General features: G+C 34.4%; 3 protein-coding genes across 8 annotated transcripts; all 3 read left to right on the plus strand.

Moving 5' to 3' along the window:
* On the plus strand, positions 1,478–2,369 carry LOC109717557 (abscisic acid receptor PYL12-like). Its single transcript, XM_020243404.1, has one exon. It carries the CDS (start codon positions 1,597–1,599, stop codon positions 2,212–2,214), a length of 618 nt encoding a protein of 205 aa, XP_020098993.1. The 5' UTR covers positions 1,478–1,596; the 3' UTR covers positions 2,215–2,369.
* Positions 13,386–14,131, plus strand: LOC109717258 (serine/threonine-protein phosphatase 7 long form homolog). Its single transcript, XM_020242929.1, has 2 exons — positions 13,386–13,469; positions 13,815–14,131. Exons 1-2 carry the CDS (start codon positions 13,389–13,391, stop codon positions 14,079–14,081), a joined length of 348 nt encoding a protein of 115 aa, XP_020098518.1. The 5' UTR covers positions 13,386–13,388; the 3' UTR covers positions 14,082–14,131.
* LOC109717261 (serine/threonine-protein kinase EDR1-like) lies at positions 29,395–60,431 on the plus strand. 6 transcript variants are annotated; one of them, XM_020242936.1, is made up of 18 exons: positions 29,395–29,666; positions 30,329–30,386; positions 35,173–35,558; positions 35,744–35,947; positions 37,907–38,098; positions 38,509–38,768; positions 39,302–39,427; positions 39,666–39,758; positions 41,691–41,795; positions 43,543–43,629; positions 52,990–53,110; positions 55,437–55,701; positions 56,090–56,213; positions 56,307–56,326; positions 56,456–56,612; positions 58,162–58,450; positions 59,754–59,826; positions 59,916–60,431. In XM_020242936.1, exons 3-18 carry the CDS (start codon positions 35,310–35,312, stop codon positions 60,008–60,010), a joined length of 2,460 nt encoding a protein of 819 aa, XP_020098525.1. In that variant the 5' UTR covers positions 29,395–29,666; positions 30,329–30,386; positions 35,173–35,309; the 3' UTR covers positions 60,011–60,431. The 6 variants fall into 6 exon arrangements, with proteins under 6 accessions (XP_020098525.1, XP_020098524.1, XP_020098523.1 ...); XM_020242935.1 differs by lacking the exon at positions 30,329–30,386 and having other exon boundaries at positions 29,395–29,680; XM_020242934.1 differs by lacking the exon at positions 30,329–30,386.

Here is a 64,400-nt window from a genome sequence, read left to right on the forward strand (position 1 = left end):
TGCACATCAAAATCTTATTTAATCTTTGCTTTTTAAATATTAGGGTTGAGTGGAGCACCAGCGTACCACCTGGCTGCACGTTATTGGCCCAACAAAAAGGATTAAAGTCTAGGCGAGTATTTAAATTATCATGAGGTTAATTTAAAGTAGCATGTAGTTAAGAACTTTATTTGTAAATTTAACTATTTTTGTATATCACAAGGATTGAGATTGATTACTTTTAGGGCATGTTTGGTTTATGATTGGAATAGGAATGGAAAATAAAATTGGATTACTTTGGAATGGGAATGGAATGTCGAATCATCCAAAAATGTTTGGTTCATTATTGGAATGGAAATCGGAATGAAAATTTAAATTTTTTGAGAGAGGGTTTTAATTAAAAGAGAGAAAAGTGATGAAGGGAAAGGAGATAGGTGTTGATGAAAGAGAACTTTGAATAGTTTATTTTGGAATGAGCCAATCTGGAATTCAAAGCCGGATTGGATTATAAATGGATTTGGCCATTTCCATTCCGGAGTGGAATGGAAATCGGAATCCGATTTCTATAAAATAAACGGCAACTATGGAAATTAATGAATTTCATTCCAATTTCATAGTGTAAAATAGGTGAACCAAACATATCCTCAATGTCGAAATTAGTATCTCCAATTATTATACTTGAAATTCAAACTGCACCAGTCGAATGTAATAATATCACAATTGGAGGGATGCGAACAAAACCTTCCCGTTCCAAAACCCCTTAAAACGCCCACAGTTTCGACTGGGATCCACAATTCTCAAGTCCACGCGGCACGAAGAAAACTGCTTGAATCTCTCGGCTTTTGTAGTATACTAGTGAGGTTACCACACAATCCGGCGGATTACTACTATAAAAAATAAAAAAAATTAATAAAATAATAATTTTTAAAGTTTTTGAGTTGTAATGAAACATCAATAATAAATAGCATGAGAAAAATATATATATATATATTTTTTGAAAATAATTTATTTATATTATAATAGATCATATAAATAAATTAATTAGAAAGTAAGCAAGTGAGATGATAAAATATCAGATGGAGATAGGAAATGGGAAGATGAACCACAAGGAGCTAAAAGGAGGAAGTAGGTAAGAATTAAGAACGAATTATCACGTAACAAAGTTACGGGGAATAATATATAGAAATATATGTAGAGATATGGACATCCCAAGTACCAGTATGAACCTGTTGTACACACGAGTCTACGAAATCAATAACCACCCAAAGACGAAACTGTCCCCACCACCCGGTGCACCGCGTTATTTGTACACCACTCTGCCCTATTCGCTGGATCCACGCCCCATAGTCTCCATCCGCCGTTGACATTAAAACTATCCGAATCATCTAACGTGCCACGTGGCAGGATGAGCGTGCGATGCATAAGCTGACGCGGTGCTCCCCGTCCCCCCGTCCCGTAGTCGGTTTGGCGTCGGCACCGTCGAAAACTCCGGGCCCTACAAACAGCAACCCGAAATCCGGCTCCAGAGTCTAGAGAGAGAGAGAGAGAGAGAGAGAGAGAGAGAAGCGCTTCCCCCAAACGCAGAAGCGCTTCGATCTCCAGATCGATCTCCCGCACATGCCGCGCCTCCCGACGGCGGCCGAGGGAGCGCAGGACGAGGCGGTGCGGCGGCACGATCGCGGGGCGCCGGCGGGGCCGGGGCAGTGCGGGGCGGTGCACGTGCAGCACGTGTCGGCGCCGGTCCCGCTCGTGTGGTCGCTCGTGCGCCGCTTCGACCGGCCCCAGTGCTACAAGGGCTTCGTGCGCGCGTGCGGGCTACTCCCCCGCACGTGCGGGGGCGCGGGACCCGCTACGGGCGCGGGCGAAATGGGCGTGGGGAGCGTGCGCGAGGTGCGGCTCGTGTCGGGGCTCCCCGCGCGGACGAGCACGGAGCGCCTCGACGCGCTCGACGAGGAGCGCCACGTCACCGGGTTCACGGTCCTCGGCGGGGACCACCGCCTCGCCAACTACCGATCCGCGACCAGCCTCCACGCGGCGGGCGGGGATTCGCCGTCGCTCGGGACCATCGTGGTGGAATCCTACGTGGTGGACGTGCCCCGCGGGAGCACGGCCGAGGAGACGCGCGCCTTCGCGGACACCATCGTGCGCTGCAACCTCCGCTCCCTCGCCACCGTCTGCCAGACGATGGCCGCCCGATCCGCATCCAACGGCTCAAACGCGTCGACGCACATGTAGCTAGCTCTCCACTCTGCTGCGTATATACATATGTATTATAAGTGTTTTACTTCGGTTTGTTTGGGTTAGTTTGGTTTGGTTAATTGGTAGTTTTTGTCACTTACTTAGGCTCCGTTTGGGATTGCGGGGAGATTGCCTTATGTGCGGTGAGAAAATACGTTACAAAAATATCATGTTTGTTTCTGTACGTAATATTACGTTCCGCATATCGCAATGAGTCGGTTATGATATTTTTTCTGCGGTGGGGTGTTTCCGTACGTAATATTACGTTCCACATATCGCGCGATGAGTCGGTTACGATATATTTTCTGCGGCCCCACCGGAGAACACAGAAGCATATCCCTATATACTTTTTCTTCAACTCCATTTTATCTAATAGCATTAGATAGGCCTCAATACCAAACTAAGCCTTAGTGGTAGTGAGTGCCATCGTTCCGCAATATAGTTGAGATAGAATACTATCGGCAGCAAACAGATTTCGTTGTCGTTCATTTATTTTTTTATAATCGATCATCCAAATCGACGATCGGCACCGTTGAATATAATCTATATCACTTGAAGTATTTAAAAATCAAATTTTATACTTTTTCGATATCGTTCTCTTGTCAATTAAGTGGACACAAAAATAAATATTTAAAAATAAATATCTTTTAAAAGTGATGATAGGAGTTTTGTAATCAAGATCGAGAGTACATATCCTATTTTAAATAATTTAAAGATTTTATAACCAAAATTCAAATGATTTAAATATCTTTACACCGTCAAACTAGAAACGTCTCATATTGACCGTTAAAATTACAAATTTTGAAACCCTTTGATAATTAGGTCAATGATGTCAAAAAAATTTGAAATTTGGTTTCTAAATACTTCAAGTGGCATATATCATGTTCAACGGTATTGATCGTCATTTTGGAGTCTCGATCATCGAAAACAAATATGTGGCAACAGAGTCTGTTTGCTACCGATAACATTCCAGCTCAATCATATATATCTATATATATATATAGAGTGAGGCTACTATGCTATCGGAAGCACGGAGCCTTCCGTGCTTCCAGCTCGTTTTCGATGTTGCGACTTTCGAATCGTCGATCGGCTCCGTTAAACTTGATCTAGAGTATTTGGAGTACCTAGAAAATAAATTTTATTATTTTTCGATATCATTTGCCTAGTGATCGAATGGGCTCAAAATCAACAAATTTCAATGGCCGTAGTGAGCCGTTTGCAAGTTTAACGGTGTAGAAATATCCAAATCACGTGAAACTTTGATAGAAAATTCTTTATACTATATAAAACAAGATCAATATCTTTGATTTAAAATTTTAATGTCATATTATTACATTTTGTAAGATTTTTATTTCAGCGTTGATTTTGAGCCCCTTCATTCACGGTAGGCAAACTGATATCGTAAAATCATAAAATTTATTTCTAGTAACTTCAAATATCTTAGATCAACATTTAACGGAGCCGATTGACGATCGAGAAGTCGCAAACATCGAAAACAAGAGTTGAAGCACGGAGCTCCGTGCTTCGATAGCATAGTAGCCTCACTCTATATATAATATATATATATAATATATATATAGAGAGAGAGAGAGAAGAGAGAGAGAGAGAGAGAGAGAGAGGCTAGTATACTATCAGTAGAACGGAGAAATAGGTTTTCAATTCAAATGATACCAAGTTGTTTTCAATGATGCGGCTTCCAAATTGACGATCGGCTCCGTTAGACTTGATCTACACTATTGAGAGTATTTGAAAAATAAATTTCATAATTTTTCGACATCATTTGGCTAGTGATCAAAAGGTCTCAAAATTGATAATTTTAATGGTAGATATGATGTATTTGTGAATTTAACTGTGTAAAACAATCCAAATTTAATAAAATTTTTCTAGAAATTTTTTTTTCACTATTTAGAGTAAGATCGATATCTCTAATGTTAAATTTAAGTATTTTATCATCATTTTTTATGAGATTTTTATTTTCAGCCGTTCATTTTTAGACTACTCGTTTGATATGTAAATGATGCCGAAAAATTATAAAATTTAATTTCAAAATACTTTCAATAGTGTAGATCAAGTCTAACAGAACTGATCGTCGATTTGGAAGCCACATCATTGAAAACAATTTGATAGTACGGAGGCCTCCGTACTACCGATAGTATACCAGCCTATATATATATATATATATATATTTTAATATATATATTACTATATATATATACGAGAGAGAGCAGAAACAGAGAAGGAGAGAGAGAACGAGACTGAGAGTGAGAGGAGAGCAGAGAGAAGAGAGAGAGAGCAGGACTGCTTGCTCTCAGGAGCACGGAGGCCTCCTGCTCCTGAGCCGTTTTCGATGATGGAATTTCCGAATCGACGATCAGATCTTATAGACTTGATCTAGCGTATTTGAAGTTTCTAGAAAATAATTTTTGTGATTTTTCGATATCATTTACTAGCAATCGAAAGGATTCAAAATCAATAATTTTTAACGGCTGAAAAATAAAAATCCTATAAAAGTGGTGAATAGCGCTAAAATTTCGATCAGAATAATTGATCTTGTTGTAGATAGTATAAAAAATTTTGTATCAAAATTTCAATCTGACTGCAATACTTTCTACACCGTTAAACTTGAAAACGCAGATATAAACCATTTTAAAATATTATTATTGAATCCTTTCGATCACTAAGTAAATGATATCAAAAAATCGCAAAAAATTATTTTCTAGAAACTTCAAATACCCTTAGATCAAGTCTAACAGAACCGATCGTCTCGATTAAAAATTTCATCATCCGAAAACGACTCAGGAGCACGGAGACCTCCTTGTCCTTGAGAGAACAAACGCTATAATACATTGTATATATATATATATATATATATATATATATATATTATATATATATAAATATATAATTTATATATATATATATAATTGAGCTCCTATACTTTTAAAAGTACCAAGTCATTGCTACTTGTAAGTTTTAGGCCCTTGGATTAAGGGATGTGCGGTTAGGATGATGTGGGCCCCTTAGGGTTGAGTGGGTGGTTGGTTGAATAGTATAATCTAACGGATAAAAATGATCAAAAGCGTAGATCTAACAGTAAAATATTTACAAGCACCAAGTGCTTGGTGCTTTTATAAGTACCATAGCCGAACTCTATATATATATATAGAGAGAGAGAGGGAGAGAGTGTCTGGTTGTGATACTATCTATAGCACCAAGCGTTTAGTGCTATCAAGTTTTCGGCCGTTAGATTTAACCCTTTGACTATTTTTATCCGTTAGATTATACTATTAAACTAATAACTTCACTCAACCCTAATGGACCCACATCATCCTAATAACCAAGCGTTTAGTGCTATCAAGTTTTTGGCCGTTAGATTTAACCCTTTGACTATTTTTATCCGTTAGATTATACTATTAAACTAATAACTCACTCAACCCTAAGGGGCCCACATTATCCTAACTATACATTTTTTCATCGAAAGGCCGAAAACCTAATAGCAGCAATAACTTGATGCTATTGATAGTATTCCAGCCTAGTTCTATATTTTTTAAATTTAAAATTTGATATTTGATATTTTTAAATTTAAATTTAATTTTAAATTTAAAATTTATAACTTTAAATTTTTGAATTTGTGATTTAAAATTTAAAATTTTATTTTAAAATTATTAATTTTTAAAAATATATATTTAAATTTTAAATTTTAAATTTTAAATATAAAATTTAAAAATTTAAATTCAAATATAAGGGGCAATATCATTATTTTCTATTTATAACTACCCACTATTCTTCGTATTCCATTTTATCTTTCAAAATGTTATTTTTGTTATTCTCGAAAACAACTCAATTTTCATCAAAACACAAAATTAGTCTATTCCCTGAACTTATACATATCCCTGAAATAACTAGTTCTTACTTAACTCTAAACCAAACGAAGTATAGGAGAATAATATTAATCCAAGAGTTAGAAATGGTAAAGATTGATCTATCGGCTAAAACGTCGAAAGTACCAACTCCTTTATCCTTCTGTAAGCACTATAGTGGAACTCAATATTCAATATATAGTTAAATTTTAACTCTAAATTTAAGATAAAATAAAAATTCAAATCAAATAATATTAAAAATAAATATATATTTGAAATTAAATCCAAATTTGATTGTTGGTTGAAATTAAAAAAAAAAGTAAAAATAAAAACTAAATATTATTGAAATATTTAAAATTTAAAATTTAAAGTTAATTTTAAATTTTGAATTAAAATATATTAGTCATTTTTAAAATAATGAACCAAACTTAACATTTAAAGTCTATTTGATCGGCTTATTTTTAAATTATTCTATTTTTAAAGCCAAATTTGTTTTTAGTTAATCAGTTAATTGATAAATAGTGGATACTACAAATATTTTCTATCTAAATTTAATAAAAAAATTTTTGTTCAAAGAGCATGAAATATTCATTTATAGGGCGCGTGTGAAGAATATTTTAGAATAGATATCCTCTGAGGCGGAAATTTAGATAAGCGTGAATATTTTTTCTATTTTCGTAAATAAAATGCAATATTTTTTCTGCTTAAAATAGATCTGTTAGTAATTATTTTAACAATTATCTCAAATCAATATAAATTTGTGCATTATATTTATCCAAAAATTTACAATTAAATTTTATTTTTTTAAAAAAATTAATTGTTATATTTTATTTAAAAATATCAGTTAACCAAAATTTAAATATATGTTTTAAACTAAAAGTTTCAAAATTTTAATTCATGTTTAATTCAAAATTTAAAATCAAATTTTTATCCACTTTAATAAAAAAATTAATTATTAATTCAAATTTAATATTCAAAAATAAATCTAGTTCATAATTTAAACTCTAATTTGAATTTATAAATTCAAAATTTTACATTTAAATTATATAATTAAATTTTAACTCTAAATTTTAGATAAATAAAAATTTAAAGTCAAACAATATTAAAATTTTGGTATATATTCGAAATTAAATTTAAATTTGATTATTGATAGCAATTAATAAAAGGTTAATACAATAATAAAATATTAGTAGATAGTAGATAGAATAGAGGTAATCAATAAATATTCACGTTACAAAGAAAATTTATTTAATAAAAAAATATTAATAGTTGGAGAAAAAAGGAGGAACTGAAACTTTATTTCGTTACATTATTTGTTTTGTATATGAAAAAAGAAAAATTTTGAAATAAGTCTATCAATAGACTGAAATTTGAAATACGTATTTTTATATATATTATAGACATATATACAGTAGTCCATTTGTAAAATATCTTATTTATTTCTTTAACAATGAAAATATCATCTAGAATTAACTAATGAAATTGAATTTTACAAAAATATTTTATTAATTTTAAATAAATTTAAAAATTTTAAATGATAGTAAGAGGTAAATAAGAGGGGGAAAAATGTTTTTTTCTTGTTTTAAAAATATGGCATAACCAAATAAGGAATTTCACTTTTTTTTTTTTTTCTCTTTTCTTGAGAATGTCAGAAGGCTCGTAGGAACGTACTCGAGTAGGACGAACCTGGTCCCCTCCCTAATAAGGAAGGTCACTTTAATTACCGACCGGACAACAGCTGGAAAGATTTTTGTCTTGTACTTGTATGTCAATTATAGTTCAAATTTATCTGATGTAAAATACAAACGGGTTAATTTTTCCGTGGGCTTTTTTTGTACTTAGCCCCATAGAAAAATTTTATTTCAAAAATAGTCCTGTCAAAATTTAATTTGCAAAAATGGCCCTGACCCTGCCACGCAAGCGCCACGCAGGCTGTACTGGGGCCAGGGTGTTTAAGTTAAACACAGTGAACCATTCACCATGTCAAATGTGTTATTCACAAGAGCCTGGGGCAAAGGGAGACCTTGGGGGTAATACATGAGACACTGGGAACCATTCACCGTTTTTTAAACACGGTGAACCCATTCACCGTGTCCAGACGCGGTGATTGATTCACCGTGTCCAGACACGGTGAATCAATCACCGTGTTCTCTTTGAATACAACCCTACCCGAGCTGCCTTCCTCTTCCCCCCAACTCTCTCTTGCTCTCTCTCTCTCTCTCTCTCTTTTCCTCTCGCTCTCTCTCTCTGGCCGACGCCGCCGCCGCCGTCGCCGATGCCGCCGTCGCCGATGCCGCCCTCTGTCGCCCAAGGTTACACCCCACTCTCATTCTCTCTCTAGCCCTAGAAGCCCCCACCTCTCTCTCTCTCTTTCTCTCTTTCTCTCTGTGACCCACTACGTCGCCGTCGGCAACGCCGACGACGCCCTTAACCCACCGAGAACACCCACCACCCCTCTTGCTCTCTCTAACATCTCTCTCTTCCTCTCACTCTCACTATGCCGCCGCCGCCGATGCCGCCCTCTGTCGCCCAAGGTTACACCCCACCCTCATTCTCTCTCTAGCCCTAGAAGCCTTCACCTCTCTCTCTCTCTTTCTTTCTCTCTCTTTCTCTCTGTGACCCACCCCGTCGCCGGGCATCGCCCTTACCCGGCCGAGAACANAGCAACCTTCCCTCACAGAGGCTTCTCACTGTGAGAAGCCTCTATGAGGCCTCTCACTGGCAACCCCCCACAGAGACTCTCTTAGGCCTATCACTGTGCAACCCCCCCCTCACAGAGACTCTCTGAGACTCTCTGTCTCTCTCTATCTCTCTCTCTCTCTCTCTCTCTCTCTATCTCTATCTCTATCTCTCACTGATTGTTCTCTGTGTCTTTGTCATAGGTCAGTCCGTAGCTCTTAATCGACATAGTAGTCGCGCCGACCGTGTTCGCAAAATGGTAATATCATCTCTTACCCTCTCCTTTTGTTGTATGTTAAAAATGTGGTATGTCTTGAGTTTAATATTTATTTACATTTTATTATACTACTTTAGAACTCTATATCTGGCGACCGTGTTCCTTTCTATATCCATTGGGATGAAAATTTTGTCGAGAACAATAATGTACTACGATATATTGGTGGCCGTAAAGAATTGGTTGTAGTCCGAAGCGATATCTCATTTTGAAAATTTGAGATGGAAATATATAATGTTACTAATTATAATCGAGTGGAAGACCGTCTACGCATCACGGTGAAATGTCCAATGGGAGGTGAATGGAAATTAGTTAACGTATCAAATGACAATACACTATCTGGCGTGATGAGCATTTTTTTCTTCCATGGATGTATAAAATTATTCGTGGAGAAATATGTGTCGACGACACATGACCGTCCAAATACTATTAATTATACCGAAATGCGTCGTAGTAGCAATTATCAAAGGAATTACGTCAATCGCGAACGAGTTCGTACATCAAGGTATAAAGTAATGACCTTTATAAATGTTTTTCATGATTCCTTAATTAGTTTAGGTGCGTGAAATTAATAACTTTGTCTTGTAAGTGTTACAGAAAGTTTGGCGTCCCATGTGTGCCAGTTAGTGGATCATTGCTATCTACTATGATGGATCCGTCTCCGTTGGTTGCTCAAAATGAGTGGTAGGTGATTGTATAATTTAGTTACATGAAATTTTGACCAATGCGAATAGTTTATCTTATATATCTTTACAGGTCTACTATCCCTCCTTATCAAAGTGAAGGTCCATCTAGTGTTCATGAATGGACGGATTGGGAAGTGAGAACTACTATCCCTCCTTATTAAAATGAAGGTCCATCATCTAGTGTTCATGAATGGACGGATTGGGAAGTGAGAACTACTATCCCTCCTTATCAAAATGAAGGTCCATCATCTAGTGTTCATGAATGGACGGATTGGGAAGTGAGAACTACTATCCCTCCTTATCAAAATGAAGGTCCATCATATAGTGTTCATGAATTGACGAATTGGGAAATGAGAACTACTATCCCTCCTAATCAAAGTGAAGGTCCATCATCTAGTGTTCGTGAATGGACCAATCGGGAAGTGACTACAACTAATAATAAGGACGTAATTGGAAGTGATGAGGAGTACGTTATTGAAACTGATGAAGAGGATCAAGGGCGAATTGATGCTGATTCTAGTGATGACGAGGAATCCTTTGTTGCGTGTTCTTTGGATCCTGATCATGACGATGGCTTGAATGCACTCGCATGCACCATTCGAGATGAAGGTGTTGAATGGATTGAAAACTCAAATGTCAACAACGAAGATGTACCGGACCCGGTGGAATTCGAGGAATATGAAGATCAACGACAATGGTTTCTCCTGGGTAATAAATTAATTAATTAAAGCATTGTTGATGCATATAGTGAACAAAATATTGATCAGGGTCCTCCAAGTGATGAAGCATGGGCTAATCGGATTTTTTCTGATAAATCATCCCTAGTAAGGACGTTGGACGCTTGGCACATTGCACATAATGTGCAGCTTAAAGTTGTTAAGTCAAATACAACTAGATATACTATGAGATTTGTGGTCGATTCTTGCAGAGATTACATGCCTCTCAACCGAAAAGTAATTCATTTTTTAAAGTAAAGACTTATAAAGGTCCACACACATGTTTGGTTCCAATTTTAAATACAAGATATCGAAACTGTACATCATCTTTCATCTGTCAATTTATACTACCTACACTGAAGGCAAGGCTTACTATGAGTCCTATGAAAATTCAATCTCGAGTTCAGAGTAAGTTACACGTTAGCATATCATATAGCAAGGCTTGGCGGGCCCAGAATAAAACACTATAAATTATATACTGTAGTTGGGGGCAATCATACTGCGACCTTCCTCGATACTTCTCCATGTTGGAAGCCAACAAATTCTAGAACTATTATGAAGATTGATTTTATTAGTGTGATGAGCACTGCTAGAATGTGTTCACGAGCCTTTTGGGCTTATGGACCGTCGATTCATGGTTGGGAGTATTGCCGCCCATTACTTAGTATCTATGCTACCCATTTGTATGGAAAATATAGAGGCCACACATTAATTGCCACAGGTGTCGATGCCAATGGTGATTTATTTTCGCTAGTATTCGCAATTTGTGAGGGGGAGAATGGCTCGAGTTGGGAGTGGTTTTTAAGTTGCCTAAAAAGGTATATAACAAGATCTCGAGTTATTACACTAATTTCAGATCGTTTTAAAGGGCTAGCGAACCTCGTTGCACTTGTATTCCTACCATCTGAAGGTCATGCTCATCGATGGTGTTTACGATATATGAAAGCCAATATGAATTTTCACTTCAAAGCAAAACATTTACTTAAAATATTTTATCGAATTGGGAATACTTCAGAAGAAAGACAATATTACGCATTAAAGGAAGAATTGAAGGCTATGGATGAAGAAGCTTGGTTTTGAGTTGACAATCTTTATACCGATAAGACATATTAGGCTAAAGCTTTTGATGGTGGTCGACGATTCGATATTATGACAACTAACCGATCGGAAAGTTTAAATGGGTTGTTGAAGGGAGTTTGCGCCTTACCAATTACAGCTTTTGTGATGGCAACGTTTCATCAAGTGATAGAATTTTTTCTAAAACATCGGACGGAAGGCGCTGCAATGTCTACACAGTTTGTCTCGACTGTTGAAAACACCATCAATAGCCGGATGAGAAGTGCTAGAGCATATACAGTTAGACGATTTGGATTTCAGGAGTTCGACATACTTATTGGCGGGGATGATCAATACAAAGTGATTATCAATGGAAGCAGTTATACATGTTCATGTTTGTGTTTGCAACTCACAGAAATCCCTTGTTCACACATGTTGTTATGTTGTACTTCTTTACACATGAACATAGATTATTATGGCTTATGTTCTTCTTGGTATACTGTCGCATCCTATTATAAGACTTATGAACCGCAGTTCCACCCCGTTCCCGATCGTCGTTATTGGATAGAGTCATATGAGTCACCTATACTGCCACCACGTGGGAGACGAAAAAAGGGACGACCCAGATCTACGCGTATCCGTAATGTTATGGATGAAGGCGCTGGGAATAGGAGGGGCAAGTGTAGTATGTGTAAACAGCCTGGACATTATAAAAGGATATGTCCTGAAAATCAGCAAAGAAGGACTGAGAGACATCGTCGATAGGTTTTTCTATATGAAAATTATACTACTCTTTTTTACTATTTTATGCTTACGCATTAATGTTACATCCTTTTGTTTCTCACTGAATTTATTTGACTATTTTAGATAGACGATCATGAGGAACCGGGACCGATTGATACATCCGTGCTGACTGAGCAGCCAAAGCATAGATCTTCTTTGATTAGAGATGAGGTGATTTTTTATAAACATTTCAAATTTACCCTTTAACATATGCACTTATATTGAGCTGACATTCACAATTATGCAGGGTTATTCTTTTGTTCAGTTTACGGAGCATGGCCGTAAAATGAACAGATGGAAGATAGAGCATCCTGCAGTTTTGGACCTACTGCGACGAGCAGGATTTTTTTACGTTTCACGATTGCGCCGGCTACAGCTCGATCAGTCGTTATTGAGAGCATTAGTCGAGAGGTGGCGGAGAGAGACGCAGAGTTTTCATTTGCGACACGGAGAGATGACTATTACTTTGATGGACGTCGCAGTTATTACTGGACTCTGCGTCCATGGTGGGGCTGTGACGGATCATATCAGTGGGCAGAGCTCTGCAAGCTACTTCTCAGGGTGGTTCCTCAAGATATTAGAGGCGGTGAGATCAAGATAGACCGGTTATATCATTATTTCCATGATATCGCCTTAGATGCACCTCCCGCTATTGTTCGAGCTACAGCGAGAGCATATATACTGTTTGAGATAGGATGTAGTTTGTTTTCAAATCCAAGCGGGAATAAGGTGCATTTGAAATTGTTGCCACTTTTGGAGAATTTCGACCTTTGCGGTGAGTTGGCATGGGGTGCAGCCGCGCTAGCTCATCTTTATCGGGCCCTAGGAAATACTTGCATGAGGGGCAAGGTCGAGTGTTGTTGTTTTGGGACATTACTTCAGGTACTTTGCCTTACTAGCACTATATAAGTTATGGTTTTTGTTTTCATTTCTAACTATCCTTTTGTATAGATATGGGCATGGGACCACCTGCACACTGGCCGCCCTATGATAGTAGGACCGCAACCTGAGCTTGTCGACATGCCACTAGGGTGTAGGTAAGTATTTTTTCATTTTAAGTTTTTTATATACTATTTATTCAGAACTAATATGATATAAATGAATCAGATGGAATACCATGCTGGCTTTTCGGGGCAATGTCAAAACTACTGACATTGAGTTTTATCGTGATCAGCTTGATCAGCAGTTGGAGTCTCAGGTAAATGAAAGTAACTCAACCTGCATTTTACTAATGTTTCTATTGCTTTTCATCATCAAATGCCATTTATTGCTTCAACCTGCATTTCGTCATGACATTTAATCAATTTTTTTGCAAAGTAACTCAATGGTGTAGAACTGTAGATAACTCTAATCAACTTTATAACTCAGCCCATAACTCTAATCAACTTTTTAACTCAGCACATAACTCTATTGCTTTATAACTCAGCACATAACTCTAATCAATTTTTAAACTCTATATTTTTCTGAGTAATTTATCATCCTACAGTTACAATACTTATACTTTCCAATTTGGATAAGTAATCATATGTATTTTTCATAATAGATTACGTGGAGGCCTTATACAGACACACTATTAGAGACGTTCCTAGCTTTTTGTCTAGCAGGGTCCGAGATTTGGCGATCGAAGACCACCTTAGTCTGCTTCTACATTATTGAGCTGCATCATCCGGATCGTGTGCTTCGACAGTTTGGGCTATTACAGTATATACCTGAAGCAGTGCTTGCCATATCTCGCATCAATTTACGAAGTAGAGCAGATGAGGATTGGGCGCGCGGCATACCATACTTCATACATTCAGCATTGGAATGATAGATTTGTGGATATAGCAGAGGTGGACCCTGAGGTAGATCCAGATCCAATACGAGCTACCACTGTTTATATGTTGTGGTATTGGACGATCACCAGGAGGTGGATATCTACGCCAGTACAGAGGCCAACCCTCGCGTATCAGCCACGTGGTCACGTCGAGAGAGTATTGGGATGATTTTAATATATAATATATTTTTATATATACAAGAAAATTTCGTATAATCTTTATGATGGTGTTTCTATTTTAGGTCGATATCGTGCTGAGATCACATTTTACGATCAGACGTGTCCTGCCAGATATTCCAGGAGGTGGAGTATTAGACGCCCTATTACACGTTGCCGATCAGATAGAAGCAGTTTTGGAGACTTTACCTACGCTTCCACACACTCCACCTCCACGACCACCAGACTATGGTGGACCATCGACATCGGGCCATGCACCACTACCAGAGTATCCACCTCGGCCAGTTGATATTGTTTATCATAGGCGCCGACGATAGATGCAGTCTATACATACAGATCAGCCCTCCTCTTCAGCTCCTCCACGGCCAGACATACTACCGACACCTGCTATAATGGAGCACGAGATCGGACGAGTGATCGAGACGCAGGACACTCAGCCGGTTATTGAGGGTACTGCTATCGAACATCTCGACCAGTTGGAGGTCTTAGAACTTTTTGATGAGCATGGTGTTGATGGTGGTCGCGAACGTAGTAGAGGACGTGGTCGATGGCCTAGAAGGAGAACATGATATTATATTTATATATTATTGAAAAACTTGCTTTAAGTTTTGATATTCTGTTGTGATGATCTGGTGTTGATGTTTTTTTGATATTTTGTTGTGATGATCTAGTATTTTATGCTTTATTGATATTCTATTGGATTTGTTGCTGAATTGTTAATGTTGAATTACTGCTATTATTGTATTCAATTAATTTGTTGTTGCGTTGTGATGATGTTGTATTCTGTGAATTTTTGCGATAAAAATAATTCTAAGTGCTGGGTAGTTGTATTAAACACGGTGAACGGTTCACCGTGTCTAGACACGGGGAACGGTTCACCGTGTCTAGACACGGGGAACGGTTCACCGTGTTCAATATACGGTGAATGGTTCCCCGTGTCTCATGTATTACCCGGCCCCGTTTACTTGCTGCGGGTCTTGTTGCGGGTTTAAGTGATGCGGGGTTAAGGAATAACACATTGGACACGGTGAACTATTCACCATGTTCAAACACGGTGAATGGTTCATCGTGTTCAACTTGAACAGCCTGGCCCCAGACCGGCCCGCGTGGTGCTGACGTGGCGCCCGTGTGGCAGGCGCAGGGCCATTTTTGCAAATTAAATTTTGAGAGGGCTATTTTTTTTAAAAAAAAAATTTGTCAGGGGGGCTAAATGTAAAAAAAACAGTCGTATTTTTCTACTGTATATAAGGCAATCACCTAGGTCCTGTTCGAATGTCTAGTTAAAAAAATTTCATGAAGTTTAAATTTTTGTGATTTGGTCTAAATAAAATAGAGAATTATGCTGTTATTGAAAATTTTACAGTTTTATTACTAAACCGTTTGGATACAGATCCCATATAATTTCACTATATCTCAAACATTTAAAATTCTAAATTTTAAATTTTAAAAATTTAAATGTTAAATTTGGAAATTTTAAATTTTAAAATTTGAATTTTAAAATTTGAAACTAACATTTGAAAGTTAAAACTTTAAAACTTAAAATTTTAAAAATTAAAATTAAAATTTTGAAATTTGAAAATTTCAAAATTTAAAAATTTTAAAATATAAATTCTAAAATTTAGGATTTAAGATTTAAGATTTAAAATTTAAAATTACAATTTAAAATTAAAATTCAAAATTAATTTTAAAAAATTAAAATTTGAAATTTGAAATTTAAAATTTAAAGCTAAAAGTAAGAAATTTTAAATTAAATTTTCAAAATTTTAAATTTTGAAATTTGAAATTAAATTTTAAATTCTAAATTTTAAATTTTAAACTTAAAATCTAAAATTTTAGATTTCAATTTTCAACTTTATAATTTCAAATTTAAAATTAGAAATTTAAAATTCAATAATTAAAATTGAAATTATAAATATAAAATTAAACAATTTCAAAATTAAAATTTGAAATTCAAAATCTGTAGTCTAAAATTTGAAATGTTGAAACCTAAAATGTAAAATTTAAATTTTGAAATACTGAAATTTAAATTTGTAATTTATATTTTAAATTTAAAATTTAAAATTTGAAATTTTAAAATTTGCTGTAGGGTGGAGCTAAACAATGATGGAATTTTTTTCGTTAAGTTGGAGTAGATTATCATTTCACCCCATTTTAGGGTATTTTAATTATATATACTCTAAAAAATTAGTTCTCTTTTGAGGCTCCTAGATACCTCATACGATTATTTTTCTATATAAGTATAGCATAGTTTAATTATGCTAGGTTTTATAGTGTATCCAAATGGGGCTCTTAACAATCGGATCATGTATTTTGGTCGGTTTTGACAAAAGATAAAGTCAATATTCGGGCCAGTAGTTAGTTAATTGGGCCTCTAACAACTAGCTTTGGGCTTTGGATCGAACCCTAATCTAGAGCCCCAATAGAGGCTGGTCTTTTCTCTCTTCTCAACACCTTGTCTTGTCACGCCCATGGTGAAATCTATCGCTCATCTAATCAATTAGTCCTTGGCAACCTATACTCAATTTGATTGCCTATAATTATATGGTATCAAAGTAGTGACCGTCCCTAGTAGAAGTGGTAAAAGACTTGATTGTTGGTACGTAATATCTCAAGTTCGAAACTTAATTAATTATTTCACATTTCTAGTTAAACTTATTTTTAAAAATAATGAACAAAACAACCAGCATACTATCTCTCTTGAAGAAAAAAGAAAAAAGGAAAAAAAAAACTATGGTAACGGGGTGCTTATGTTGTTTTATGAAAGAACAATGTTCTTTTTTTTCTTTTCTTTTTTTTTTTTTTGAGAGAGAGATAGGTAGCATGCTATTCGTTTCGTTTATTTCATTTAGAAATAAATTTAGCTTGAAATGTGAATCAACTAGGATTCGAACTTGGGACCTCGGGTACCAACCACCAACCCCTTTGCCACTTGCTCCAAGAACGGTCGGTATGTCTTGTTTATAATATAAAAGAACAATAAAAATGCCTCAAGATATTGTAAATCTGATATAAAAGTCAAACTAGGGCTAATTTTATACAACTCCATGTAAACATACCTAATAGCAAATATATCTCTACAAAGTTCAACATTTCATATTTATTTCTGCAAAAGTCCAGTGAAATCCATACTTTTCTTTTTTGTTTGTTACCGTTTAGAGTACCGTTTAGAGTACTGTTTATTTTTGCAAAATCTCCAATGGTAATTTTTCTTTTTTACTATCACAAATAATACAAGAGGGATAAAAAGGTCAATTTATCTTATTCGCTAATAAGATGGTTAACTATATTTTTCTAACGGATTCTAACAGCCATGATGTATTTGAAAAAGTTAGGACTTCGAAGAACGCATTACCAAACTGGAACTCAACTCATAATCTAGGGGCCCTAACTGGAGCTAACAGTAGAACTAACTAAGAATGATTATCTTAATGAGAAAATAGCAAGGAATTATTATGAACTTAATTTGCTCTCTTTTTACGCGGAAAATAATTTAAACTAGTGATGTACCCGCGCCTTAATCGCTGCAGGACTAAAACTGGTTACTTTGTAATATGGAATTAATTGCTTTCGGACCTCTTGGTTTGGTAGAAATATGATAGCAATTGCTCAATTTCTCGTCATTTTAATGTAATATTCCTCCTTTTTTTTCCCTTAATGAGGATTGCTTTAATTTTTGTTGTTTCATTAATTATTCTTATTAGTTTGATCATTAATTATAGTTTATTTAGTAAAAACTGATTAAAATTATTAAATTCAGAGAGATTATTATTGGATTTCACTTATAAAATTTAAGTAAAATTTTTATTTTTTAACTAAAGTTGCATTGTAATTATAAATAAATTTATGAAATATATATAAAAAGAATAAAGTTGAGGGCCTTATTCAAAGTAAAGATATCAACGGGTCGGATTCGGGATGGATTCGGGTCCTAAAGTAAGAAAGTGCGAAACCACAGGATACTAAAGTGAAAAAATGTGAAACTACAGGATACTAACTTGATACACTTTAAACAACAAGATACTAAAGTGAAAAAGTGCAAAACCACAGGGTCTTAAATTAATACACTTTAAACCACATGTACTAAAGTGAGAAAAAGTGAAACCACAAGGGAGGTATTTGAAGTTTTCCCTATATATATATATAATACGTCTTCAGTGCTTTTGAAAGTATATAGAGGCCTCTGTGTTTGTAAGTTATTTTCGATAATAAGGCATCTGATTCGACGATCGGCTCTATTAGGCATAATTTACGCTATTAGAACTATCTATAAATCAAATTTCATAATGCTTGGACATCATTTTACCAAGTAATCAAAATGTCTTAAAAATAACTATTTTAACGGTCAATGTGGCACGTTTTTAAGTTTAACGGTGTAGAATAATCCAAATTACATGAAACTTTAATAGATAATTTTACATAACATCAATAACAAGATCGATACTTTTGATTTGAAATTTGTGTATTTTATCACTATTTTTTATGAGATTTTTATTTTCAGATTTTCATTTTGAGGCTATTCGTTTATTAGGCAAATGAAATTAAAAAATTATGAAATTTAATTTATAGATAGTTCTATTAGCGCAGATCATGTCTAATAGAACTGATTGCCAAATCAGATGTCTCATCATCAAAAATAAGTACAAGCACTAAAGCCTCCGTATTTTCAAAAATATAGGAATCTAGCTCTATGTATATAGTTTGGATGTGGTGCTTCTAATAGTATCACTCAGTGCTACTAACTTTTTTGCCATTAAATTTACTTTTTTAATTACTTATATTCTTTTTTTCGTACTATTCTAGTAATCACTAGGGATGCAAACGGGGGATCTGGGGGCGAGAGCCCCGCCCCGCCCTGCCCCGCCTCCTGCCCCGACTACCAAAATCCCGCCCCNCGAATCCGGCCAGCCAATTAATATTTTTTATAAAATTATAATATTATTAATATTTTATAAAATACAATTAATAATTTTAATAATATTATATATATAATTAACAACATCAATTATAAAAATTAAAAATATCAAATCACAATTCAAAGCAAAATTCAAAAGTTTCAAATACATAAAAAATGAGAGCATTAAATTATTTGTATTTTAGACTTTTTTTTTCTAAATACATTATTTTTTAGGAATATTTTTAAAAAATATAAATGATTTTTGGGGCGGATTCGGAGTGAATCATGACAGGGCGGATTTACGGTGGATTCGAGGTGGGTCAAAATTTTTCCCGAATCTGATCATAAAAATTATCTCGTTTTCGTCCTTGAATCCGTTTATTTTCTCCCGTTTACTATCCCAATCGGGACGGGAGCTCCACCAACCTGGATCTCTCTGCATCCCTACCAATCACCACTGAACCCAAGTGGGCTCCTATGATTCCAATCCCAAATTTCTTGATCCATGGGTCAAAATCATATAGGAACCAATAACTTGGTACTATTAAAAATATTTCAGCCTAATTATATATATATATTATATATATATATATATTAAAAAATAAATATTAATATATCTTATGTTTCCGAAAGCTGACCAGTTAATTATAGTATTGGCCCCAAAATTTGTACTAAATATTTAAATTAAAAAAATTAAAATTAATATACCCAAAGCAAAATATGGCATTTGCGCCCTTTTATTTTATTTTAGAATTACTTAAGCTGATGCGCTCACACGTGCCCGGCCAGCGAGGCGGCAGCTGGCGAGCGTGCGTGGGGCCCACCCGCATCCTCCCGCGTCCGTAGGGAACCGCACGTGACTCACGTGACTCCCCCAACACCCTCTTTCGACACGTCGGCGCGTCGCTCTCGCACCACCCTGGGCGCCCGCTGTCGCTCTCCAAACCGCCCAGATCTCGTCGTCCTCAGATCACGGCCGTCCGTTTTTCGCGGTAATCACGGCCGGTCGCAGAGATCGCCGCGTGGGGCACCTGCCGATCGTGACATTTTATGCGGGAGGCGGGCCCCCTGGTAGATGCGTTTCGTGCGTTCTGAGCCGCATACAACTATCTGTGCGACGACAAAGCCTACGTTCAAGTATTGGGTTTAATTGCATGTTTGTCCCCACAAAATATAATAACATTATTATATATATTCATGTGAAGTTTTAATATTTTAATATATATATTTATAAATATGTCCTCTTCCTTAGTTCACAGTTAAAGTTAATCTTTTTCTTCAAAATAATTAACTATATATTCTTCAAAATTTATCTTTTTAATATATAAAACACCATTTATCATATCTGATCGATATTATTAATTTTTACTCTAACTTTTATTGTCATTCTACGTAGACTATAAATTATAAAATTATTTAACCGTAAACGGTGAAAATATATGGTGACTTAACTGTAGTTAAACTGTAGGGATAATATTTTCGTATATTTTGTTGCTATAGATCTCTAGTGAGCTACATATCTATATGATACTTAGAACTTTGCGGTGATAAATCCACAATTCCAAAATTTTATAAAGATATATATGAGATTATCTCTTAAATTTGACTCCCTTCCACTGTCACACCCCTCCCAATATGCAGAATTTGTAAAAATGTATGTAACTAAATCAATCTACCATTCATTTTAATTTAACTATCTTTTTTTTTATAATTTTAATTAAGTTTCTTGTTCAAGCTTTTAATTCATTTGATATAAGCTATTTTGTGGCTATTCTATTTCAAAGTTAGTGCGTCATTTATCATGTTTTATATTTCTCATATGAATGAGACTAGATTATATATCAAAAAATTTATCTAGTTTTTTAAATCAAACAAATTGAAAGGTTAAGTACCAAAATTGACATTTTCAAAGACTGAATTCTCTGATCAAAATAGGCCTTAATTCAAGTAAGTTTCATACATTTTTACCTTTAGAATTTTATAACAATATAAGAGTGAGTGGTAGTTGCTTTAGTTGAATTTTATTACAATTTGTTGTTCAACTAGCTTTGAATTTGATAATTTTTTTTATTATCTTTTCTACTAAAATTACTTAATTCCAAAAATTGAAAGGTAAGGGTCTCAATCAACAAGTTCAAAGTTGATGGGTCCATTTTCAAATTTCCTACAGTTGAGGGGGTCACCATACATTTTTAGCTTTCATTTTTAAGAAGGGTAAAGTGTTGTGTGTTATTTTTATGTCTTTCTTTTGCATTTTTGCTTTTTTTTTTTATTATTGGTCTTATACACATTATCTTATATATTATATTATCTTAGTTTCACAGATGGAATATGGTCCTCACAATAAATTTTGATAATTTTTTTATCCACAATTTATTTAATATTTAATTAATAATTTGTCCAATCCAAGTGTTGATTTTAGAATTGATTGGTTGTCAGACTTCCACATGTGCTGCACGAATATCAAACTTTTGTTCATTTTTTAGAATTGAATTTAACTAAAAATGTGAAGCAACTATATCTCAAACTTAGAATCTCGAATACCAACCATTAAATTATTACCAACTGGGTTAGATATAGTTGATATGTTGTTTACATATTGTGTCATTCATGATGTGAAGGATTTTAATTAGTTTGTACATAAAGCTAAGGAGCAATTGTTTATATACTACTAAAAAGTTTTCAAGAGAAGGCTAATATTGAAAATACTTTTTTACGTTCCATCCTATTTCAAATATATCTCAAGAGTTAAATTCTGTTAATAAGCTGTTAGCATTAACTGTTATCCGTATGAATTACTATTTTGCCCTTTCAAATATACCCTTTCAAAATCACTGACTTTTTTTATTTGCTCTTAAATTAGGAGTACAAAAGGTATTTTGATTATTGATATTTTCAAATATACCATTTTACCATCACCAACATTTCTTATTTGTCTTTTAAGTTAAGGACAAAAGAGGTATTTTGATTTTTTTTTTAAACTATAGTAAATATTTAACTCATATTTAACTCAAGTTAACTCAGCGAATAGTGACCGCAGGGATATTTTGGAATAACGGAGAAACATATGGGGATATATTGAAAAGAAAAAAAAAAGTGACGGTAAATAAGATATTTCTAAAATATTGAAGGGTATATAGGTAATTATTCCTAAAGTTAATTTAGTAAGCAGCAGCATATGTGGGTAACATTTGAAGAACCCTAATAAGTATTTCCCATTCCCAAAATACTAATTTGAGAGAGATTTTGTAAGCCTCACAACACATACTACATACAGATCGATTTTGGTAAAATGTCAGCTTCCGCATGCTCAACGTGAGCGAGTAGTTATGGAAAGCTACCATGCATCTTTTTCCTCCATTCCCGCCTGTTGAGTCGGAAAGCATCAACGCACGTACTTTTCGGATAAGCCACTCCCATAGCCGTCATTTTAGTAGTTTTCCACTTTCTTATTTATTCTTTTTAAAAGGTTAATGTTAATTAAAAAGAGTTAATTGTATGCAGCTTTTTGTAAAGGCTAAATTATATAAAATTTTTCTGTCAAAACTCGATTTTTCACTTTCCCTCTCTGTCATTTAAAAATCTACATTTTGCCCCTTTGTAAAATAAAAAATGTTCACATGAGGGATACGGTGTGTAAAATGACCATTTTGCCCCTCATCATTTTCGTCTCCTCCATCATCTTCCTCAACCGTCGCCTCGATCGGCCACGATTCACACCTCGATCGGTCGCGATTTCTCTCCATTTTCTTCTCCACCTGCTCTCCTTCTCCTCTTGCACCCTCGCCGCCCCTCGATTTCGGCGACAGTAGGGAGGAAATCGAGATGGGCTTGATGGAGAGGTAGGCAAGGACAACGAGGGCGAAGGTGAGGCGGCGGAGGAGGGCGAAGGGGATGTGGGCGAGGGCGAAGCAGTGGAGAAGGGCGAGGCCGCGAGCCGGAGGGAGGCGAAGCAACAGAGAAGAGGGCGGAGGGGTATTTTTGGCATAAAAAGTATTTTATAACGGAACCCTAACGGTAGGGGGTGAAGTGCACATTTTTCATTTTATAAGGAGACAAAGCGTAGGTTTTTAAATGACAAGGTGGGAAAGTGAAAAATTGGGTTTTGATAAGGGGGTTTTCTGTAATTTAGCCTTTTGTAAATATATCGAATAGTCAATATATATTTCTACAAAATTTAATTTTTTATTTTTATTCGTGCAAAAGTCCTATTATCAAATCTATACTTGTTGTTGACTGTGAGAGGTAGATAAAATATATTAACTTGTGAATAAATCACTTAATTTGAGTTTAGTGGATGGTTAATTGACCTTTATATCACTTTTGTAATGGTAAATAACTTTTTGAATGACATTTTTACATGATAGGTTTTGGGGGATCATATTATGTAGGGCAAAAATGTAGCATTTCATTATTGTATTTAAAAATAAACAGTTCTTTTAACGGTAACAAACCAGAGAACAACTCGGATATCGGCTGTATTTTTGTAGAATTATAAAAAGTGGAAATTTAAATTTTGTTAGGACGTATATTTTGTTTTCAAATATATTTACAGGAAGCTTTGCAATTAATCTATTAAAAATTATCTGTTTAATATTTAAGTTATTTCACATATTACAGAAGTTTAATTCCGTTAGACGATTGAGCAACAGCATTATCTCTATTAAAATTACTATTGATTTTTCAATTACTCTTTTGCTATCGCTAACTTTTATTACTTGTCTTTATTAGGGCCAAAAGATGAGTATTTTGATTTCTTTGTTTGGATCCATATAATCCTTTATTATTTATATTTCATCATTATGACGTAGGTTGAATACTATCACTAGCACAAGCTATTGGTGCTATTAGGTTTTTCGGCCATTGGATAAAAAATGTCGGTTGATAATAGTGCTTCTAGGGTTGAGTAAGTTATTTGGTTTAATAATAAGTATAACAGCGTGAAAATATCAAAGGGTTAATCTTACGCGGAAATGATAGACCAAACCTTTTTACCGATAGTATCCAGCGAACTATATATATTATATATATAATTTATATTATAATAATATTATTTATATTATTATGTAAAATGATACGTGCAAATGCACGTAACAATTATTATAATTTATTTTCAATCATATAAATTTGTACTTATATATAGCCAAATTTTTACAATAAAAATTATATTTATAAATTTAATATGTTATATTTTATTAGAAATATTTATAATAACCTAGCATGTTACTTTTTTTTGGTTTATAAATTCGATTCTATTTTTATGTACTTTTTGATTTTGGATGAATAATTTAATATGTGTTTAATAAAACTTGTCAAATTTAATTCAGATGTACCTTTTTAATGTGTAAATTTATTTGATCCGCTATAATTGAAAATTAATTGTTATTCAGATTTGATATTAAATTAATTTAATTTATATTTAAACTTTAATTTTATTTTAATGTAAAGATGATAGAATGCTATTTTTTAACAAGTATATTACAGTTTGTTTTTATTTGAGATATTTCTTTAACACTATTATTATAATGATTTTAGGATTGATTTATAGATGGATTCGAAATGCTATTTTTTAACTAGATTATCATATTTTTTATTTGAGATGTTTTTAACAATTTGATTACAATTGTAGATAGATTTTTATTAATATAGTTAGGATTTAATAGATGATCATAACGTATCGTTTGTATTTAAGATATTTTTAACAATTAATAAATTATTCGTAGGGAATATTATTTTATGTTTTTGGTATAGTAGAGATTTAATAGTTGATCATTATCGTTGGTTTTTATTGAGAATTTTAAAAATTTATCTTCTAGCACATATTGTAAGGTATATTTTTTATTCATTTTGGATTGTCTATCATATGTCGGAATTCTTATACGCTTTTTTATAATAGTTAGTATATAGATGAAGAGGAAGAGAGAGGGAGGGAGAGAGAGAAGAGTAGGTCTTTGTGTGCGTATTTAGGAGCACGTGAGGCCTCTGCTCATAAACGTTTTCGATGATGGGAAGATTCCAATTGACAAGTCGGCGTGTTAGACTTATCTAACATATTTGAAGTATCTAGAAATAAATTTTTGAACTTTTCAATATATTTAACCCTAGCGAGTCGAAAAGGGTTCAAATCAACGGTTCGAAAATAAAAATCTTATATAAGTGGTGAATATAGATAAATTCTCGATCAAAAATATTGTTTCTTGCTTGTAATAGGATAAGATTATTTATCAAATTAATTGATGAGTACTTCTAGCACCCGTTAAATTGCAAACGGTATACAGTCACCATTAAATGGTGATTTTGAAATCTTTTATCCCTAGAAAAGATACCAAAAATCAAAAAATTATTTTCTGAGGTAATCTCAAATACGCTAGAGTTCAGTGTACGGAAGTGTGATCTTATGATCGAGCTCCTATCATCGAAAAACGGTTAGGAGCCGGAGGCTTCGCTGTTACTAATAGTACACAAGACCTATCTCTCTCTATCTCTATCGTCTTCATTCATCTTCTTTCTATATATATATATTATATATATATACTATGATGATATAGTATATATATATATATTATATATGTATATGATCTATTTGAGACGAATACGAAGTCAAGAGGTTAGCGGCTTGTTATAGATTTCTAGGCTAAATTATCGTATTGAATCATTTTGTTAAATGAGAATTGATCTCGAACTCATTTCGACTGAAATATAACTACCATTACGAACAACAAGTTGTGTTGCGGTAGACCGACCTAGAGTTCGATGCTAGAATACTCTCAAAGAGCACAAGGGAGTAGGTGCTTTTGAGTTTTTTAACCATTTGATGAAAAATATTAGTAGTTGAGATGATGTGATAGGTGGAATGTGTTTGATCAAAGAGCTATTATAATTAGAAGTACTTGATTTAAGTGCTACAAATTTGACGAGCCTAAGAAGTAGTGTTTTCTAAAGGATTATTAGGTCATTTTCACAGACCCGATATTGGTTAAAGTCGAGCCTATCATTATTTATAGGACATTTAAAACATATACCTCACCTTTTGCATGCTTTAACCTTTTTTTTTTTTTTTTTTTTCAAATTTGAAGTTAATGTGTAGTTATGTTAAGTTAAAAAAATTGTATTATTTAGTAGTTCTAATAGGTGTAATGTTTCTTAATAAGTCATTATTTTACAAATAATAACTATTAAATTTTAGATAATTCAATTTCCATCTATGTTGTAGTGTTCGTTCTATATATATTATATATATTAATATATATATATATTATATATTATATATATATTCTTAAATATATGGAGAATAAATTAGGCCCCGTTGAAGGTACCTCTAAAACGGTAGCATAGTTAAATATGTACGGTGGTAGGAAATAATCCTATAATGAAGGGTTGGAAGAAAAAAAAAGGAGTCATTTATTGGTGATATTTTATAGATACTCCAAAAAATGGAAGTAACTTAGCAATGCCTTTAAAAAGGAAAAAATTCCACATTTTGGCTCCCAAGACTTGTATCATTTTAAATTTTAAATCAACATAATTTTATATGTTCAAATTTTAAAATTTTAAATTAATTTAATTTTGTGTTAATTTCAACTTTTAATTCAAATGCAATTTTTAAATGTGTTAATTTCACATTTCAAAAATTCAATTTCAAATTTCAATTTCAAATTTTCAATTTCAAATTTCAATGTTCAATTTTCAATTTAAATTTTCAATTTCAATTTCAATTGTCAAAAATTAAATTTCAATTTAATTGTCAGTAATTTCAATTTCACTTTAACTTTCAATTTCAATTTAATTCAAATTTTCAAATTTCAAAAGTTCAAATTTCAAATTCAAAATTCAAATTAAAATTCAATTCAATTCAATTTCAATTAATTTCAAATTTCAACTTTAAATTTTAACTTTCAATTTCAATTTCAAATTTCAAAAGGTTCAAATTTCAAATTTAATTTTCAAAAGGTATCAAATTTAAATTTAATTCAAATTATTTATTTTAAATTTTTAATTTTTAATCTTCGAAAATGTAAATTTAACTTAAATTTAGAATTATTAAATTTATAAAATTGTAATCTTTAGGAATTATTAAATTTGAAATTAAAATTTTAGATTATAGGATTTTTTAAATTTCAAAATTTAAAGTTTAAATGGTATACTTTAAGTTTTAAATTTTAAAGTTTCAAATTTCAAATTTGAAATTTCAAATTCCAAATTTCAAATTTCAAATTTAAAACATAAAATCTAATTTACTTTTTAAATTTTAAATTTTAAATTTTAATTTTATATTTTGAATTTTTATTTTTAATTTTTAAAATTTTATTTTTAAATTTTGAATTTTGAATTTTGAATTTTGAATTTTAAAATTTTAGAAATTTAATTGTTATAAATACTGTGGAATTGTATGATATGTATCCAAACAGCTTAAAAATGAAGCTGTGAAATTTTTTTGTAGTTACATGATTCCGTATTTCATTTAGACCAAAATCATAGAATAAAAATTTCATGGAGTTTTTTAACTATGCATCCAAACAGGGCCTAGTATAATTTTATTTTAATTTTACTATAAGATCTATTGTTAAACAGGATAGTTAAGTAATATTTCTTGCAAATCAAAGAATGACTAAGTAAAAAATCATAAAATAATAAAATGCTGTATTATTCCACCTTATGATTTTTTTTAAAAGTATTACTTTACATCCTTGTTCAACAGTAGATCTTTTTAATGAATTAAAATTAAACCACAAGTAGTTAGGCAAAATTGGAATTATAGGGTGGCAAAATAGAAATAAGTTTGGGCACACGGAGGGCAAATTGAATTTGACCCTTAAACATTAATTTTTAAAACTTAGATAAAATCTCTATTTTTTTAAAGGGATATTTGCCTATATATCCTTCAAAACTTTAAAATATCTCATTTATCCCTACTTTTTTTTTTTTTCCTTTATAATATTCATCTCATATTCCATTATTCCAAAATACCTTACCACCTTTTAAGTTAACTTGAATTAAACGTGAGTTAAATATCTAACAGAGTTAAAAAAAAAAAAATCAAAATATCTCTTCTACCCTTAACTTAAAAATAAATAAAAAATATTGGTGATGATAGAAAACTATATCTGAAAGATCAAAAAGTAAAATACTTTTTGTGCTCCTAACTTAAGGGTAAATACACCTGTTAAGTTAACTTGAATTAAACGTGAGTTAAATATCTAACAGAGTTAAAAAAAAAAATCAAAATACCTCTTCTACCCTTAACTTAAAAATAAATAAAAAATATTGGTGATGATAGAAAAATATATCTGAAAGACCAAAAAGTAAAATACTTTTTGTACTCCTAACTTAAGGGCAAATAAGAAAAGTCGGTGATGATAGAAATGTATATTTGAAAGGACAAAATAGTAATTTTATAGAGATGACAACTATTCCTAATAGATTTTAACTTTAGTAGTATATTTAAAATAGGTTGAACGTAAAAAGAATATTTTTAATATTAGCGTTATAAGAGGGGGTAAATTAAAAAGTCGGAAATTTTTCAGGGGTATATAAATAATTGCTCTTTTCTTAAAAAATCACTTAATTCGAAAAAAAAAAAGAAAAAGCTCAGATTGCCAACCCCCCCAAAAAAAAAAGAGTAAAGTGGGTTATTTCAGAATCGGCTATAGTCGATGGGGTCTCCGTGCATTTTTACCTAACTAATCTTGACTAACAAATGCAAAGTTTAAGAGTTCAACTTGCCTAATTAGACAATAAACAAATAAATAAAAATAAATAAATGCTAATTTAAAATTTTTTTATCCTCCTTTAATTTACTATTATTTTTAGTTCGAACTTTATAAATTATAAAAATTAAGTTCAATAATATAATTTAGTGTATTAAATACTAAACTATATGTCACTTTCTTGCTTATCTGTTTAGCTGCTAAATTCGCATAAGTTTACGATGATCTACTACAAAGATTAATTATAAACTTTTTATTTATTTATTTATTTATTTATTTTCATAGTATTTTTATTATTTATTTATTTATTTATTTTTTTCATAGACTTTATTTATTTATTAATTTGAAGTTTGAGGATTAAATTGCCATAACCTTCATAGTTTGAGGACCAAAGTACAATTAGCCATAAATAAGTAAATAATTAATTTAAAACTAAATAAATAAATAAATAAATAAATAAATAATCCAAATATTATCTCCAATAAAATTAATTCGAAACCCCTCCCTCTACTTAAAATAACTCCCAACCCTTTTTCTTCTACTCTCTCTCTTCTTCCTCTCACTCTCCATTTCCCCACGGCCTCTCTCTCTCTCTCTCTCTCTTCGATCCTCTTCGCGAATTCGATTCTGGTTCGCGATAGGGTTTGGGGAGGAGGAGATTCGAATGTGGATCTGATCGGTGAGGTGTTCTTCTCTGGGATCTAAACGCGGTCTCTGGGATTCGATCTCGTTCGAAGGATTCGTTGTCGTCGGTTTCGTACCTCGGCATTTGGATCTCTGCGGGTTATAGATACGTTTAAGGTGCATTTGATTCGGTATTACTTTCCACTTTTACGTTTTTATTCTGAACTACTTGGTTTAATTTGATAAAATTTGTGTTCTTTTGCTTATTTTTCTGGTTTTAGTGTGTTAGACTTGGTTGAGTCGGGTTCTTGTATTGTAGATTGTGCTTAGTTTGAGTTAGTTGTAGGAGTATTAGTAAAAAGTCCTTGTGATCAAGAGGTCACAAAACTAGCGAATTAGTTTACGCTGCATTTGATTCGGTATTACTCTCCAATCTCGCTCCGTTATTCTGAATTTACTGGTATTATTTGATTAAATTTGTGTTTTTTTGGTTAATTTTTGTGGTTTTAGTGAGTTTGACTTGGTTGAATCGGTTTTTTTTTTTTCGTTGTAGATTGTGCTTAGTTTGAGTTAACTTTGCTTGTTTGTAGGAGTAATAGTAAAAAGTGCTCGGAATCAACTGATCACTAAACTACTGAATTAGTTTAAGATGCATTGATTCCGTATCACTCCAGTTTCATGCTTTGTTCTGAATTATTTAGTCTTATTTGATTAAATTTGTGTTTTTCTGCTTAATTTCTGTGAGTTTGACTCGATTGAATCGATTTCCTTGTTTTGTACATTGTGCGTAGTTTTTCAGCTTAAAGAAAAGTGCTTAGTTTTGTGTTGCTTGTTTGTAGGAGAATAGTAAAAAGTGCTTGTAATCAAGAGAACACAAAACTATTGAATTAGTTTAAGGTGCGTTTGATTCCGTATCACTCTTCAATTTTGTGCTTTCATTCTCAATTATTTGGTCTTATTTGATTAAATTTGTGTTTTTCTGCTGAATTTCTGTGGTTTTCGTGATTTTGACTCGATTGAATTGGGTTCTTGTTTTGTAGATTGTGCTTAGTTTTAGTTGCTTGTCTGTAGGAGTAATAGTAAAAAGTGTATGTAATCGAGAGAACATAAAACTATAGAATTAGTTTAAGATGCATTTGATTCTGTATCACTCTCCAATTTCGTGCTTTTATTCTCAATTATTTGGTCTTATTTGATTATTATTATTATTATTATTATTTTGCTTAATTTTTGTGGTTTAAGTAGGTTTGACTTGGTTGAATCAATGTCTTGTTATGTAGATTGGTGCTTAGATTGAGTTAGTTTTGCTTGATTGTAGGAGTATCCGTAAATACTGCTTATAAATAAGAGACCACCAAACAGTCGAATTAGTCAACTGGGACTCTCTCATTGTGGAAAATCCTGAAATCTGGAATAACTCGTGCTGATTTTTCAGTTGAATTTTAGATTGGTTTATGAAGTTTCATCTGAATTATTAGAGAATGCATGATGTTCATGTTGCCAATCACTACAGTTCTTTTAATTAGCAATTTTAAACTTGAAATATTTCATTGTGACATAAAGATGCTGATTTTCTGGGGAGCAATTTTTTCCAGCAACTATAAGCTGTCTGGAAAATTGGTGCGAATCAGTCATGCGCTGCACTCATTTTTACACCCATTTAAGATGGAATTTGAGTTGATTTTCAATCCAATGAATTCAAGTGAATTAGAGTTGAAAGTGAATTTGTTTGTTTGGAATGTCATGTGAGTGGATTGACTTTATTTTTTGGTTTTCCTGTTTTAACTTTTAACCTTATTCAGATAACCCACTTGGAAACTAAAAAGTCAAAACACTTTTATATTTGAGAAAGCTGAATCTTTCCAAATTGAACCCCAAATTGTCTGATTTTCTTACACTTACTAATGAAATCATTCTATATCAAGTGGAGAACAAAGAGTAAACTACTTGCATACTCATTTACTCTTAAGAAAGTTTGAGAGTAATCTATCTTTGTGATCAACTGTAGTGGTGTCAGCTGAGAACCAAGCCAATCTGACATTTATTAAAAATACTTATTATACAATCTAAGATTTTGTTACGATCATTCACATATCTTAATCAGACGCACTTTCGAATTGACCCGAATTTGTAGTCTTTTTCTTATTGGATTAGAATGATTTTACTTAATAGATTAGGAAAGATATTTTATTTTGAGATATCTACTAGATTAGAAATATCTTCTAAGATATTCTGTTGTTATTTAGTTTCTTTATCATATTAGGATTATTTTAGGCCTTTAAATAAGAGGCTTTCTTCTTTTGTAATGAATCGTCAATTTTATTAATCAAGAAGTGATTCTTTTTATGCCTTCTAACTTTGGCTAAATTAGAAGAGGAGGTCTCTCTTCTCCTTGGAGCGAAGAGGCATTCAATAGAGACATTAAATCTAGCAACTGGTACCCAAACTATAGTTAAGAACGGGAGATCCTAATAATTTGATATTAGAGCTTTGTGAAATCAGTAAGCCGAAGATTTCATCTTCTTCTTCGTGTTCGTGTTTGATCCTGATTATAGTTCTCGCTGGACTCAACGTCCTGTTTACTATCTTCTCCACTACATCAACTTTCGCTCACTATAGGTGCCTCAGCTAGAGAATTTAAAGCCGTTAGAGCTATTACAAGCCAAACCTACTCATTTAGTGCTAAACGAGTTCGTTCTTGCCTAATTTGAGCCAGTTTTAATACAACTAAGTGCTCTCGACTTATTTATATTTATTTCAGTTAATTTTTATTATAAAAAAAAAAATCTGTGCATGGCATTCAAAAGAGATTTTGGAAAATCCATAATTCTGTCTTGCAACAAGGAATCAAGTGGAGAGGAAGCAATATCTGATAAATGTGTGGAGAAAGGAATAATTAACCAATAAGAAGCCATGGAGCAATGACAATATCAACAATTTCAAGCCCTATATTGCAAATGATACAAGAATTTAAAACTTTTCGAGAAAGTTTTCTACAACAAGATGGTGCCTCGCCATCAGCACTAGAAATTCGATCACTATTCAATTTGAATAAATCTCAATTAGCTGATATTGTGTATGAAATTCGCCATGAGGCCGATCCAACTACTCCGCGAACTATTAATCGACAAACGGAATTCCAAACTCCTCTGCACAACTTGCTGTCGCCTCCGTCAGTTGTTCCTCCATGCAACGACCAACCATTGCCAGCCTCGATAGGTTTGATTCAGCCCACGACCATTCCAATTTCGCCATTGCTCCCACAAAGCTATTTCAGTCCCATTTTCCCATCACTGGTCGTTCCATTTACGCCACGTCGCCACCGCTACCTCAAGATGACCCAATGCCGTTGCAAGCTGCGTTGATCATTACAAAGCCATATATGGTTCCATGTCAACACAATGCTCTAATAAATGTTGAAGTTTGGAAACTTTTGGATGGAGATTATTTATACTAGGATATTGATATGACTTCACCAATAGTCGAGCTTGGTGCACGAACAAGTTTAGTTGGTCTCCCTCATTAGTTGTTTCACTTTATGGGCTGACTCCGTGAGGACAAGGAGTGTTTGGGGGAATTGTTATGATCATTCACAAATCCTATCAGACTCGCTCATGAATTTTAATACGACCTGAATATGTACTATTTTTCTTATTAGATTAGAACTATTTTACTCTTAGATTAGAAAAGATATTTTATTTGAGATATCTAGTAGATTAGGAATATCTTCTGATTTATTATATTGTTGTTTAGTTTTCGTATTATATTAGGATTATCATAATAATTTTAGGCCTATAAATAAGACCCTTATCTCTTTTATAATGAATGGTCAATTTATTAATAAAGAACTGCTTCTTATTATGGCTTATAGTTTAGGCTAAGTTAGAAGAGGAGCTCCCTCTTTCCCTTGGAGCGGAGAGGCGTCCAATAGAGACGTTAAATCTATCAACTGGTATCCAAACAACAGTTAGGAGCGAGAGATTATAATGGATTCCATTTACAATGATTTGTCATGTGTTTCTTTTGTTTAAGGCTGGAAGATGCTAGCTAGATTGTGATATTTGATTATGACCGGTAAATGGTTTTGTTTGGCCTAGCTTTTGGAGAAGTGATTTCTATTGAAGTGATTTTGGTTTGGAGAATTGCTTTTAGTTAAAAGCTGTGGAGCGTTTGACTGAGTCTCGCAGGAAAGTGATTTTGTAAAATTGTTTGACAAATTTTGTGAAGTGATTTTGTAAAATTTGTAATTTAAAATTTAAACTTTTGATATTTGAATATTTGAAAATATTTAAAAAATATGAGATTTAAATCTAAATTTAAGATTTAAAATTTAAAATCAAAATTTAAAATTTAAATTTGAAATTTGAAGTTCGAAATTTCAAATTTTAAATCCAAATTAGAAATTAGAAATTTAAAATTTACCTTTTTAAAATATAAAAATTGAAAATTTAAATTTAAAATGTTGAATCTAAAATTCAAAATTTGAAATTTGAAAATTGAAATTCGAAATTAGAAAATTGAAAATTTTATCTTAAATTTGAATTTGAATTTAAAATATGAATTTGAATTTAAAATTCGAGTTCAAAATCAAAATTTAAATTTGAAACTTGAGCCTAAATTAGAATCAAAATTTCTAAAGTAGGTTTTAGTTGCTTTTTATTTTGAGGTCTCTAAATCAGAAATCTGATTCTAAGAATTAGAATCAGATTTTACAAATGAGGTTACCAAATGCTCTAGTGAAGGAAAAATCGCCCTTAGCCCTAAAATCTGAAAAAGCAAGGCCAAACTCCCTCAATGTTTGTTTGCACTAGTGGTACTTCTCCATTGCATTAGTGGTATTTCTCCATGCTATCTCAAGTAATTTTCTATTTTCTAGACAGTTTTGTTAAACAAAAGAAAAATATTTGGTTGCTTTCATGGCAACTTAGATAGCAAGTATGATTGATTATCCTTGGAGCTAATTATAAAAATTATTTTTCTTATTTTTCTACTTTGAAATTTTGTAGTTTCTTTTTTAGGAAAAGTTTCCTAGATAATTGAACCTTCTAGAATTTTGTGTTTCCGGGACAAGTTTCTTAAGATAACTGTTTAACCTTTCTTCATATTTGCAATTACATCTCTACCATTCTGTAATAGGCCAAGTCTTGTTCCAAATGGCGTGAGGTTGGGTTGGGCCGAGTCATGTGCGAAGTGGCGTGAGGCTGGTTGGGCCGAGTCACAATCAAGACTCGTGGGCGCTGTATTTATACGTTTTAAGTGAATTGGTTGCATATTTCTAACAGCTCGAGCCTTTGGGATTAATGGTTGGCGCCAACGATCCGACGAGTGGTATTAGAGTCAGAGGTCACGGGTTCGATTTCCGCATGCTGCAAATTTATGCAGGTGATGGAGGGGGATTGTTGGCTTAATGGGCCAGCACCTTGTCCTATGACGGGAGGCCATGTTGGGTCAAGTCATGTTCGAAATAGCGTGAGGCTAGTTTTGGCCAAGTCATGTTCAAAGTTGCGTGAGGTTGGTTGGGCTGAGTCACAATCGAGATCTGTGGACACTGTGTTTGTATGTTTTAAGTGAATTGGTTGCATATTTCTAACAGTTCGCGCTTTTGGGATTAATGGTTAGAGCTAATGATCCGACGCATTCTACCTTTTGTACTACTTGCTTATGCCAAATTGATTCTTTGCAGATATTGACTGTGCTGATGAAACTACAGAACACGATTCTCAGGCCTCTGTTATGTAGTATGAGATGATGTACATCAAAATGACTTACAAGGGGTGAAAACCAGTTCAAAATGAGTTTGCATTCAATACCATTTGAAAAATGGAAGAAATACTAGGTGATTCCATGCGATCTGAACCGGGGACGCCCAATGCTACTTGGTGGTCCCCAGGCTTTATCGAAAAACTACAAGCTCTCTCATTGTCACAACAGGAAGAGGCTTCTACTGGTAGAGGATTGACATGCAATGCGGCGAAAGCTGAAAGTTTATCTCAGGCTGCTTCTCAGACACTGTGGTCTACTGGAACTTTTTCTGGTCCAATACCGAATGGTTTTTATTCAATTATTCCGGTAAGAAATAGAATATAAGGTTCATAGCATAAGTTTATCATTATCTGAAATGAATCAAGTTTGATATTACTATCACTTAATGTCCAAACACTTTCTACTAACATATGGGTCAGGTGACTACATAATCTATTATGTAACTGTCATTTTATGGAGCAAACAATTCAGATTTTGACTGATTTATTCAGGAAAAGAAACTCAAGGAGCTTTTCAGCATCATTCCATCATTAGATGACTTGAACTCACTTGGCAAGGAGGGGCTTAAAGCTGATATCATTCTTGTAGATGCAGAGAAGGATAAGAAGCTTTCCATGCTGAAGCAGTTGACTGCAGCATCAGTAAAAGGACTAAGCACAAATCCTGCTCTACTAATAAAAAAGATTGCAAGTTTGGTAAGTTCTTCCTTGATCATTGGCTAGTCAGCTGCTGTTTAGAGATACATTATGTACCTAATGGAGTCTTACCTGTTCAGTTTTTTAATGTTTCCACTTTGTGGTTCAAATAATGCATGCTTACATGTATGGTGAGGGAATTGAATTAATTGCAACCGTTGCTGATGCTTCATTTTTTTTCATATTGATAATAAATATACTGTGCGGCATGTAACACAACATGAGTGAGAGCAAATAATAGTAATATGAGATGAGTTACGGATAAAATTCGGAGAATTAATAACTGCCTTTTCTGACTCCATTGAGTTTTGGAAGCTAGCAGTCTACTGTGTTTCTGTTAGACTATGTTTTTGAAATGGCTGTATAATTTCTTATCTGAAACTTTCGAGAAGAAATCATGTTGGTGCCTAATGCTGTATGATAAAGTTTGCAATTCTCTGTCAGGAAATAGCTGTTTCATTGGGCTTGTGAGTACAGTATGTAAAGTTCTCAAAGAGGCCTCATGTAGGTGTGCTGATGCCACACAATAAGCTTTCACTTGTTTGTGGAAAATAGCTGGATTGTGCCCAAAATCTTGGGAGCTAGCAGAATAACAATGAAGTAGTGATTATAGATTGCTATTAACCTAAGGATGATGGGTCAAGATCTTGTAATGTCAGCCATAAAGATCTTGTAGTCCCTGCCATACTACGTTACAGTGTTTTAAATTGCGGCCGCAATGGCCGCCATAGCGGATTTTACGTGCTGCTGCTACGCCATAATCTTTGAAGCAAAATTTAGCAGATTGGGTTCATAGCGGCCGCTATAAAGCACTCAGAAAGCGAGCGCTATGAGCCCAAAACTTAAAAAAAGTGCAAGAGGGTTAAAACATCTAATCAGGTCGGGTTCTCAAGTGGATGACCATAATATCTCCAGTGAAGGAGAAGAAGAATGCCTTCCTGATGAATAAGATTTTAATCATTTACCTAAGATATTCCTTTTGACATTCATTTGCAAATTGTTTAGATTGTTAGCGGATTATAGATTTTCGAGTTTTGTGCCCTTTTGGTTTGCTAAATCGTAATTTAAGTTAATCTTAATAGATAACGACATGAAATATGAATAGATTTGCAATACTTAAAAAAAGGAATGATTAGTTGTCTTTTCTTCGAAGTTTTGTCTTTTTTTTTTTTCTTAATTATATGTATTTTTTTATAAGAAACATAAACATATTAAATTTGTTGTTATGAACTATGGCGCCCGCTATCCGGTTTCCGCTATGAGACCCTCCAAACGCTATGTGCCCGTTATCCGTTATCTACAACCTTGATGTTCACTGGATTCTCTCTCTCTCTCTCTCTCTCTCTATATATATATATATATATGTGTGTGTGTGTGTGTGTGTGTGTGTGTGTGTGTGTGTGTGTGTGTGTGTATGTATGTATGTATGTACGTATATAAACTTGAAAGCTAAGATAGCCCTTTTTTTTTGTAATTTGTTATGTTTAGGATTACAACTTGTAACAGAACATGAAACCACATTTTGATACATAAAACTATATTGCTACTTCATTAGTATGAGCTATTCCATCATGAGACTAAATCAAGTAGAAGGAACAATTAACGGATGACTATGATTTTAGAAACTGATTAGTTAGCCCTTTGTTATCGTAATCTATGTGAAACACATGGCAATAAGTGCCTTTTGTGCTTGATTAGTGGAGCGAATAACCTGGTACACCACTTGAATGGTTTCAAACATCATATTCTTTCCAATTTATCATGTTAAGAGATGCATATTTAAAAACTAGAGAGCTTCAATGCTTTCAGGAGCTAAGGGTCTTGTGTATGATATGTAGTGGACATGTATCACCGAGACACTCAAATATCATCTTCAGAAATTTGCACATAAATTATACAGATATATTATTGTCAAAGGTTGTACTTTCCCATGTTTAATTTGTGAATTCCATAATTCAGGTTTTTGACTTCTATAAACGATCAAATTCAGAGCAAAGTCCTGCTAAAGCTACAGCTGAAGACTTGCCTCGTTTGATAGAAAATCAAGGGTTGCGACTTTTGGGGCAGATAAAGCATGGGTCATGTCGTCCCCGAGCAGTTCTATTTAAAGTTCTTGCAGATGCTGTTGGTCTTCAGAGCAAGCTTGTGGTGGTAAGGTCTCCCTTCATTTTGATTTTAGTATCCTGGTTGGCCTGGAACCAGCTGTCCCATCCAGTAACTGAAGCTTCCAAAAATCAGTCATTTGTCCAATAAGCAAAATATGGAGATTTACCTGTGGCGGGAAGCTAAAATTAGTTTTTGGGCTCCAAAAGTAGAGGTTCCAATTTAAAGCTTTTTCTTTTTTTTTTCAGCAAGAAGCTGTTGAGGAGATCTTTAATTGAAAGACTATCAGTATTTCTTCGAACAACTTTACTCAAATAATACATTGGTAGAAGCTCCCCCAAGGAGACCCTTAATTGTTTCTAACGGTTCTATACCCATTGTTGGTCTTGCTAGCTACCTATTATCAATAAGATATTTAAGTGCTTAATCTCTGAATTTAAAAATCTTTGGTTTGGCAGGGGCTCCCCAGTGGTAGTGCTGCTGAATCTGCAGATTCGTACAAGCATATGTCTGTGGTAGTTGTGCTAAATTCAGTGGAACTGCTAGTTGATCTAATGCGCTTCCCTGGACAGCTAATTCCATTTTCAAGTAAGGCCATCTTTATATCACATATCGCAGCAGCAGGGGAAAGCGACTCAGCTGAAAACGACTCCTGCGATTCTCCTCTTGAACCTAATAGTCCTCTCTACGGGTTTCCTGACAAGATTGAAGCAGAAGGGTATGCTAAGATTTTTAAGCTTCTCAACAAGGATTTAGCAATTATCTCTCTTATCTCTTTCTTTAGGAAGAGGATATCTTTACAAAAGCAGAACCTGCAAAGAATCTTGCAACTATCATGCAGCACGAATTTTAGTGGATGAGTTTCTGTAAGGAGAATGACAAATAACAACACCCATGAGTTTAAAAGCGGGCAGCTACTATAAATCTGAATTTATATTTCCAAATGCTCCTCCTTTCCTCTCTCTCAAGGAAAATACTTGAGAAAAAAGGAAAAAAGCATTATGAGAAAGATTAACAATCAGGATCACACTTTCTACTTGGATAAGGTCTTTGGTAGGAACTTCAAATATGCTGCGTTGACTGTCTCACTTACACGATCTCTCTTTCTCTTGTATTATATCAGGCCACTTGATCTCTTGCATTTCGTTATCTCTCTCTCCCTTTGTTGGCAAATATGGCTGCATTGGTCATCTCAGTTACATCATGTCAATGTTTTTTTGTAATCTGATGCTCTCCTTCCCAATATGGCAGTGTGGAACAAGATGAAAACCACCGGCCTTTGTATCAAAGGAGAATGGAGGCATCATTAAACATATCTGGACAGACATTGCACAATATTATGCTGAGATCATCCACATTTACGGAGAGGAAGTTAAGGTAGTCCCCTAAGACAAAACAAGAGATAGTCACCAGCTAAATGATTAATTAGCTATCTTTTCTTAGTTGTTATCAAAATCCACCGCAATCTATGGTACTGTTATGTTGTTTCCTTGTTTATTCCATTTTATGTTTATGGTGCGCTATTATTTTAAGCAGTCTTTTCATTATGTAAAATTTTAATTGCTATAATTAGTTCTCAACATTATTTTTTCATTTTTATTGATGGATGAATCAGCACATCACATAGCGAATCAGACATTGCAAATGCCTTTTGGAGATGCAGCAGGAGGAAAGCTGTTGCTGAAGAGCAGCGCGCTGCTAGTTCAAGGTCTTCCTCACCTCAAAAATTTTGAATTTTGTTTTCCTGTGCAACTTCTCTGTCAAAATTTTAACAATGAGAAAGGTGGTTCAACGTAGGCTAAAGCTTGTTTGCACTTGATTAGGAGAATAATCTCTTTTGCATTGTCTTCAAAGCTATACTTGGGTTGGCTAAACTGTATAGTTGGTGTACTAGTTATGTAGGACATGTTGCAGGTTGGTTCATTTGTTGGATGCTCTCTTGTAAAGTGAGTAAAGAGTGCTGGCTTTGTGTGTCTAACTAAATCAGTGGGGAGACATATTTTGTAGTGTTTAGTAAATTATAAAGTTGTCAAGGTTAGTAAGTTGTCGGAAACTTTTTGAAATGTCGAAGACTTATTGCATCTTTTGTTTTTCTAATATTAAGATCAGGACTAGCAGTGGGTTTATAAATCTCATTTGACCTTAAATTGACTTTGGACTGTGTTAGGGTGAAGTGAATTCATCTGAAATTTGTTCTTGACTTAAAAATTTATAAACTAATCATGACAAGTATAGCATATTCTGAATACAAGATAAAGAATTATTTTTTATATTTCTTTCTCTCAGCTGGTAAACGTGCATCTTTCAATTAATTCCAGCACCTATCTCTTTAATATCGAACTATAGATTCAGGTACTTATTCTTGGGTTGTTTGCTTTGTGTGGTGATTGATGTTGTTCACTGCTTAAGTGATCCAAGTATTTCAAGATGACCTTTATCTGATGTAATAGGATGACTGATAATGATCTACTTTGTTGTTACCACTTGAACACGCAGCAGGAGTTTTAGAAACTCGAATTGTATTTAAATAAATAATCTTGTTTGCGCATATTTAAACAAGCATGGAATGAAGCAATACTTAGTAATTTGTTTTTGATGTATAGGTAGTAGTTATTCACTCTAAGTAGTCTAGTTGCTATTCGCGTAGTAGTTTTATGGGGAAACCTAAATTCTAGAATATCATTGCAATTAATAATTTTTAAGGCTTCTACAATTCGCGTATTTGGATCTAAGTTTAAAGATATTTTAAAATCATTTAGGCTTCGTTTGGGATTGCGGAGAGATTGTATTACGTGCGGTGAGAAAGTATAATGGGAAAATACCCTACTTGTTTTCGTACATAATATTGCGTTCCGTATATCGCGATGAGTCTGTTACTATATATTTTCTGCGATCCCACCAGGGAACGCAGAAGTATACCCCTATATGCTTTTACCCCAACTCCATTTTATCTAATAACGTCAGATAGGCCTCAATACCAAACTAAGCCTTAGTCTATTTTATGTTCTGCCATAGTTTCAGGTAGTCTACTTTTTGTTCTACTATAGTTTTATAAGGAAGCAAAATTTGGGAATATCATCACAGTTAACAATTTTTAATCCTTTTAAACCTCACCCATTTGGATCTAAGTTCTAAAGATACAGCCACATCAACTTCAACAAACATCATATGCTATTATTTGCATCGTAATCTTTTGAGAGAAGCTTTATAATGTATTTAATTTAGAAAGCTTCATTGCGATCATCATTCAAGCCTGTAAAGCAGGGATGCCTTATGAATTATCCATTTCCTATACATCCAAAACTTTTCGAAGTTCTTACTCTATTATTCTGTTATTTGTATGCGATATTTCACCAAGAAAAATGATTGAAAGCAAGAAAGTCAATCAGAATTTCATGTTATTGAGGGCTTTTATAGATTTAATGGGTGGCAATTTTCAACTCGACCTGCCAATTTACTTCAAATAGATAGGTATTATAAGAGGCTTGCAATTTTACTCTAGGATGAAACAATTTCATCCCTCTTTTACTACTCTTCCACTTAAAGTTACTCTTATATGACATTTTTCTTTTGTTGCTTCTTTCCGTAAGAAGCAGATTGTTTGGCATATTAAAGTTGCACGTCTTTGTTGTTGGTGCAGCCCAGAGCATTCTCTGTTTAGAGCAAAAGGGAGATCCATTCTTAGTGGCGACAGACAATCTTTTACAGAATATACAGATGGTGCCGCTACCTCAAGATTAACGAGGTAAGTCATATTGGTTTACCCGTTCATATTATTCTAAAGGTTTCTCTTCTTTAATTAGGTTACATGAGCTTAAACTGGAACTATATAATTGATCGTCTTGCTTGCTAACTAATCCTGTTTTGGTTTTTAGGGTGCTTTTCTTTTCTTTACTTTAACCTCTGGTTCTATTATTTTGATGCTTGACATTAAAATTATAAGTTGTAATAATATGCTAAGTTCTTTCTTGGTGCTTTTTTAGCTTTCAGTTTTAAGATAATCAGCTCCATATTGCTAGAAATTATGATGATTATGTTAGTTATAAATATCCTTGTGCATTGAGTTGTTGCAAGTATTGATGTTTCTTTTATCTGTGTTTATGCATTGACAAAGAAAGAACTGGACATAACAAAATTTCTAATGCTTTGCCAACTAACTATTCATTGTAAGCATTTCTATTCATGTCTAGACATCTGATTGATTTTGGCACATCACTTTCAATTTTTGAGCTTCTTGAAGGTTTCTATGCTAGATTTCTCTTAGAAATTTGGGCACTTTAGCAACCATCTTGTTAATTAAAATATTTTCTCTCCATTCTTAAACTAGCATAATACTACAAGTTGACACATTAGTGTGTTGCTTGTTGCTAAAGATAGAGGTGTTAAGCAGGACAATTTCATATGTGCTTTATGCATATAAGCTTTGTGTAATAGGTAAAATCAAAAAATTATGTTCAGAAAGATGGAAAAAATCTTTAATGGACCCATCTTCTTATTCAAATATAAATATATTCTCATTTGTATTTCTTTTAAGGAATAAAACCAAAGGTGTAAAATAACATGTTGAATAATCAGTATGTGCTGACATAGCTTTAGAGTTGTGTAGTTGTGTACCACGAACATAGATCTACAGTTAAGATGTCCTTGGGTTATGTTCTGTTTAAGAATTGATGTATATTCTGCTGGTATGATTTCCTGTTGGTAGTAGGTAATTTTTTAATTAGAATGAGGTCTTGAAAGTGGTATGGTAATATCATAGAGTTTTTACACTTCTCTTCAATAAATAGAATCCATAGGGATTTTTCATGACAATTTGGAGGACGTACATGTGAGTTTTATTATGATTTGTGATAGAGGATATTTTTGACGGTCTTTTAAGGGTGATCTTAGTTCTTGAAGACAACATGGCTTTGGTGGCTCTGCTCCAGCCTTCAAATTATGGGGATTAGTGGTTGTACTTTGTTTCTATTGAGCCTTGGTTGTTTTGATCACTTTAGTGTCTGGTTTTGATCTCGTTTACAATAAAAGTTTGGTGGTCGATCATGAGCTTGAGTTTGTATGATGTCTTAAACAACTTTAGAGCTTGTTCTTAGGTTTTAATGATGAAGATTTAGGTGGTTCGCCAATTGGACGCCCAATCATATTTTTTTTTCCTATTGGTTCATTGTGATGAGGTGTGCAGTTTGTTGAGCACAACCTAAAATACTTCGGTCATGTAAGTTTCCTACCAAGTGATAATCTATTCCTCATTACCTCTGGCTCTAAGTGTACATATTTGGTGTTATACATCTGCTTATTTTGACAAAAATCAAGCTGATAGAACTTCTTGATGTTGTGTTTTACCTCCATTGATGCTTTATCAAAGGCTTAATTTCTCTTTCCAGTTTACCCAGACATTTATGAAGTTCATCGTCCTTGAACTAACTGTAGAGAAGTCTGTAGAATGTTGTGTGGAAGAAAACTATTCAATGGATTGTAAAATTCTCTTTCAGGTCAGCTGGCTCATCAACATCTGATGTTCGTAGAATACGAAGGCGAAGCATTAGCATTACACCTGAAATTGGTGATGATATTGTGAGGTTGATTCTTACTTTTTTGCAGTAGATTTTGTTTCATATCTTCTAAGTGCTATCACATCTAAAATTGAAGAGTTATCACATTGTAGTGTTCTTATTCAAATATTCCCTTTGTAGATGCAGTTTCTTGCATTGAGAACTAGCTTACTATTCACCAAATATATGGTATGCTAGGAAAAATAGAGTTATCACATTGTAGTGTTCTTATTCAAATATTCCCTTTGTAGATGCTGTTTCTTTTCTTCACCCTCTGTTTTCAATATGTTCTTCAAGATTTTTCATCGACAACTCTATTTTTCCTAGCATACCATATATTTGGTGAATAGTAAGCTAGTTCTCAATGCAAGAAACTGCAAAGATCACACACAAACACACTACTACTAAAAGACCTGTTTGTGCTGTTCGTGTAATATATATATATATATATATATATAGAGGCAGCTACTGTACTCATATGAGTATACTAATTGTTGTACTCATAAATTTTTAACCATTAGATCTGCTTTCAGATCCGTGTAGACCTGATGGCTAATTAGTTCCTTAATTAACTCTTCACTTTCTCCCAATTATTTACATCACTCAACTAATTAAGAAACTAATTACTCACCCCTCTCCTCCTCCACATCCGACAATACTGTCAACAACCCCTACCCCCTCCTTTGGCGGCAGCACCGCCACTACCCCAACCACATTCCACCTCACCGTGCCTGCACCCGCCCCATCCCCACCTATCCGATGACCCACCCCCAACGGGTTTGGGGTGTCGGCAGCGACAGCGGCAGAGGATCTTTGGAAGGGGCCGGGGGTGTGGCGAAGGATTTGAGGGGGGGGAGGGGGGCTTCCGCCATGGGCGAGAGGTGGTTTTGGCGGTTGGGCAGGAATCAGGTGGGATTTCGTGCCGCGATCGCTCCAGAGAGGAAGGGTGAAGCTGGGGCGGAGTCGAAGGAGTTGGACCCACGTTGTGGGTTGGGAAGATAGGGGCGATGGGTGGATGTGGTGGTGGAATTCGAGGAGCTGGTCCTGCTTTGGGCGGAGGTGTTGGTGGTGGTGGTGGTGGTGGTGCCGGAGGAGTTAGAGCTCGGGGGGAAGGTTGTTTGGGTTGGTAGAGGAGGAAGAGGAAGGGGGAAGTAATTATGGTGGAGTTAATTGGGGTTAATTTGGAAAAAAAGAGGTGGAAGGGTGAGTTAATTAAGGAACTAATTAGCAATTAGATCTGCACGGATCTTGAAGCATAACCGATGATTAAAAACTTATGAGTACAACAGCTATTATACTCATAGGAGTATAGTAGCTGCACTCTCTCTTTATATGTGTACACACATGCATATGTATATAAATAGAAAATATGAAATTTGATTTCTAGATAGTTTCAAAACTGTAGATCATGTCTAACGGAGCTAATCGCCAAATCGGATGTCCTATCATCGAAAAAACTTGAAAGTATGAAAGCCTCTGTACTTTTGAAAGCATAGTTGCCTGGTTTTATATATATATATATATATATATAGAGAGAGAGAGAGAGAGAGAGAGAGAGAGAGAGAGAGAGCTAGGCTACTATGCTTTCGAAGGCACGGAGAGCTTCCGTGCTTTCAAGTTGTTTTCAATGATGGGACATCTGAAGCATCAATTGTCTTCGTTAAACATGATCTGCTTTGTTGGAACTATTTAAAAACCAAATTTTATTTTTTTTTATTTCGTTTACCCAATGAATGAGTAGCCTCAAAATGAACGGCTAAAAATAAAAATCACATAAAAAATAGTGATAGAAGACTTAAATTTCAAATCGAAAGTATTGATCTTACTTTCGGTGGTAAGTAGAATTTTTTATTAAAATTTCACCTAATTTGGATCGTTCAACATTGTTGAACTTAAAAACGTGCTACATCTGCTATTAAAATAGCATTTTTGAGATCCTTTCATCACTTGGCAAATGATGTCGAAAAAATATAAAATTTGGTTTCTAAATAGTTCTAATAGTGTAGATCATGCCTAACAGAGCCGATCGTCGAATTTGATGTTTCATTATCGAAACAATTTGAAAGCACGAAGACTTCCATGCTTTCGAAAGCACAGGAGAAGTGTACTCTCTCTCTCTCTCTCTCTCTCTCTCTCTCTCTCTCTTTATATATATATATATATATATATATATATATATATATATATGAGCTAGGACGCTGTGCTCTTAGGAACACGAAAGCCTCCGTGCTCCTAAGTAGTTTTCGATGATGGAACTTTCGAATCGACAATCGGCTCTATTGGACTTGATCTAGAGTATTTGAAGTATCTAAAAACAAGTTTTGTAATTTTTTGATATCATTTGCCTAGTGATTGAAAGGGCTCTAAATCAATGATTGAAAATAAACATCTCACAAAAAGTGATGATACAACACTCAAGTTTTAGATCAAAGGTATTGATCTTGCCATAGATAGTATAAAGAATTTTCTGTTAAAGTTATATTGAATTTGGATATTTCTGCATGGTTAAATTGAAAAAAGCTTACATCACCCATTAAAAGTTATTGATTTTGAACCATTTTGATCGTTAGGCAAATGTATAAAAAAATCACAATTTTTTTTCTATATACTCCAAATACTTTAGATCCAGTCTAACGAAGCCGATTATCAATTCGAAAGTCTCATAATCGAAAAAGACTTTGGAGCACGGAGGTCTCCATGCTCCTAAGCGCGTAGCATACCGCCTCTTTCTCCCCCCGATATATATAGATAAATAAATAAATAAATAGATTGTAATATATCGAATCACTGAATCGCAATGCTAACTTTGATCAAAATGATCGAAGGATGGTATGTGGGTGATAAGCAAAGTCCCTGAGTTGCCTTAAAGGCGTTGGGATGGTTAGAAGTGAGTTTCAGGAGTGTTTAAGCGTTTTTGGTGCAAACCGGGCTCGAAAACGGGCTCCGAGATATAAATCTGCTGGAAATGCAGAAAATGCATTTGAGTACCGGTACCAGGACTTGGGGTACCGGTACCCAATGCCAGTGCCAATTGAGCTGCTCTCGAGTTGAGGTACGGACTCGGTGGTACCAGTACTGGTAAGGCGGTGTACCGGTACTGGTTGTTGAGTACCGGTACTCAGTATGATACCCGAAAAGCTAGCTCTCGGGTTTGGTTGTTGCGTTGGTGTGTATCGGTACTGCATAGCTGGTACCGATACTGGAGGAACCGGTACTGTACAATGCGTACCGGTACCCTGTATTAAACCCAGTTGCACAACGTTCGGGTTGAGGTACTCGAGAGGGGGTACCGGTGCTGGGGGGCCTAAGTACCGGTACTCCAATTCTATCTGTCACGCCCTGCGACCGCCAATTTGGTCGGTCCGGGTACGCACACAGATGCCGAACGGACAGAACCTCCTCTGTTTGCCCAAGGCTCAGCCACAAAAACAGTAGCATGTAATAGAAATGCCCATAAAAATTTCAATATACATGACTTGCACGAGGGCAAGCAACATGAGCAAGTGAAAGTAAAATACTAACTATTACATTTATGCATTAAACTTTGATTACTTTAACCAAAATACAACTCTCTTTTTCATACATCACTATGTACATAATACATATCCCAAATTTACATTTATACAAGTTTTTTCCATCAAAATACAAGATGAACATAGGGGTACAACTAGTGCCACGAGAGTCCACTACCTAGGGCGCTATGCCCTTGTCACGATCCTCAACCGCCCCGCTTGCGCTAGGCTCTACAAAAAGAGTGGGGTGAGAACTACAAGAAGTTTTCAGTGGGTTTGGCCGCCGACCCCGCCGACTTTCCCCCTAGGTCTAATTAGACATAAGTAGAAAAAGAAATAGATAGATAATCAACTCTAACTAATGCAACTATTATACTTGTGAAACAACTGAAGCAATACATATGATGCAGGCAGATTTTCTTTACCTTTTCCTTTACACAATCCTTTTTAGTTAACCCTTTTTGGTTAACCTCAACGTACCAACCAAATCCCTTTTGTCGGGGAGAATACCACTACAACCCGGCGGGGCCGTCTGCTGGGGAGAATTCCGCTATCGCCCAGCTGGTGACAACTTCGGAGCTCACCGCTTGAGGTGGAGTGACCACTCTCAAGCATATTAGACTACCTGTGAGTATGATCTAATCCTCAACCTTGAGGATTCCGTGTCGCTAATGTCATACATTAAGTATTTCATTTGTCTAGCATACCATGTCTCTAGGTACTATCCAATCCATCTAGTCATAATGTCATTTTGTTTACTATATTGTCAGTTTACAATTTGGTTCATACATTTGTAGGGTTCTCATGTCCAAAGTTCCATTACCAATTCTCCTACATCTTTACATTAAAAGCATGCAAGAGGTTCCATATATTGTCATTTAACCCTACAACGCATGAATACTATGTTTACACATACATGCTCAAAGATGACATAGACATAACGAGAAATCCAAAGGTTTCGGATAGCACCACCCACTTCGTAGAGATGCCGAGATGTGAGAATCCAAGTCCCGCAATTTATCTTCGCCTATTTCCTTCTACCCAACGTTAACGAAAGCGAAACGAGGTTTTTCTTCAATAGAGCGTCGTGGACTCCTCAAAACTTCGATCCGAGTCGCCCAACACGTTGAATTATCCTTTAATTGGGGACACGAGGTTAATTTCATCTTAGGCCTCAATTCCAACAAAACCCTAATTCCAAGCTTAGCGTTTTCATACACTAAACTTATTCAAATTTTCTAGGAATTCATGGCATAAACTAAGCCCTCAAATCCCAAGAACTCTAAAAACATGCAATTTAGGGTAATTAAATCAAACCCTAACATGTACAAGCAAAGGAACTCACCTTGACTTCCTTGTTCCCCAAAGTTCTTCCTTGCTTCAAGCCTCTACACCTCCAAAAGCTCCAAATCTCACCTTCAAACTCCTCCAATTTCACCTTGTTATAGAGTTTCTAGAGAGAGAAGGAGAGAAGGAATAAGAAGAAAATGAGAAGAAGGGATTAAAGCTTCGTTCATAAAGAGTTATGACATTGAGCCCCATACATAGGTCAGCACAATTGCAATTTAACCCTCCAACAATTACCATCTAAACCATTTAATTTTAGCCTTTTTTCAGTGCTGAGTATCGGTACTCGAATTGGAGTACCGGTACGTAAGCCTCCCGGTACCGGTACCCACTCCCGAGTACCTCAACCCGAACGTTTCATAACTGGGTTTAATACAGGGTATCGGTACGCATTGTCCAGTACCGGTACCTTTAGTACTGGTACCAGCTACGCAATACCGGTACACACTAATGCAGCAACCAAACCCGAGAGCTAGCTTTTCGGGTATCATACTGAGTACCGGTACTCAACAACCAGTACCAATACACCGCCTTACCAGTACCGGTACCACTGAGTTCGTACCTCAACCCGAGAGCAGCTCAATTTGCACTGGCATTGGGTATCGGGGTATCGGTACCCCAAGTCCTGGTACCAGTACTCGATGCATTTTCTGCATTTTCAGCAAATTTACTTCTCGGAGCCCGTTTTCGAGCCCGGTTTGCACCAAAAACGCTTAAACGCTCCTGAAACTTACTTCTAACCATCCCAACGCCTTTAAGGCAACTCGGGAACTTCGCTTATCACCCACATACCATCCTTCGATCATTTTGATCAAAGTTAGCATTGCGATTCGGAGATTCGATATATTACATAGATATAGCTGGGATACTTTTGGAAGTAAACGGGATAGTTTCCTTTCGTATTGTTTTTGGTAATTGGGAATCTAAATTGACGATCCACATCGTTGAGCTACTAGGCAAATGATATCCTGAAATTGCAAAATTCAAAACTTAAGAAATTTAAATAGCCTAGATCAAGTTTAATGGTACTGATCGTTGATTTTGACGCAGAGGTGAACTCCTCCGTTTACTTTGAGAAGTTTTCTTACATAATTCAATATATATATATAGAGCATGGCTACTGTGCTATTAGGAGCACAGCAGTACTTGTGCTCCTAACTTTCTAACCATCCATCAAGTTTGATGGATGGTTAGAATGAGAGAGGGAAGAAATATTGGAGAGATGCGTGTTTGTAATTTTTATGTCGTTAGATCTATTCTTTTAATTATTTTCACCCGTTAAATCATACTATTCAACCAATCATCCACTCAATCCTACATGATCACTATCATCTTAACCGCACATTCTTTACTCCAAGAGGTCGAAAATATCCAAACACCAATAATTTTGTACTTTTTAAAATATAGAAGCTCAATTTACTATATATATATATTGCTCTATTTTTTAAAAAGTATCAAGTCATTAGTACAGGTAGGTTTAAGTGATGTACAGTTAAAATGATAGTGGTATGAAAAAGATTTACTAGCTTTACATGCTATNTACTGTACTATTAGGAGCACAGCAGCCCTTGTGTTCCTAAGTTCTTAATCATCCATCAATTTTAATAGATGGTTAGGATTAATCTCTTTCTCAATTTCTCTTCTCTCTCTCCCTCTCTCTCTCTCTCTTTCTCTCTCACACACAATCCATACCCCCACCTTCCCCCACCCTCCCCCACCATTACCTCACCCCCACCTGCACCCGCACCCACAGGCTGCCGCCGGCGGCCACCTCTGGTGACAACGGCGATGGGGAGGGTCGCCGTTGCTGTTGCCCCCCATCCTCCACCATCCTCTCCCTACCCGACGGGCCACCACCACTGTTGTGGGAGGTTGAGGCGACGGCGACAGCCACCTTCGGCGACAACAACAGCGGCAGGGGTGGAGGAGATGGTATAGTGGCGGCGGCATATAGGCTTGGGGGAGGACGGTGTTGATGTTGGGAGGTGGGTTGCGTAGGTGATGGTGGGAATGGTGAGAGGGAAGAGAAATTGGGAAGAAATTCAAAGAGAGGAGAAATTGAGAGAGATAGTAAAAAAAAATATCCTAACCATCAATCAAAATGGATGGATGGTTAGGAACTTAAGAGCACAAGAATTGTTGTACTCCTAATAGTACAATATCCCTGCTCTCTTTCTCTATTGTACCGGGGCTCCGGTATTAGGTTCATTGTCAACCTTAGAATGTTCAAATTGACGATCCACACTGTTAAAATTGATCTAGGTATTTTGAAGTTTTTAGGAATAAAATTTTATATTTTTCCGACATAGTTTACTTTATAATCAAAGTATTTCAAAATTGTCAATTTTCAATGGCTACTATGGCGAGTTTGTAGTTTAACAGTATAGAAGAATTTAAATTTATTCAAATTTTGATAGAGAATATTTTAAACTATGTAGATCAAGGTTAGCATCCTTGAGCTTGAATTCAAAAGTGCTATCTTCAAATTTTAAGATTGTTCAATTTTCACCATTCATTTTGACATGATTTACTAAGTAAACGATGTCGGAAAAAAATTAAAATTTTATTTCTAAGAACTTCATACCCTAGATCATATTTAATGGTGTAGATCGTTGATTTAAACACCCTAAGATAAAAAATGAGACTATTGTCCGGAGCTCTGGTACTATAGATAGTATAGTAGCCTCGTTCTCTCTCTCTATATATATATGTTGCTCACGGTGCTTGATCATGTTAGCAAGAAAGTCTTAATGAAATTCTCCTGCGAACTTTATCTGGGTCACTTGAATAATGTGTACGAATCAGATTTTCCTTCTTTTGTTGTTTGTCGCTAGGAACTCAACGACACTGAATGGCCTTGCATGGTCTGGTAGGATCTGATGAACGTCAATTTATGTCTGGTTGGCGCCAAATCAAATAGAATCTGTCATTCTATCACTGTACTACCTTTTTTCAATTTTATTGAAATGATTAACTGTGCTGGTCTTTTAGATGTCAGTTTCAGTGACCACCCACCTATAAGAGATTCCAATATCACGAGATTCAGTTTCTTGAAAATTAGCATTTCTCCAATTTGGAAATCAGACAAGACACTTCTCATGGATTTTAATAACTTTGCTGTGCAAAAATGGAATATGCATTTGAAGTGGATCGCCATTGGTTACATATAGATGGAGCATATAAAGGTAGAACACAGATGTACTGACTAAATGACGGCTGTCCTCTTAACCTGTCAAAAGTCTAAATAATTGTGCTGCAAACGAATGCAAGAAGATTGATAGTAGAACTGCTAGATGACAAACTTAATCATGTAAACCTATGCTTGGTGAAGCAAGGAAATGGATTATCAATCTGCTTTTGACTGGAATTTTTTTGCTGCCAATAAAATCTTTTGGGCTTATGATCACACTTTACTTTTCTTCTTATGTGTGCATGATACCTGTGCAGGACATGAAGCAGTATGCCTATGCACTTTTAACTCCTACTGACTAGTGGTTAATGGTGACTGATACCAGTATTACAAATGTGCAATGAGATTTTGTTTTAAATGGTTGACTTGTTGCAGGAATAACAAATCTTTACAAAGGGATAATTATGAAAGTTTGAAAGAAGTCACTTGAGGCATTAAATATTAATAGAATGGATGACAGTTTGACGTGCTTATACATAGTTATTTGTCACTTGGTAATAACCTCGTTGTCACTACTCTTAAGCCCTGGAAATAATAATGATGCACATGTTACAGAGGTGAATAGATGTGTCCAGCTGTTTTGTCTTACTGTCTGTTCATTTTTTTCTCCTTTTCCTAAATTTAGTGCCTGGTATATTGTTGATATGCATTGACAGTAGTATGGACTGGAGATAAACTTCAAACTAATCTTGGACACATTATGTTGCTTAGTTTGACACTTTGGCTTAACCGTGGTCAAAGGTTCTGACTGGTATAGCGTAAGATTCTAATATAGATACAGTCTATGCTAGTTTCTTGGTGTTTAAATTCTCTGAAGTAACGGGTATATCTGTTCTATTGTTTGAAGTCATTAGATGCTGTTTGTCCATAGATAGAATATTTAGACAAATAATCAATTATTCTTTTTTATGTAGCATTAGAAGAGGTGGTTTGGAAGAGCTCATCAAATAACGCAACTGTAGCATTAAGGGATTGGGATTTTTGCAAAAAATAAAGAGAAAAGGATAGCAATGAGAATAGGGAGAACCTGGTAGGACCCAGAAATATTTAATAGGATATAAACATGCATGATATTACTGTAGGACTTCCCAGTTCCCACATAGTATTCTTTATCTTGGTACTATATTATTTCATTTACTAGCACCTACTGTAATTAAGAAATGTAAAAGAATGCTCCTCTAGCTGCGTTTTATCTAACTCTTTATCTTTTTCTTTACTCATTACACTGTGGTCCCTTATACTTCTTATATGAGTTTTGGCCTTTGGAAGCAAGAATTGTGCTTTTTTTTGGGGTCTGATCCATGTTTTTTTTTGTATTTCTTCTGAACTCTGTTGTAGAGCTGTTCGAGCAATGAATGAAACTCTAAAGCAACATCGACTCCTTAGAGATAATGATGATGGTAGTCCGAGCTCATACTCTGCCAATGACCAAAACAACTTGATTGATCCCGCAAAAAATGTATGTTTGCCATTCCTAGTAATGATGGTTAATTCTTGTTGTATTTTCAGCCATTTTCAATCAAGCACTAGATATTCATGATTGAATCAAATACCATTAGATATATATGGGCTTGTTTGGCCTAGCTTTTGGAGACGTTATTTCTGCTGAATTGATTTTGGTTTGGAGAATTACTTTTAGCTAAAAGCTGTAGAGTGTTTGGTTGAGTTAGGCAGGAAAGTGATTTTTCTAAAGTGATTTTATAAAATTGTTTAGCAAATTTATGACATGATTTCGCAAAATTTGAAATTTGAAATTTAAAATTTAAAATTTAAAATTTTGATATTTGAATATTTGAAAATATTTGAAATTTAAATTTGAACGCAAAATTCAAATTCAAGATCAAAATTTAAATTTGAAATTTGAACACCAAATCAGAATTAGATTTTAAGAAGCAGGTTTTAGTTGCTTCTTGGGGCCTCTCAAATCAGAAATCTGATTCTAAAAATCAGAATCAGACTTTACAAAAAAAAGGTACCAAATGCTCTATTGAAGGAAAAATCACTTTTGGTCCTAAAATCAATTTGTAATATCTAGGGCTAGCACCCTCATAATTATTTCTAGTTTTCTCATTTATGTATATTTATGTTTGAGTACGACTTCTACAAAACATTCTTTATCTATTACATAACTGCATTTCTCGATGCCTAATTGAGCCTTTTTCCATCATTTCTATACTTCAAAGCTAGTAGTTGTCCCTTTTTTACTTTTGCAACTGGTCAATTGGCTTGCAAATGAAATGAACTGCATAATGGCGGCATAATCAGCATGAAAATTCTCTTCCCAAAGTTTCCTTGTCAAGTAGATTCAAGATATTTCATGTAGTTCCAGACACTACCTATAGTTCCTATACTTGGTTAATTGTTATATTTGATTTTGACTAAAACTGCACTAGTTTTCGTCTATATTGTTATGTCAAATAACTCTCTGTTATACTCGCAGATTATTTTCAGAAGCTAGTCTATTTATTATTGTACACTACATACACATAATAGTGTATATATTAATTGGTGTTTTGCTTACACATTCCTTCAAATTTGCAAAATTGCACCACTGCCCTTTACACATTGCTATTGCATATGTTTCCTGGAAAACATTATTTATTTGTGCGCAAGCCCTGACAGTTTATTGTATGAAAACCTGGAGTATCTATGCCAAGAGAAAAGATTGTATAGATACCCCTAGCACGCCATGCATGCAAATTAGGTTTAGATACCCCTGGCATGCCATGCATGCAAATTAGGTTTTCAAAGGCACACACAATAATGTTTAGCTGACAATCATAATGGAGGTTTAGTTGTCAGGTGAAAGTTTAGTCGAAATCATGTAGCATTATGGTGTGGAATGCATTGGTTGGATACAGATGGTAGAAAGGGTTGAGGGCTGAGTTCGGCAATTGTTGCAGTTGATGGTCGGAAGAATAAGTTTAGAAAGGGGCAATAAGATGAGCAGAGTAGATGAATAGAGGTTTGGGTTCACATGAGCTTAGCAGGGGGACCCGCATTATTAATCTTATAATAATACTCAGAACATGTTCAAAGTAGCACTTTGGTTTTTAGTTTATTTCATTGTGTGCTGATGCATTCCGATCACAAAAAATTCATGTGTGCCGACACATAATAGCATGAAATATTTATTTTCTTTAGCAACAAAATATTCTAATCGTTTATTATGTATTTTATCAAATCTTTTTAACTTTATTGAAAAAATTACTTACTAATTTAAAGAATAAAGGATTTTAAGCTGTCATATTGGCACGAGGGCTGTATCATACTGATATCTTGTTGGAACGATACAGCACAATAGATACGGCCCCACGGGCACTTAAATTCTTAGTCCTAATATACAAGAGGACTTGAGCATGATCGGGAAATTGAGATAAAGCAATACAATGCATATCTGAGGTGCAAGAAATCACGAAAGGAATGGGCTCCATCCTCGCATAATTCCCAAGCTTGGCTCTCCACTTCTCTTTCAGAGCTTCCACTGATCAAGTTTCTGGACACATTCTTGGTCTTCAGGACTCATCAAATTTTTTCAGCAGAGTTCTGGTGTGCAAATAGGCTCTATATTTAATTGCAGTTCGCTTTATAACTAGCTATAGTAGGTATCTTGGATTTCTTTTTTGTTTTTATTTTCATGCTTTCTCCACTAATACTATTTTCTGATAGCTCATCTTAGGGCTCTTCAGTTTAAGTAATCTTCCATTGTTCTATGTATTTCATTATGAATGTCTAAATAAATTCTTCTGGGACTTAGGTTTCAACATTTTTTATTTCTTTGTCAGGATGAACTAGCTGGAAAACTATCTGCTACGAACAATGAGTCGAGAAATCAAGCAAGTTCCAGTCAAAAGGCTATGTCATTACCTTCATCGCCCCATGAATATAGGGGTGAAGATGGGGCTTCAGATTTTCTACAGAAGGAGCACATGGTCTCAATTTGGAACGAAGTGTTGCAGAGATCTTCGTTTTTGAATAAGCCTTTATTGCCTTTTGAAGAATGGAATATTGATTTCTCAGAGTTAACTGTTGGGACACGTGTTGGAATAGGCAAGTATTCTTTAGTATATTCATTGCAGGTGTTAAATGTATTCAGACAAAAATTTAAAGTTCTTGTTATGTGGTTTAAGATTTCATCTTATTAGCCTGAAAGATCCAAGTTCAAGCTCGAACTGGTTAACTCCTATAATGGAACAACTTAAATTACAGAGTATTATAGGAATTATACTGGGAAAATTGCATATTTCGACATAACTAGTAGGCTAGTAGCTAAAAGTTGAACTTATTGTGCAGCAGTTATGACCAAAAAAGAATATCTGCAGTTATGACCAAAAAAGAATATCTTTCTACAGTGTATTATTATTTATTTTAAACTCTATTAATATCCTGACTATGGACTTGGTGTTTTTCGATGAATCTATCATTTTTTCCATTTTAGGTTTCTTTGGAGAGGTTTTCCGTGGCATATGGAATGGCACCGATGTTGCAATTAAAGTATTTCTCGAACAAGATCTGACACCTGAGAACATGGAAGACTTTTGCAATGAAATATACATACTCAGGTACCATTTCGTTTTTTGACATGCTATTTCCTCTTCCTTTGTGCTCGTTCGCTAACAATTTGATATATATTTTTTTTTCATATTTTCTTCCAGTCGCCTCCGGCATCCAAATGGTAATTATCTGTACCCAACTTAAAATGAACTGTAATTAGTATGTTCTTTCTCATGGTTATGATTTAACTTCACCAAATAATTTACACTAGTTACAGGCAAGTGCTCAATTTAGGTTTTGGTATATGCAGTTATATTATTTCTTGGGGCTTGCATGAAGCCTCCACACTTGTCGATGGTCACCGAGTATATGGAGATGGGATCTTTGTATTATATCATACATATGAGTGGGCAGAAAATCAAGCTTAGTTGGCGGAAGAGACTGAAAATTCTTCGTGATATATGCAGGTTTATTTACCAACAATTTATTCCCGTTTCTTTTATTTTACTTAGTCTGCAGGATCTGTGGTTCTATTCTCTCCTGTTTCTTTCGTATTTCGTATTAGATTTGTATTATTTGGTGAATTGTTCGTTTAAATGGTTGAAATTGGATTAATAATTCCCACTTACACCCTTTTGTTAAGCCAAATTTAGCTTCGTGCAAAATTGAAAAGTAAATTGATTGTTTCACTTCGGAATTGAGCTGTTAATATAGAACAGAAATAACGAAACTTGAAGTAATAAAGAAACAGAAAATGATGTCCATTTTGCTTGCTAGAGGTTGTGCCTTAAGAGTAAAAATCATATATGATTTTAGAACAATTGTCTTGTAACATTTCTGATCTGTCATCCAACAAGCTTGGGAACTGTGGCATTGAATTGATAGATTATATGTCTAGTGTATTGAAACTAATGCGAACATGTTGCCAATTCGAACTCAGAATCTTTCTTAAAGAACTAACGATTCTTCTCTTGCTATTATCTCTACCATTTTTTATGCCTAAACAGTTTTCAACTAGAAGGTTTTGTGAAGTGAAAACAATTGCCAACCTACCTAGAGTGACCAGAGGAATTCAAGTAAGATTAGTCAACTCAAAATATAACTACAAAAGCCATGTAAAAGCAAGATTCAGAAGTACTGAAAGGTCTTTAACTTTGACAGCAAAAAGTTCTGAAATGTATCAACTTTAATTAGCTGAATGCTTGGATATGCACTAGAGCTTTTTTTTGGTTTTGTTGCCATTTCATGGTTTCTTGAACAGAAATTCTATATGGTAAAGTGTGCAAGCGGATAGCAGATTACTTTCAGTCCACACATTTGTGGTGTTGTTTGGCAACAAAAAGTAAAAAGTTGGCACTAATTTCTTTACCCTTGAAATTTTTTTTTTTTTCCTTTGTGAAGACGATGCCTCTTCGCATCTGGCCCATGTGTGTAGAGTAAACTACGAAAACAGAGAATTCCATCGGCCAGCTCATCCAATCATATATTATTTGCCTTTTTTTTAAAAAAGAAGAAAACGGCGACAGTGGTAAGGCCTAGATTAATAGCTGTAAACAAGTCTTCACTCATCCAATTGCTTGATTTGCCTTCACTATAAATAGTTTGTGCTCTGGTAGCTTGCTAAAGATCCTACTACATTGTAATGCGAACAATGTAATGTTTTCATAAAACCATGCTGAGAAGATATTATCAAAGGAAAATCAGGTCCTATAGATGATAAGAAAAGTTGAATTAGATGGTTGCGAACTTAACCTATCAAAGAAAAAGAATATGGTTCTTCACTCAGTGTTAGGACTATGATATCATGTAAGTTGAGGTTGTTTCAGCTTACCAACCTTGTCCTTGCATTTGACATATAGTTTGATGATTTTTAAGTCCTCTACATTTTTTCTTTATTTGAATAGATTTATAGGCACTATATTGCTTACTTTTTCTTGATATATTCATAGCAGGACATTCTGGAGATTGTTTAGGGTCTTTTCTTATTACGAACCTAACAATTTTTTGTTGTTCAAGGGGGTTGCTGTGCATACACCGCATGAAAATAGTCCATCGGGATCTGAAGAGTGCAAACTGCCTCGTGAATAAACACTGGATGGTTAAGATATGTGACTTTGGCCTTTCGCGGGTAATGACAGATGGTCCCATGAATGATAACTCGTCTGCTGGCACCCCGGAATGGATGGCTCCCGAACTCATCCGGAATGAACCTTTTACTGAAAAGTGTGACATCTTCAGCCTCGGAGTAATAATGTGGGAGCTTTGCACTTTGAGTAGGCCGTGGGAAGGCATACCAGCTGCTCAAGTGAGTTTATTTCCATGGGGCTTTTACATTCACACCCTTGCAAAATCATTTATTACATATACCCTGTTGAATATAAATATTAAAAACACTGTTCTCTGATAGCTCAAAGCTTAAGCCTTTGGATAATAACGTTTGTTTCATATTATTTAACATGATATCAGAGTAGGAGGCCTCGTGAATAAAAACACTATTTTTTGATGGCTTAAGCTTTTGGAGAAACAACGGCTGTTTCACATTCTTTAACATACCACTGTACTGAATTACATATACTCTTGAAAGAACTTTCTTGCAAGAAGTACCTATGTCCTAACTTGGAAATTCATTCAATTTATGGGGAAAGGTTGGTTTTGTGAGGGTATAAATGGAAAGAAAATGAGTTTTTGAAGCACATACATGAAAACTTGGATTTCAAGGGGTATAAATAAGTAGAAGATTTGCAATGTTGCAAATGTAGTTGTATATATAATTGTTTTGTGAAATGCAATGTTAGTGTTAGAGTAATTTGAAACAACCGTTGTTCTCCTAAAGCTTAAGCTGGTTGATAATGGTATTTTTATATTTTTATATTTAACACTTCCCCTTACATTTGGATGCAAGACTTTTTAATAGGCCCATAACGTGGTCTTAAATTAAATGGGAGGAAATCAATTATGTTAGGAGTCTGGCGGGATTCAAACTCATGACCTCCAGCAATAATACCATCTTAAAGTAATTTGAAACGATCGTTGTTCTCCAAAAGCTTTGGCTGGTAGAGAGCGGTATTTTTATATTCTCATAATTACCAGCTAGTCCTCAAACTTTCATGTGATGCACATATATCCTTGAACTTGACAATTAGGTACCGAATGTCTTCAAGTTTTGTAATCTAATCCTTGTTCATTTTTTTGGTCCAAGGGTGAAACAGTTCTTTGAGCATAGAAAGTGAGCGTTTAATGTCTGAATTGATGAAAAGAAAAACCAAGGATCAAACTTTATTGTTTTACAGACTTTTAAGTTCACTTGGTTCTTCGTCATTCATCACATTATCGAACATGCTCAAACGGCCATCACACCCTTTTGACAGAAAATAGGGGCGAGGATCAGATTAAATAATATGGGACTTTAGGGGCCTAGCAACCATATATTGAAGTTTAAGGAACCAAATGCAATAGCATGAATGTTCAAAGACCAGCTATGTGTTTTACCATCAATGTTACTTCTTATCCCAGATAACTGATTCCGAGATTATTAGCTCTAGAGGCATGCTTTTTTCCCTTTTTCCTTACTCTATCCTTTTCTTCTTGTTTTTCTTGGCACTTATTAGGTAATATACTCAGTTGGCACTGAAGGGGCACGGCTTGCGATTCCCGAGGGCCCTCTTGGCAAGCTAATCTCAGGTAATTAGTGTATTAAACTATAGTCATATCTTCAAAGCCTTTCCAATATCTTCATTCTTGCTAAATCTATATATTGTTTTCCACTTAAGATTGTTGGGCCGAACCCGATGAGAGCCCAATATCTTCATTCCTGCTAAATCTATCTATTGTTTTCTGCTTAAGATTGTTGGGCCGAACCCGATGAGAGACCGAGCTGCCAAGAGATCCTCTCTCGCCTGCTTGACTGTGAGTATGCTCTCTCCTGAATTGTACTGTCATCTGAACATGTATAGCTAGAGTAGGGAGATTAACTTAATAAACATACAGAGTCTTTGAGGTGTATGTACATCAGCTTGCTACGTTTGTTGGTTTGATAGATGCGTTCTCTCGGTAACTTAAGAGATCTTTTAGCATCAGTATAGTGTGGTTTCTTTTCTTGTTAATATAGGATAGTGAATAAGGAGTACATTGTATGTAATATGTATCTTATGCTACAATATAAGCACAACAATGCATCGTCAGATGTGATAAAGAGTACGGTGTATGTAATATGTATCTTATATGCTACAATATAAGTGCAACAATCCATTGTCATATATGGTAATAGATGTTTCAGATGTTCTTTGAACCCCGAAGAAAAGTTTATCAACATATACCTGTTAATGTGTCTCCCAGGTTATACTTTTAATTCTGTTATTCAGAAAGGGGGGAATAGAGAAATAAAAAGATGGAAGTTATGCATGACATGACAGTGCATTGCTAAAAGCTCGATGCTTGATACTCAGAGATTCCAAGTTTGAAGCTTGGTTGATTCACATTTTTGGCTGAGTTCATTTCGAAAAAATGAATGAAGTGGATGGCGCTCTCTCTCTCTCTCTCTCTCTCTCTCTCTCTCTCAAAAGAAAGAAAAAGGAACTTGTCTTTGGCTAAAAGTTTGATGTTTGATACTCGAGATCGCAAGCTCGAAGTTGAGTTTATTTCTAAAAAATGAATGAAACGGATAGCATGCTTCTCAAAAAAAAAAAGAACTTATCTTAATAAGCAACTTATCTATTTGAGAAGTAGATATTAGACGTTTGTAGTTATATTTTAGAGTAGGAAATTAAGATCTTGTTTGGTATTGTTGCTAAAATATGGGTGGGAGGGCTTTCCTATTGTTGTCATTGTTCCCCACATTGTGATGTAGAACAATTCCTTAACCCCAAAAAAAAAAAAAATAATCAGAAGAAATGGAAGCAAAAAGAAAATTATTTGCAAGTTTTTATTTTTTTTTTGTTGCCAAACGGATATCTTTTTGTAAGAATTGCAGGCAATACATCATTTCCTCCTATACCATTTTATACAGAAAAATTAGTTTTTAAAAAACAGAAAACGGCAACGATTTTATGTAGAAAAACTATTCACAAGAATAGAAAACGGCAACGATTCCAAATGAGGCCTAAAATTAAACCTTGACTCCTAGAACTTCATCTGTCAGAGATATAAGTAAAGCCAACCCATTAAGGCTCTTTTTTAATCTAATTTTGCAAATGCTGCTGCTAAAGCAGCTGCTTTGGTGCTTTTACAGCTCCAAAAAAAAAAAAAAAAAAAAAAAAAAAAAAAAAAAAAAGTGAAAACTTCAAATACCATTCCCGTGGTTTCGCACTTTCTCACTTTAGTATGCTGTGGTTTAAAATATATCACTTTCATACCCTACGGTTTTTTTTTTTTATTATTATTCTCTCTAGTACTTTTTTTCGTTAAATTAGGGTTTAGGGTTTAGGGTTTAAGGTTTAAGTGAATACTTGGTAAACCTAAATGGGGTATTTGAATTTTTTTGTATATAATTTAATGAAATGTTAACAAAGAAACTAACGAAAAGAAAAAAAATAAAACTATAGGGTACTAAATTGATACACTTTAAACTAAAGAATACTAAAGTGAGAAAATGCGAAACCACAAGGGTGGTATTTAAAGTTTATCCAAAAAAGAAAAAGAAAAAAAAAATCCGACTGCATCAAAATGGCAACAATTTTATAAATTTTGAAGCTTCTTAATTACATTGGTCCTGAAAACTTCGTTCGAGAGGCTTTCTATTGCCCAAACTTTATCTTTCAACTAAATTTATATCTGTGCCATGTGTGAGCGTATTCATGATAATTTAATTATGTCACATAACATGCAGTTGGAGAAAAAAAAAAATTTTTTTTACCAATCAATAATAACTTAAAAACAGAAAAAAAAAAGAAGAAAAATAAGTAATCTGCATAATATGTAGCCGAAGAAACACGATTGCTTGCAAACAATAATTAAAGAGAAATAAAAAATATACGCAAATTAAAAGGAGAATTAATAATTGTTTGGAGGAGAATTGTAAAAGAAAAGGAGAAACATACTCTCTAGTTTTTTGGGATTTATATAATTATTATAGTCGAAATCGACTCTGGGATTTATATATTTATGATCAAAATTTATTCTAAATAGTGATAAAATACTAAGTTATTTAATCTAAATAAATTTATTTTTGTTAAAAACAAATTTTTTTTATCTTACTCTAGTATCTATCCGAATTCTTATTTTCTTTGATTTGATTTCTAATTATTAGAGTTATAATAGGATCACTATAGTTTAAGATATTTTTATCATATAAATTTATATATAATTGAATGAAAATGCTGTAGTATTTCCATCTTATAGCTTTAAAATTGGACTGATTATTTATTTTTAAAATTTTTTTTTAAAGGAATTGTTTGTAAGGGTGGTTCCATGACTTTACAATATCATTGCAAGTTCTCCAGGTTTATTATATATACATATATGTATATGTATATATGTATATAAAATTATATTACTATACTATTAATAGTACCATGTCATTAGTGCTATTACGTTTTTAGCCCTTGGATGAAGGAATGTGCGGTTAGGATAATAGTGGTCTCCTAGGATTGAGTAGCTAGCTGGTTGGTTGAATAGTATATAATGGGTGGAAATGGTTAAAGAAATAGCTCTAAAAGAGGAAAACCTGGTAGCACTATATATATATATATATATATATATATATATAGAGTTTGACTGTGCTACTATCGGTAGTAAATTGTTTGGTTTATTACCGATTTGTTTTTGATAATAGAGCTTCCAAATCGACGATCGGCACCATTGAACATGATCTAAACCATTTAAATTATCTAGAAATCAAATTTTATGAGTTTTTGGTATCACTAACTGAATGATTAAAGGGTCACAAAATCTATAATTTTAATGGCCGATATGGTGCGTTTGCTCGTTTAACGGTATAGAAGAGTTCAAATCAACTGAATTTTTGTTAAAATTTTTTTTAAACTATTTAAAATAAGATCTAGACTCTAGATCTCAAATATAAAAATTGTATCATCACTTTTTGAAGGATATTCATTTCCAGCCATTCATTTTTCTGTTCACTTGATGGACAAGAGAACAATATCGAAAATGTGTGAAATTTGATTTCCAGATAGTATAAATAGTTTAGATCATGTTTAACGGTGCCGATTATCAATTTGGAAGCTCTATCATCGAAAACAAATCGGTAGTAAACCGAGCCGTTTACTACCGATAGTATTTTAGCAAAACTCTCTCTCTCTCTCTCTCTCTCTCTCTATATATATATAGCAGGGCTACTGTACTATTAGGAGTATAGCAATTTTTGTGCTCCTAACTTTCTAACCATCTATCAATTTTGATGGATGATTTGGGTGAGAGAAAGAAGAGAAATGGAGGAGAAATTGGGTGTTTCAATTTCTCTTCTCTTTAAAATTCTTTCTAATTTATCTGCTCTCTTTCATTTTAACCACCCATCAAAATTAATGGACGGTTAGGAAGTTAGGAGTACAAATGCTGCTGTGCTCCTAATAGCACAGTAGCTACTATATATATATNTTATATAGCAGATTAAAACCCTAGATGTAAAAAATTACAAAATTTCATGAATCTTACCTTTTTCTTTACGTAGAAAGTTGTAAGAACACAATGTATATCCTGATCTCTTTCAAACAGAGCACAATATTCGGATACTCCAAAACCCTAAATAATGAAAACGATGGCGAAGATCGACGGAGACAGCGGAGACAGCGGAGAAGGAGGCACCGGAGAAGGAGGAAGTACTTTTTTGCAAAGACAAAATAGAAATGGTAGAGGAGAAGCAACAGTTTTCTCTCCAACAAGGCTGTTGCCTAGGTTGAAGACGGTTGTGAATGGGGCCAAGTCGCGCGTAGGAGAAGAAAGATGGGAGGGAGAGAAAGAAAGGATAACTTAAGGGATTAGGATAATAAGGTAGGGGCAAAATAGATATTTTAGATAGTTTTAACTCAAGTATACATTTAACCCATGTTTAACCCGAGTTAAACTAACAGGGGATAACCGCGGGGGTAATTTGGAATAACGGTGGAACCTATGAGGGGCATTTTAGAAAGAAAAAAAAAGTAGGGGTAGATCGGATATATTCAGACGCATGAGGGGTATATAGGCAATTATCCCTACATACATATATATATATATATATATGTATGTATATATATATGTATGTATATATATATGTATGTATATATATATGTATGTATATATATATGTATGTATATATATAT

The sequence above is a fragment of the Ananas comosus genome, linkage group 11, assembly GCF_001540865.1.
Source record: "Ananas comosus cultivar F153 linkage group 11, ASM154086v1, whole genome shotgun sequence".
Classification (NCBI taxonomy): domain Eukaryota; kingdom Viridiplantae; phylum Streptophyta; class Magnoliopsida; order Poales; family Bromeliaceae; genus Ananas; species Ananas comosus.

Coding starts and splice junctions, on each gene's coding strand:
- LOC109717557 (XM_020243404.1), top strand. CDS start 1,597: ATGCCGCGCCTCCCGACGGCGGCCGAGGGAGCGCAGGACGAGGCGGTG.
- LOC109717258 (XM_020242929.1), top strand. CDS start 13,389: ATGCTGGCTTTTCGGGGCAATGTCAAAACTACTGACATTGAGTTTTAT. Junction 13,470..13,814: donor ATCAGCAGTTGGAGTCTCAG/GTAAATGAAAGT, acceptor TTTTCATAATAG/ATTACGTGGAGGCCTTATAC.
- LOC109717261 (XM_020242935.1), top strand. CDS start 35,310: ATGGAAGAAATACTAGGTGATTCCATGCGATCTGAACCGGGGACGCCC. Junction 35,559..35,743: donor GTTTTTATTCAATTATTCCG/GTAAGAAATAGA, acceptor TGATTTATTCAG/GAAAAGAAACTCAAGGAGCT. Junction 55,702..56,089: donor TGGGACACGTGTTGGAATAG/GCAAGTATTCTT, acceptor TTTCCATTTTAG/GTTTCTTTGGAGAGGTTTTC.